Source organism: Scleropages formosus, chromosome 18 (genome assembly GCF_900964775.1).
Source record: "Scleropages formosus chromosome 18, fSclFor1.1, whole genome shotgun sequence".
Taxonomy (NCBI): Eukaryota; Metazoa; Chordata; class Actinopteri; order Osteoglossiformes; family Osteoglossidae; genus Scleropages; species Scleropages formosus.
Genome location: NC_041823.1, coordinates 24089922 through 24154415, shown reverse-complemented (window position 1 = coordinate 24154415; position 64494 = coordinate 24089922). Strand labels below are relative to the sequence as shown.

The 64494-nt window shown below is 42.4% G+C and overlaps 1 protein-coding gene across 3 annotated transcripts; it reads left to right on the top strand.

Moving 5' to 3' along the window:
- The first annotated feature begins 6460 nt into the window (after positions 1 to 6460).
- Positions 6461 to 39091, top strand: sh3d21 (SH3 domain containing 21). Of its 3 annotated transcripts, none has more exons than XM_018727024.2 (18): positions 6461 to 6614; positions 8638 to 8768; positions 8904 to 8961; positions 9922 to 10034; positions 10645 to 10735; positions 11543 to 11604; positions 11677 to 11722; positions 12714 to 12808; positions 13605 to 13706; positions 14376 to 14427; positions 16859 to 16927; positions 18345 to 18450; positions 19924 to 19976; positions 20310 to 20425; positions 34529 to 34594; positions 34748 to 34962; positions 38243 to 38306; positions 38598 to 39091. In XM_018727024.2, exons 1-18 carry the CDS (start codon positions 6611 to 6613, stop codon positions 38637 to 38639), a joined length of 1485 nt encoding a protein of 494 aa, XP_018582540.1. In that variant the 5' UTR covers positions 6461 to 6610; the 3' UTR covers positions 38640 to 39091. The 3 variants fall into 3 exon arrangements, with proteins under 3 accessions (XP_018582540.1, XP_018582539.1, XP_018582541.1); XM_018727023.2 differs by having other exon boundaries at positions 8611 to 8768; XM_018727025.2 differs by lacking the exons at positions 6461 to 6614; positions 8638 to 8768 and having other exon boundaries at positions 8905 to 8961; positions 9926 to 10034.
- The last annotated feature ends 25403 nt before the right edge of the window (positions 39092 to 64494 follow it).

Below are 64494 nucleotides of genomic sequence, written 5' to 3'. Positions count from 1 at the left end.
GATCCAGGAAGAGTTAATTTTTTCATACTGTAGAAACTTGTTTAATCATGGATAAACCTATATGTAGCTACCTGTGTAATGTATACTGGTTCATATAGTCGTATGTGATAAATTGACTGTACTTAATCACGTGTCTGCATCCAAACCATTCTTTCTGTTGATGTAAAACACTTTTTGTATTTTTCTATGAGATGTACGTTGCTTGGAGAAAAGTATGTGCTAAATGCTGGTAGTGTAGTGGTTAGATTTTCTGCTTTCGGACTCAAAGGGAGGAATTCCCAACTCTGGCTGTAATACCCTTGAGCAAGGTACTTACCCTAAAATTGCTCAAGTTAAAGCTACCCTGCTGTATAAATAGGTAAATAATTGTAATTACCTTAACATTGTAAATTGCTTTGGAGAAAGCATCAGTGAAATGAATAAATGTAATTGTAAACCATGGCCAGGAAATGAGGTAGTCAAGGTGATCCGTGCATCTACATCAAAGGTAATTATAATAGGTTATACAGTGCCTTCAGAAAGTCTTTATTATTTATTATTATTTTTATTTTTTATTGAGCGCTCTTCTCACGCAGTGACACAGAACGCTTTCACACAGGCATACAGCAAGAAAAATTGATACAAACAAAGAAGACAGTCAACCAATGACTACCATAATGAAGAACTTATTATAGAGCTATAAGTATACCTACTGGTCACTGGGGAAAGGAACAAAAAACTCCCAACTGAAGGTTGAGGGAGAGAAAAACCTCTGGGAGTCCACGGGCCAGTGGTTGCCCACCCCTCCTGGGCATACTAGAAAGTAACAATTTGTAAGCCAGTGTTTAACAAATAATTATAATGTTGGTAAATGGCATCTTGCGTCCCCAGCTCGGCATGGAACGTCTCGATCGTCACGGCAGATGGACATCATCCTCTGTCAGCATGGGATTCGCCTGTCACCACTGGCTGGCCTCCTCAGGTCTTATGTAATGAGGTAGTGCTCAACGAGAAGATAGGACAGAGTTAGTAATTTGTTACTTAAGTAAATTTAAAATGCATCTTTGTAAAGGTGATAAAATAAACAACCAAGGCAGGTTGAATTACATTACGAGGTGGAATGTCTGAGTGAACATGTAAGTCTTTAGTCGGAATCTGAAAACAGAAACAGACGGGACATTTCTGACAGTAACTGGTAGACTACTCCACAGTTTAGGTTCTCTGTAACTAAAGGCGCGACCTCCTACTGAGGTCTTATTGATCACAGGTACTTTAAGGTAACCTGCATCTAATGAACGGAGATATCGCCCTGGGATATAAAAATTAATGATCTCACAAAGGTAAGCCGGAGCAATGCCATGTATTGCCTTATAGGTCAAAAGTAGGATTTTATAATCAACTCTATAAGAGACCGGGAGCCAATGCAAGGATTTAAGTACCGGTGTTATATGGTCGTACTTTCTAGTTCTAGTAACAATACTCGCAAAGCATTTTGTGCCAGCTGTAGCCTGGATACAGTCTGGTACGGACAACCTGACAATAAAGCATTACAGTAATCCAGCCTGCTGGAAACAAAAGCATGAACCAGTTTCTCAGAATCCCATCTACAAAGGAATTGCCACATTTTAGCTATGCTTCTTAACTGAAGGAAACACGACTTAGTCAAAGCATTTACATGCAATACAAATGACAACTTTCCACCCAGCAGGACACCTAAATCCTTGACACAATCCGGAAGCTTGAAGGTAACACCACTTGTTGTAAAAATTGGTGTGATTATGTCGAGAGTTTTAGCATCACCACCCACCACAAGTACCGCTGTTTACCTGGCATTTAGAGATAAAAAATTATTACTCATCCATAATTTTAAACTGGTAAAACAATTAGCTAACAACACCACATGTGATGGATCATCAGGTTTAAAAGATACATAAAGCTGTGTGTCATCGGCATACGAATGGAAATTAACATTGTGCTTGCGAATAATATCACCCAGTGGTAACATATAAAGTGAGAACAGTAATGGACCCAACACAGAGCCCTGTGGCACACCATACTGAACCGTAGTAGAGATGAACCGGGTGCTGTCGTCAGATTTCAGTACAAATTGTTCACGGTTAGCTAAATACGAGTCAAACCACTTCAGAACAGTACCCCTTGGTCCAACCAGGTTTCCAAGTCTACTCAGTAGGATACTATGGTCTACAGTATCAAATGCAGCACTCAAGTCTACTACCATTAGAATAGAGATCTGACCAGCATCAGAAGAAATGAGAATATCATTGTAATATCATGTAAGTGCTGTTTCAGTGCTGTGACAAGTGCGGAAACCAGACAGAAATTTTTCAAATATATTATGGTGATTAAGATATTTTACAATTTGGGACGCTACGATTTTTTTCTAGAATTTTGGATAAAAATGGTAGATTGGAGATCGGTCTATAATTACACGGGTTATTACAATCCAGATCCGATTTCTTTAATAGGGGTCTGATAATGGCGATTTTAAGATCTTTTGGAACACAGCCATTTAGTAACGACATATTAACAATATTAACAATAGGTTCTGCAAGCACGGAAACTGCGGCTTTCAGTAATTTAGTGGGGATTGGGTCTAAAGGGCAGGTAATACTTTTCATAGAGCGAATTAGCATAGTAATTTCTTATACAGTTATTACGTCGAAGTTACTGAGATGGTGCAGACAACTAATATTATCGTCAGAAGCGCTCATGTTTGCTAAAACCCAACTGGAGGGCACTATGGATTTGCGGATATTCACTAATTTATTATTGAAAAACGACATAAATTCATCATTAATGGTAGCAGAAATACATTGTTTATCTTTGTGTTTACCAGTTAAGTAAGTGATGGTATTAAACAGGAAGTGAGGGTTCTTGTGATTTTCATCAATTAACTTTGCGTAGTATTCGGATCTGGCATGAAAACGTGCCTTTTTATATTTTTTTAGACAATCGGACCAGGCTACACAATAAACGTTTAGTTTAGTTGTACGTCATTTACGATCTAATTTGCGACATTCTAACTTTATTGCATGAGTTGATTCGTTGAACCATAGCGAGTTTCTTACAGTTCGAATAAGTAAAATTTTGGTGGAGCCGCAGAGTCTAGAGTGAATTTTACCACCAAATTATAATCTAAAGCCATCTGATCAGTATCTACACTCGTTCCAAAATTGGAGCTTCTAATATGATTAATAATTTTAGCAGTAGTAGTGTCATCAATATGCCGCACGATTTTGGTCTTACTATTGCCCGACGGCACGGGCAGGTATAGATCAAAGGTTACTAAATGATGATCAGAAATATCCTTGTTTAAAGGAATAATATTAACATGATGAACATCTACGCCATAGGTTATGACGAGCTCAAGCATATGGTTACGGGAATGAGTAGGACCGGTAACAGCTTGGGTAAAACCCACGGAGTTTAAGAGAGACAGAAAACTATTAGCAAGAGTATCCAACGACACGTCTACATGAATACTGAAATCACCCAGCAGGATAATTTTGTCATGGTTAATGACTAAATCAGTTATGAAGTTGCTAAATTCCTCGAGAAAAGAGGAGTATGGTCCAGGTGGACAATAGATAAGGAATATAATTATATTGGGGTTCGAGTTGAAATCTAACTGTAGAGCTTCAAACGAGGTGATATTATCACAATTTCTCGGTGTTATTTGTAATCTATTATTGAAAAGAATGCCGACTCCACCTCCACGACGCACAGAACGAAATTTATGGTAATAATCATATCCACCCGGAGCAGCTTCTTTTAGCAGAATTGTATCGGACTCACCGAGCCAGGTTTCAGTAAGAAAGAACAGATCGGACTTGTAACTTAATATTTAAGTCGTTTACTAGAATAGCTTTACTTGTTAATGAACAAATCTTTAACAGACAGCATTTTATATTACAGGTTGGCCTCGGTGGTAAGTTGAGAATGTTTATTTTAATGTATTTTAGGTTTCTGATGCAAACGCTCCTATCACTAAGTCTAGTTAAACGCCGTGGCCTTATAATAGTTTGAATGTTTTGGCTGCACTTAACACACACACACACACACACTTTCAGAACCGCTTGTCCCTTATGGGGTCACGGGGAACCGGAGCCTACCCGGCAACACAGGGCGTAAGGCCGGAGGGGGAAGGGGACACACCCAGGACGGGACGCCAGTCCGCCGCAAGGCACCCCAAGCGGGACTTGAACCCCAGACTGCACTTAACACTTTTATTTAATGTTTTTAGGCCCACACTGGACAAGGCACAAGAAACCCCATCACATGAGAAATGACTACTGATATCAGAACAAGCAACAGACCCATCAGTACACAAAGCTGCTAAAGGAGATGATCCATGGACCATGAGTCAGTCCTGCAATTTGCAGGCTAAGTTCTTGGACAAAACAAATGAACCCCTCCAGTTGAGGTGTACACACATGAAAAACCTGGGTCTTTCGCAGAAATCATCCCAGTTATTAACAAATGATATCGGATTGCAGCGGCACCACGTCTTTAACCACCTGTTAAAAGACACCAATCTACTGTACACTATGTCCCCCATAGTCTAGGTGAAGGACCAGACACTATTAGATTACGACACTTCCTTCTGGCCTTGTTACACATAGAAATAAATCAGCTCTTTAATACCTCAGACTCTTGTTAACGAGTATCATTACCACCAACATGCACCATCATAGTCGACACGGCATTATCGGCCAGAGAACTGACACGAGCCGCCATGTCGGACACACGTGCGCGTGGGAAACACTTTACCTTTACATTTCGATTCCCAGGCCCCTGAACCTTAACATTTCGGACAGCCGAACCCCCCAAAATGAGCACATTATTATTATTATTATTAGGTGAATTGCTTAGAGCCAAAAATTTATTTTGGGTTTGGACAGGAGAACCTGAACCAGGAACCCGCTTAGGCTTTGCTTTATTTGACTTCTTACTCCGAACCATAACCCAGTCGCCGTGAGAGCACTCTGGTGTACCTGGCTTCTTGTTCGCTGTACTGGGGCCTGTAAGTTAAGCATCGACACCGAGTTCGACACTACGGAGGCATCGGGACACACCAAGTCCAACCAACTCTCCATTCTCATATAGAAATCAAATTCTTAATGCGCTCTTCTAAATAGCGGACCTTCCGCACCAAGTCATTATTTGTTAAGCATTTTGAGCAAATGAAATGTTCTACAATGTCAGCAGGTGCAACCAAAACAAAACATGTTACATGATACACAACACACAGGTATGCCGTCAGACGATACATTCAGAATAGAACTTATGTCGAACAGCGACTCCATTCTTACCAAAGACGTCGTCTCAGCAACTGGTGTGTGACTCCATGCTCTGCCTCGCTCTGGATGCTCTGGATGCTCTGCCTCGCTCTGGAATGCCCAGGAGGGGTGGGCAACTACTGGCCCGTAGACCCCCAGCGCTTTTTTCTCTCTCAACCTTCAGTTGGGAGTTTTTGTTCCTTTCCCCAGTGGCCAGCAGGCATACTTGTATCTCTATAAAAGTACTTTACTATGGTAGCCATTAGTCGACTTTTTTCTTTGTTTGTATCTGTTTTTCTTGCCTTATGCCTGTGTTACAGGGCTGTGTCACTGCGTGAGAAGAGCGCTCTGTAAAAAATAAATTGAATGCATACATACTCTCTGTCACTCACACACACTATGGGGAAACCTGAACAGTATTTTTTTGGACTGTGAGCAGAAACCCACACGGAGAGAACACGAAAACTCCACACAGAGTAGGAATTGAACCAATGTTCTCTCACACTACCAAGGCACCATGAGATAGCAGCACTACTTGCTGTGCCACCCTGCTGCCTGCTGAGTTACCTTCATCGATAAGTCTACAACAGAAAAAATGTGGAGTAAATGGTGGAGCCTGAATACGTACAGAAGGTACTGTAATTATCAAGGGTAGATTTTCCACTTTCAGTCTCCACGAGGGCCTCTAAGTCAGCTATGCAAAACACTCAATGCTTCTTTAGTGGACTTTGAGGACAAGGAGGACATACTACTACAATGCTGACTTTTGATTAACCATAGATCTTGTAGTATACAAGGTGTTTGTTGTTGATTACTCTGTCAAGTTTCAGTCAAGCACCCTCCCTATCTGTCTCTGATCTCTGGAATTCAAGGAGCATGAGGCAATCATAACCCTGTGTGTACTGGTGGAACAGAGACACATTTGTTATCTAATTGATAGCCCCAGTACAAATGCAGTTTATCCGTCATAGAGTTCTTCTTTTTTGTAGTTCCATTACCCGTTGCGACGTGTCAGTACTTTTTTAATTGCAGTGGAAATACTGTTAATCACACGTATATATCTTACACAGTACCTCCTTCAGGCACAACACAAACCTGTTCCACCTGTTCCTACATGCGTAACCCATCCTTCTGGCTTGTTGTGACTAGTGCTCAAGAGGGGTTTTTTTAATATTTGACAAGTGGGAAGGAAGGCTGTAACAGGTACTGCAACACTCCATTTTCTTCTCTCTTATTTCCAATTTTTGCTTTTTTCACCTTGGTATCAGCCGGAGAAATATTAAGGATTCCCTTTTTCTGTGCTGGTGAACACAGGAGCCCTTCAACACAACATGGGTGAGTTTTTTCAACTTTTTTTTGCTTTGGTTTTACATCCAGGCCAGGAGACTCATGCGCCTGTGGTCCCCAAAAGAGTGAAAGAGTTCACCAACAGGATTGCAGAACAGCTCATTTAGGTTCGTTTTCACATAGGTTTCCTGAGACTCTGCTAGGGTGATGTCTTCAGCTGATCATCATGTCTCACTTTTGTACATGGAAGTACATCTCCCTTGTCTACCACTGTGTGTTTTTTTTGATAGTTGAGAGCAGCAATTTGTCTTGTACAGCATAGTGAGTACTTGAATTTGTGCTTTTTTGGACTTAATAGAGTACATCAGATTTTCTGACTGTATGTCAGCAGCTGTGATAACACCCTCTGTTCAGGGTAATGGGTGGAGGTGAGCAAAGTCTAAATTATCATTTTAATATTCTATATTTAAGGTTTACTGCTTTATTTCTTCTTTAGAAGTGCCTTGATAAGCATTCTCTGGCTTTATTTTGATGCACAGGAACAGTATCATTGTGTGCCCCTTGGTTTTTATGCTATTTGTCTTTCTCCCACAGGCATCAAATGTGGGGAGGGGGTGTCCCCAGAAGGTTCAATTGTGTTTAGATTGTCTCACCAGTATTTGTTTATAACTCCTCTGAATATCATTTCCTAACAATTGCTCATAAGACCTCCAGCATGTTATGTGCAAGCCCTTGTTACATTTACCTGATGCCATTCGCCAAAGCAAGTTACAAGGTTAATCAGCTTACAGTTATTTACCCTTTTATACAGCTGGGTAATTTTACAGGAGCAATTTTAGAGTAAGTACCTTGCTCAAGGGTACTACAGCCAGATGTAGGGATCAAACCTACAACCTTTGGGTCAAAAGGCAGAAGCCCTAACCACTACACTGCCAGCTTTGTTAAGAGAAGTTCCTCGACAGCTGACAAAACACAGTACGTGTTGCCTTGCTTCTGTTTGCTGACTTTGCGGCCCTGTGGTTGCCAGTAGATATACTGTGGTGTGAGTGCATTGAGCGACAAAGTCTGAAAGTGCACTGTCTGCATTCTTTATGGCCCGACATCTGGTCTGTGGAACCTGATTGCAGACCACACAAAAATAAGAAGTTTTTATAATCTTTACTAACCCAAATTTGCATGATTTCATAGGGGATTTCTGTTCTCAGTCCAAAAGATGTGTCACTTTGAACTAAGTGACACATCTTTTGGACTGAGAACAGAAATCACTTTAAGCTATATATGTGTCACTTTAAGCTGAGTATGTGGAAAGGCATGGGCCTTCCCTTTTGGCTTCCAGTATTCCAGCACCCCCCAGTTGTTTGCAGACCGTACTGCTTGTAGAAACATGCTTAGTCTCTAAAGATACCAGTGGATGTTATGAAGCTGATGGGGTTTAAGCCAAAGCATCGACTCTTTTTGGCTTCCAATATTCCAGTACCTCTCAGTTGTTTGCAGCCTGTACTCCTTGTAGAAACATGCCTAGCCTCTAAGGACACCAGTGGCTGATGGGGTTCAAGCCAAAACATCGACTTCAGGAATTTTACTCGTCTCAGCTGGTTGAGGACTGCTGCTTGCAGCATTTTGAAAAATAGTTTTAAATAATGACGAAGAAACTAGGGTTGTCACCAAAATGTTTGAAAGAGAAGTCTGTGGCATTATGTTATACCACTAACTCCATGACTTTCATAAGTGTCTGGATGAGTTACCCATTGTAAGTAGTGTACTTAGCAATGTAAGTCACCTTGTTGAATAAAGTGTGTGGACTGATAACACTGCATAGTATCCATTGAAAGTTGCTTTGGAGAAAAGCATCTGCTAAATAAATAAATGCAAATGTATGTAAATTTAAGTGTCAATTTAGCAAATGTCCACTTGCAAAATTGGGTAAAATTGGAAAAATATATGCTCCAGAAGGCTTTTGTCTAAGTAGTTGTGTAATGATCTGCTACCTCACAAAGCATCTTGTTCTAAGAAAGCATCTTCCCCTTCCACTGTGATTCCTCAGAGGTCCTTGTCCTGCTCGAATTTGAAGGTAAAATGGCAGACGAACTCACCTTGCATGTAGGTGACTTGGTGAAAAATGTCACCAAGACAGCTGAGGAAGGTTGGCTGGAAGGAGAACTGCGGGGGAAGAGAGGTGTCTTCCCAGCTAACTTTGTTAAGGTGAGCCTGTGGTGAGACTGTTCCAGCTGGTCAATGGATGTCTTCTCCAAATAATTATAAAAGGTTTTTTTGGCTTTGGCCTTTTATATTGTCAGAATCCATCACATTCCATGATATCTTTTCATTCCAACACAGGAAGTTCCCACATACTTGATAGGAGGTGACAAACGAGAACCAAGGAGCTTAAGAAAATGTAAGTTTTAGCTATCGGTTTTCTCTGCTTTTGTGGTGAAAGAACAGAAACAGAAAATATTCTACTGTCCAACAATTATTATGAGATCTGTGCAGGAGACCTAGGAAATAAGCAGTTAAAGACTTTTTGTGATATTTGCGCTGGCCTATGTAACAACAGTTAGCACAAAGGTCAAGTGTATCTTGCCTCTGCTCTGGTTTTGAATGTGCCTTTGTTACCCTTTTTTGGAGTCACATACCTTTTGAGGAAGTACCTCTAGTTTCAGTTACCATGCACTTTACTCATGATTATTTTTTGCTGTCAAACCAAGCTGTTATTGCAGTATCATAACAAAGGAAGAGAACAAGATATATCTAGTTTTACTTAGATTCAAAAGGCTGTCTCATAGGGCCTGGGTTGTTTGGGCATAGGTTTGAATCCAGTTCTGTCTGTGTGGAGTTTACTTGTTCTCCCCATGTCTTTGTGACTTTCCTCCAACATTGTAAAGACAATTTTATGGTCAAATGGTTGCTTGAAATTGCCTGTAGTGAGTGAATGTGTGTATTGGGCTAATCTGTGATGGATTGATGTCCCATTCTGGGTATACCCCCCCACCTAATCACCTTGTGATCCCAGAATAGACTCTGGACTTCCATGACTCTGACAACATCCATGTGCAACATTACACTGATCATTGATTTGGTTTGTTCATTGTGGGGCGTGTGGTGACGCAGCAGGTTTGGCTGGGTCCTACTTTCTGGTGGGTCTGGGGTTTGAGTCCTGCTTGAGGTGCCTTGTGACAGACTGGCATCCTGTCCTGGATGTGTCTCCTCCCCCTCCAGCCTTACACCCTGTATTGCCGGATTAGGCTCTGGCTCACCATGACCCCGCTCGGGAGAAGTGGCTTCAGCCTCTGTGTGTGTGTGTGTGTGTGTGTGTGTGGTATTATGAATTATCATGTAATGTACCTGTTTCATTCAGCAAGAGTGGTGAAAACCCAGATAAGGAAATGTGAGGTGGCCTTTGCTTACAACCCCATGAATGAAGATGAACTGGATCTTGTAGTGGGAGAGACCATAGAGATTCTCAGAGAGGTATGTACACGTGCTATATTGACCTGCCCTGTCTATTAATTCACAAATACTTTATAAGTCCAGGCCCCTTGTGAAGATGTTTTAAGGAAGCAAGCTGGTCATGTCATCGGTGGAATGTTGGCAAGCAAGTCATTTGCTGTGCATTATCCCCAGACAAACTGCATACATCTTATTTGTATGCAGTAATACGGGTATTTTCCTTGTGTATATAAAATGAGTGCGCCTTTTTAAGTTCTATTTCTAGTGACTCAAAAATGATTTGCATGTTAGACACAAAATGGAATACATTTAATGAAGACAAATTAAATATTTTAAATGTGATTTTGGGTGCCACTGACTCTTCTTTTTTGGTGGGCTACAAACCAGCAAATATCATGCATTTGAAATTGGCCTGTTGAAATTTGGGCATTTTATGAAAGAATTAAATCTTAAAGTTAAATGGCTGTATTTTATCAACATATAATACATTTTTCTCGTCTTTGTAAGAATATACGTGGACATTTTCTGATTAACTGGCCAGCTGTTAATTATGTTGTTGTATATGTTTTTGACATATAAAAAAGTATTTTCTTCCTTTTCTTTGTATTCTGTTATCCCTCCCTGCTGACAGATTGAAGATGGTTGGTGGCTCGGCAGGAAAAATGGCAAAATCGGGGCTTTTCCATCAAATTTTGTCAAAGAGATTTTTGTTTCTGGAAAAGGTGAGGCAAACGGGACCACAAATGACACAAAATAAAAAGTTCTGGAAAAAATCACAAGTGTAATTTTTATTTAAAAGTTGAGAAAAGTGCTTAGAACACTTTTCTAATGTTTCTTAGAATATCAAGCATTTTGCTTAGATCCGAGATCTACATTTTAACTCTACTCTTGAGCAATGAACTTACTCTGAGTGGCTTCAGTGTGTTAAGCCTTGTCTATAAACAGTCAAATTGATCGTTACTTAGTGTATAAACCTGACATTGTAATTTACTTTTTTTTTTGTGAAATGCGCCAGCTAAATTAATAAACAACAATCTGATGACTAAATGTTTAATTACTACAGATGGAATCCCTCACTTTTCAGGGGATTAGTTTAATTTCTCTTCAGTGAATAATCGGTATGATTTCATTACACCTGCATATAACATTTTGGGACCAGAAATTAAAATTATTATACAGCATCTTTTTGTTTTTACTACAGTATATCATTTGGGTTATTAATTGCCATAAAAGCAGGTGTACAAGCTGACTTTGTATGACACTTCTGCTTGCTCCATTCAGTCCATTTTATGTAATATTGAAACAAAGAAAACCTACTTTTTAGCCATTAAAAACCTTACCCAAATACAATTTTTTTGTATTGTCTGTATTAATGTGTTGTCTACCAAAACTGTACATACAGATTCCAAGTATTATGAAGCTCCTGCTTGAATATGATACATCAAATTCATTTGGTTTATATGTTTACACTATTTAAATAATGTATTTGAACACGCAGAAAACTGTACTTAAAAAAGTAATTTCTTTAGATTCAAAGATGACCGATGGCAAAAACCGGCCCAAACTCACAGATTCCTTATTCAAAAAAGAGGTAAGTATGCAGCTGTCCATTTGCCCATATGTGGGGAAGATGCACTAATATTCTCTTCTGGATGTATTTCAGATAAAAGATCAGCAAAGGGCAAGTGTGAGGAAGAAGACAGCCAACGGTGAGTTTTATTTAGTTTCAGCCTTTTCAGTTTATCTGCCTCCACCCTACTTCATTTATTGGAATGAAGTAACCAAACCTTCTTATAACTTCTTGAAAAGCAAGATGTCACTTTTATGACTAACTGAAATTCCTATCAGCAAATAATTCATGCATGTCTTTAATAAAATTTTTCTACGTTGTACATACTTCAAATATTCCTGTTTCAAAAAAAGTAAAATTAAAAGCTATAAAACATCATAAAAGGTCTATGACTACAAATGATAGCACCATTACTAAGTTCACCTGTGTCATTTAGGATTCATGTATCATTAACTCATTATTGTCACTGGATATATCTTTACTGATATATGATTTGCTTTTGTGAGTAAACAAAATACCACCTGTTGAAATTTATAGACTTCCTAATTATACGTGTAAAAATATTTTTACCCAACAAATTACTTGTTATTAATGTAATTAAGTTGTAATTAACAAACTACTTGCAGTTTATGTTTTTGGTGTGAGGCATACATTTCATTCAGTGTAGCATTTATGTTATTTAAGTAGAATGTTAGCTGCTGGTTGACCCCCGACTCACCTATTCCGGCAGTGAATTGTGTACTCGTCACTGAAGTAAAAACCTTTCCTCCATCATGTTTTGTCACTTCATCCTGAATTATTTTTACCCTTAACTGACAGGGGCTTTATTACAGTGACTTTATTGCAGACATAAAACTCTTTTGAATAAATCTGCAGTGGAGCAGCAGAACTCAGTTCAGGTTCCAAGAAAGGAAATACTGTTATTCACATAATCTTATTTTCTGTGGTGAGAATCTTTCTGCATATATGTGTAAGGCAGAAAATACCTACCCAAGTACACATTGTTAGTATGGGAGCAAACTAACCCAGTGCATAATGCCTTCTGAGGGGTCACTGTTTCGTGTTAGAGACATGCAGACTGTATTGTACAAAGTAATTATAGCTCACTGCTCATATGTCTTATCTCTCAGCGAAGGAATGCTACCAAGTGATGTTTGACTACAAGGCAGTATCTGATGATGAGCTTGATTTAAAAAAGGGAGATGTTGTGAGGATCATCTCTAAGGTAAAGTATTTGGAAGCTCTACAGTATTCTTTGTGAGGCCACAGTTTGGGGCTACTGAGATACATTTCAAATCTTATAAGGGGATCTGAGGTTTTTTTGACAAGGAAAAGGCACATGAGGCACATGCAGAAAATGACCAACCAGCAGCAATGTGTCACACTAAGGATTTAATTTAGCACACAGACTGAATTTTCCTTCTGAAATTTGCCTTCTGGAAGTCATGGTAAGAAAAGTGATTCAAAGTTGATAATTAGCAGGTACTGCTTTGTGTTTGTGACAGGAATAGGTCCTCTGCCCTGTTATTCCAGTTCAACTGGTTGTGCAAAAAGAGAATCATCTATGAATCAGCTGTACTAAAATCTGCCAAATGATGCATTACACAAACAGGCCATGGAAAGGATGGAAAAAGATCTCACTGTGTCCTCCTTGTAGCAGGTTACATACAGTATTATACACACACACACACACATTTTCAGAACCGCTCGTCCCAGATGGGGTCGCGGGGAACCGGAGCCTAACCCGGCAACACAGGGCGTAAGGCCAGAGGGGGAGGGGACACACCCAGGACAGGACGCCAGTCTGCCGCAAGGCACCCTAAGCAGGACTTGAACCCCAGACCCACTGGAGAGCAGGACCTGGTCCAACCCACTGCGCCACTTCACCCCCATATTACAGTATTATACAACTGTTGAAATTAATGGTCACAGAGTTGCTGGGTGTTCATGCTGTGTTCCCTTTTTCATCCAGCACCTTGTGATTGCTCTTTCTGTGTGTATGTCCATGCGTTTTACTGAAGGAAACAGAGGATGAGGGCTGGTGGGAAGGTGACCTGAATGGACACAGGGGCTTCTTCCCAGACAACTTTGTGATGATGATCCCAACAGCCTCCACCGTCCAGGTCAGTAGACCCCTATTTATCTGTGATGCTTTTCCAGGGTGACTCATTTACATTTATTCACTTAGCAGACACTTTTGTCCAAAGCAACTTACAACAGATACTATGCAGTGTCACTAGCCCACACACCTTATTCACCAAGGTGATTTACACTGCTAGATACACTACCTACAGGGGGTTACTCACCCATGCATCAGTGAAACACACTCACTCCGTGACACTCACACACTATGGGGGAACCTAAACAGCATGTCTTTAGACTGTGGGAGGAAACAGGAGCACCCAGAGGAAACCCACGCAGACATGGGGAGAACATGCAAACTCCACACAGACTGAGCAGGGCATCAAACCCACATTCTCTCACACCACCCAGGTGCTGTGAGACAGCAGCGCTACTTGCTGTGCCACCGTGCCACCCAGAAAAACTTAAAGGGAGTATATACTCCCACATACCCCTTGTGCCAAGAACTCCCCCTTCATCTGCTCCGGGGAGTATACACTCCTTTTAAGTTTTTCTGGAATCCCTGTCAAGTGCAACTTTTTGGTGCTACTATTTCTTGTAGCAGATGAAGTCTACTGTCTTAATACATAGACGGCTACTAATCAGAGCAGAATATCCACTGGTGAGCATCATCTCCAGCTGACCTCACTTTCCCTCCCATTTTGTTGCAGCTGAATGTCATGAGCAAGCCTCCAGCCCGATGTGGAGCTGAACATCCTCCAGGTAAGGAGCCTATCATCTGTGAAATGCCACTTAAACCCAGGCCTGGTATTTCAAAATCCTACTTGGGGAAGGACGTATGCTACCAAATTGCATTTGACCTGTCCTGCAGCACACAAAACATAGTGGTCTGGATGCTGAAAAGTAATCACTCAGGCTGACCACCAGGCCTCCATCCTTTCCCTTGTTTTGATGGGAACCATTTGTTTTAATGGGAGCACATCAGATGTAGCTGCTGTCTCACCCTGTGAAAAGCTGTTATTAGCTGTTGAATTTTTCTTAGAGCTGTTTCTACTGCATGTCATGCTCAGAACTGTTTATAGTGCTACAGTGGTTGAGCTTTCTTTTCCAACCAATAAACTGTTCCTTTAGGAAACACCTTAGTAGTCAGGGGCCTAAAATATACTAATTTAAGGTAATTTCTCACTATTTACTGAAAACATGTTTCTGTCAAGAAAATTGAATGATTTATTTATGTATCTTTGTTGTATGTTTTGGAGACAGAACTGAAGCTAACTGACACAGAGTATGCAGAGTTGTTTTGACTGAACAATAGTGTGATTCTGAAAAAAATAATAGTGGTAAATTACAGGTCACAGAGTTGGATGTGATAGGGATTAATAGATGAACTTTGAAAGTTTTATGAGTTTATTAAAATATTCACAGGGTCTGATATTGTATTGCAATGGGTGAAAGAACTGTAGAAGATGAAAATATGTAACTACAACAGAGCTGCAGGCCTGAAGGCTGCCGGTTTGAATTTTGCCTAATGCTGTAGTAACCCCTGAACAAGGTATTTACCTTAAATTGCTCCAGGAAAATGATACAGCTGTGAAAATGGGTCTTTTGTTGTAGGTAGCTTAACATTGTTCTTATGGATAAAAGTGTTGCCCAAATGAGTAAATATACAATTGATTCAGATCCAGTGGTCATTCTTGGAACTTAATTTTCATTAAACTAATTGTAGTCCTTGCATAGGTTGTACCAAAAGGCCATTGCAAAATACTATACTCTCTATTTAAGCTTGTGTCAATCTGAGGAGCAAGCAGTTTTTTCCTTTTTCCTGAGACGAAGTGTTAATATAAATATGTATGTGACCAGTGACACTTTCTGGAAGTGTTATATGTTTGTTTAGATAAAGATTCTGCGATAAGGTGTTCCTGAACTATCTGCAAACTTCCCATTCTTGGTTCCTTCTTCAACTGGACAGCCGCCATATGGAATAGTGCACTCTTTGTGAGAGCACACTGGGTTTTCTGTCAAGAAAGGGTGCTGAAACCATAGGTTCACTGTACTACAGTGGGTTACACTCCAACAAATGTCCAATAAGAAGATGTCATCATGCCTGGTGACACAAATTGGTGGCCCAAGTTGTTAGGGGCCATGAAGGTTGCAGTGGGTGCTCCAAAGACAATTTCAGCATTTAATATGTGTCAGAACAACTTATTCAGCATGGATATATTGTAATATATCTTCTGCATTTTAGTGTGTAAATCAATGGACAAATTGATATGTCACCTGAAGGTGGTATAAATAAAAAGCTCTGCCACCAAGCTGATATTTATTGGTGTGCACACACAACCCTGAAGTTTCTGTCACGGTGCTTGAAGGATGTAACAGGAAGTAAGAAACCACAGGGAGGAGGGCCACGTGACTGCACTCATAAGCTGACAGGCTCTGGGACCTCTTTGGGTTTGGCAGACATAGATCTAGGATGTGCTTTCCTTTAAGCCTGTTATGTACATTCTCAACAGTGGATTTGAGACATTTCTGAGGTACGTCAAACTTTCACCTACAGAAGTTTTGTTGTTATTCATTTATGAAACGCATTATGGCAAGCTTTCTGGAGACATAAAAGTTTTCTTGATCCGTTGATTGAATGTTGTAGGGAGGCTAATAATTGATTAACTTGTAAATGTTGCTCACGTTTTGCTAAATTACCACAAAGCAGTTAATTTAGTACTTTTCAAAACCACCCCTTTAGGTCTGATGGTTACAAGTGGTTTCTGAAAAAAACTGGCTGAAACACTTCATGAGCATGGTGGAAAACAGCATGTAGAGTAAACAACTGAGAGCAGAAAGAAATATTCAGAGAGTTTGATTGGCAGGTCTTTTGGAAATATACAGGCTTTCAACAGTAAAACACACATTTAGCAGTGTAAGCCTTCTATTTACAGATACAACATAAAGGCTCCACATTCAGGTCTCTGGCTCTGCCAGTGAGAAAGGTACCAAACTCTGAAGTTACTTTAACAATTATCCACCTGTCACATTGTATTATGGCAGGGAGCTGCTCTTAGTAAAGCTGCTAAATGAAAAACTAGCAGTTAGGGCAACTGAATTAAATCTACCCAAAGTGACAATGTCTTATCATCATGCACATGTCCCACTGTTGCCCCTGCTGATAACGCTCATTGTCTTTCACTCAAAAAAGCGACCTTGTCAATGGAGAAGGCACCTCCTTATGACAACACTGATCATGATTCGAAAAATGAAACAAAAGGTAAGAAAAGTTTGTCTACTGTAAGGGTAACACAAAAGCTGTCAGGAATACTACATCATAGCAGAGTGTGGGTGAATCTCTAATTCAAAACATGGGCCAGGTAAACATTTGAAAATGTTGCTTTTCTATGTATATATTAGAGTAACTGTGTGCTTCATCCCAGTATTACTTTTGGTGATAGACAAAAATTGTAACTTCATCATCATCATCACTAAATGCTATAGTGAAACAAACTTTTTTGAACTTGGGACAATTATCCTGAAACACATCTGGCTGTTGCAGTATGTTACGATACCAGTATTTTAGCATTTCTAAACATATCACAAAGCTCCAATGACCTGATTAGCTATCCTGTTGATCAACAAAGTTCTCCCGCTTAATGAAACTGCACCAGTCCATAAAGTAATTTGAAAAATGCATACATGTGATTTCTAGTATAAATTCAAAAGAAAGAATGCTGGGCAAGATTAAAAAAAGTTTTTGCTTGCTCTGTGAAACAAAAAAGGGAATGATTTCAATGAACATCATAGGTTCATTTGCACTTGGTGCTTAAGCATTTAAATAATCCCATTGATTTATACATGGTGAATACAAATACAAGTGAATGTGCTGATTGAGACTAATTTCTGGATATATGTCTTCAATAGGGCTAAACCTAGCATATTGATAATATATTTCCAAGCAGTACGCAAGCTTTCAGATTTTACTTTACAGCAGTTTCATTTTCAAAATTGGAAAAAATGGTCATACAACCTTGCATGAAAATGTATGTGAATCCTTTGAGCTTACTTAGTTATTACTGCATTAATTAATTAATAAAATATTGTCTGGTCAATCTGAATCACAATAATAAACAAACACAATCAGCTTAAACTAAAAACACACAAATAATCGTGCTTCTTGTCAATATTAAATACATCATTGAAACATTCACAATTCAGGCTGGAAAAGGTATGTGAACTCCTGTATTTAGTAACAAACTGTTTGTTTATTAATATTTCTGGGATTCCTAGTGTGAACAGTTAAATTCATGTAATGGCGCAGCAGCTCTATTGGGTAGAGATCTGGACTCAACCCAAGTACAGGGTATAAGATTGGGTATACTGTAGCCTGGACACGAATCCATAGCAGGACAATGAAACACACTTTTTCACACACATTAACAAACTATGAGCAAATTAGAGTCATCAGTCCACCTGAAACTCATACGTTTGGACTGTGGGAGGAAACTAGAGTATCCAGAAGAAACCCCGGATGAACACAGAACATGCAAACTGAAATACAGAAAAAACTGACTTTTTATGGACCAGAAAATGGGTCCAAAAAAGTCTTTGAAACCTTACAGTATTAAGACATAATGTTTTGTGTAACACACAAATCTTAGTGTATGATTGTGTGCCATCATTAATGTCTGCAGAGGAAAAGGTGGAGACCAAAGACCTGAGAAGTGACCCCCCTAACAAGTTGAAGCTCCCAGGCCTGAAGAAAGCTCCCCCACCCCCATTAAAGGATAAGCCTAAAAAGTTTGTACCAAACAGATGTTTCCATCACGTTCCCTTTTTGTTTGCATACACATATGCGCATATACTTTCCCCAGACACCTTAAAATTGTGTTTCTTAGACTTTTACTGAGTTTACTGTTACTGATGGCAATGTGATATGGTAATTTATAATAGCTAAAGACTGTCTGATCTTGTTAACATTCATGCTTTACTTTTATGTTATATAACCAACAGGTTCTTGCATACTGTACATACAGAACATTAACAAATGCATGTATAATTTTATAGTGCTGGTGTAGAAATTTTTTAAACTATGTGGATATCAAAAGAGTAAACCAAAAGATGGTTCTTCAAGTAACATTCAATTCATATAATCTTTCCTATCACATCCTAATATAATTCATTATGAATGAAGCAGTAAACTCAGAATATTAAACTGGATTTTATTGTTCTGTGATACAACATTTACCTTTTGCTGAGGCAATCAGTCCAGTTAAACTTCTACAAAATGGGTGCAAAGAACAGATAAAAATTTGCAAAGTTGCAACATCAGACAACCTATAGTAGGATAGGAGGGAAGGAATAAGCATACTCTAATTCCAAGAACTGCCTGCTCACATTACCAAAATGGAAAATGAATGATGAGTCAGAGTGGAACAGAACAGATGCAAATTGCCCCTTTTCTGTTTCCTGAACTAGCCAATTTACTTTACAAAGGGAAGGACTGAACCCTCTAAGGTTTTTGTTACAAGGAGTTATTGCTGAGAACCAGTGATGCTGCCATTTTCTTCTTCTTGGTAAACAGAAGAATTTTATTTCCCTAGGCTAACAGCAAAGGTACCTGTTTCGTACTTGTAAATAAGTCTGAATAGTCTGACATTTGCATCAGTGTGTTGACATCAAATGTCATTGTATTTATATTTCATACGTTTAAAATGTATTTGTTCATGTGTCTTCAGCCATAGCACTAGGTGAGCAAAGTTATTAAAACATAACTGCAAAATGCCCTTAGATTTAATCTTAGAGATGTCAATTGAGAGAGCTTTTTTTACCAGTGATGATGTAAAAATTCTGTGGTTTTATCAAGAAGAAGGTGATGCTCTGATTTCTCCATGCTCTGCACTGTCTTTCTGGTACTCAGTCGGAGTGCAACAGCTTCTGCACCTGTGTTTCGTGTCTTAACACAGTGAGCTGAAAAAACGGTTAAAGCGGTTGAAAACAGGATGTCACAATGAACATGGCAGCTGTTTTGCACCGTTATGCTACATTACAATCATGCAATTATAAATACAGACGACTGACAAGTGAAATTTTTCTCTTTACAGTTTGACCCAGTATTTTAATTAAAGCACAACTGACCATGATGATAGCATTGCTACATGTTAGCAATATGATTCATGATGAATCTCATAAAAATATAGTGAATGCCTTTTGGATATTTCCATTGGACTGGAGACCAGTAGGCATGTTTCATTTATCATGTTGTTTCCACAGGCCTGGCGATGTATCACCATTGTCACCAAGACCAACAGAAGATAAAACTAAAGGTTATGAACCATTTTCACCATCTAGATAGCAACCATGATATCTTATTTCTAAATTCTTGAGCATTTTACAAAAAGTTTACTGGAGAATAATCCAATTTTTCTACTTCAGATGAAACTATGATTTCATTGTGTTGTTAGACCATATATACTGACTCTAGGAACCATCTCTCTCTTTCCGTCTGTCGATATTTAATCTCTGCTTCTGCTATGTTATGCTTTTATGTTATGCCGAGACAAGCACTTTACACCTTAAACCAAAGTTTTTGAGATCATAATCTGATATGGAGAAGACAGAAATGAAGAACTTTTCTTGTTCTTGTCTCATTTCTGCAGAGTGGCAACAGTTTGATATAATGGACGTGTCCTCGGCGAAACTGACCCACCCTACAGCCAACAGAGCCAAGCCACCCCAAAGGAGACCACCAACAAACATGCACACCCCATCAAGTGTAAGTGTGAACTACCAAAAGACCATTCACAGTAGTCCAGTAGAGGTCACGGTAATCTTTAAAAATATTTTCTTTGCAAGGACTGGACCTGTGTGCCTGAATACCTGCGTATATACTTGACTGTTTACAGATCTGTCTCCCTGCCTAACTGCCTTCAGACCTAACATGCATTGATGACTGTGTATGTCTGCTGCTTGCGTGCGTCCTTGCCAACTTTTGTGCTTTTGTGTGAACCGCTGTCCTAATTCCTACCTATTTCACTATATCCCTGCTTGCCTACCTGCATGCATACCGGTCTCCCTGTGTGCTAACATTCCTACCTGAGTACCTACGTGACTTCCTGCACAACTGCCTCCATGAGTGCCTACCCACGTGTGTGCTGGTAGACAGTGCGTTCCTCTGTCAGTTAGTGTCTGCCTTCTGCGTGCCTGTCTGCCTGCCACCTTTGCATTCTCCTGTGCGTCATCTTACATGCCATCTGCGAGGGTGCATACTTCTTTGTCTGCCTGTCTTCCTGCTTTCATGCGTATCTCCTGTCTGCCTCACTGTCTAAGTGCTCGCATGGGTGCCTGCCTGTGTGCGTACCAGCATAAATACCTGTCTGTTTCACTGCATACTTAACCGTGTGTGTGGCTCCATGCTTGTCTGCGTGCATTCTTGCCTGAATACCTGTGTGCTTTCCTGCATAACTGCTTGTCTGCATGCCTGTGTATGTCTAGCTGTCTGCGTGTATGTACTTGTCTGCTTGCTTGTCAATCCATCTGCTTGGCTTTGTGCCTGCGTAACTGCCTGCATGCGTACCCCCGTGAGTGCCTGCCCTCCTGCTTCCGTGGATGCCCATCTGCCTGCCTGCACATATGTTTACATGTCTACCTCCCTGCGTAAGTGCTTTTTTCTGTGTCTCTGCCTGCTTGCCAGCCTTCCTGTGTGCGTACCTGTGTGGCTGCCTGTCTGCCTGCTTGGGTACATACCTGTCACCCTGCCTGCATGCTTCCCTGCCTACTTGTCAGCCAAAATGGATGCCTGTTTCACTGCATGCCTGGCTGCATGCGCACATGTGTGCATCCCTGCCTATGTCCGTGCCTTTCTGCCTGCTTGCAAATGCATACTTACCTGCCTGCCTGTCTAACTGCCTAGTCCCTGTGAGCGTACCTGCTTGTGTGCATACCTGCCACCCTGCCTGTCATCGCATTATATCACAGAAATAATATTAATATTACCATAAATCATCATCTTTAATCATACTTAATTATATAATATAGGGACAGCTGGTAGTGTAGTGGTTACAGCTGTTGCCTTTGAACCCAAAGGTTGTGAGTTTTATCCTCACCTGCAGCTGTAGTACTCTTGAGCAAGGAACTTACCCTATATTGCTCCAATAAAATTACCCAGCTGTTTAAATGGGTTAATACATAATTGTAACCTTAACATTGTAAGTCACCTAGGAGAAAAGTGTCAGCTAAATGTGTAAATATAAATAATGCCTTTTGTGGGGATCCAGATTCCTGTAGTCAAATTAGCCATAAGTCACATTCCTTGGGGTGGGAGAGATGACAAGGTCTTGTGCTGAAATGGTGATTATGAGAGTTGGGACATTTCCCAGTCGGCTGGTTAGTTTTTTGCCTTAGCAGATGGAAAGTTACCAATCCATATCAATTAGTTGGCCTGTTCATTCTACAGCTGAAACACAGACATACACATGCATATGAGTTGTAGCCTGAATTCAACAAAGCAGCCAGCTCTCTTGCATTAATTTAAAGAACTGAGGAACTGGTACAGCTTGAACTGAATTATAATTGGTCATTTACTTAATTGTTCAGGAGAAATTTATTTATTGAATTTACTGAATACACCTAGTAGGGGGTGCAGTGGCACAGTGGGTTGGACTGCAGTCCTGCTCTCCGGTGGGTCTGGGGTTCGAGTCCCGCTTGGGGTGCCTTGCGGCGGACTGGCGTCCCGTCCTGGGTGTGTTCCCTCCCCCTCTGGCCTTACGCCCTGTGTTACCGGGTAGGCTCCGGTTCCCCGCAACCCCATCTGGGACAAGCGGTTCTGAAAATGTGTGTGTGAATACACCTACTTATTTATCTATGGAACCTATTAATTTACTTAACTTTTCGCTACTTGTTTATCTCTTTGTCTTCAATGTCTGTCTGTTTGTGTGTACATATATGGTACACTCATGTCAATAAGTATTTGGACAGTGACAAATTTTCATTATTTTGGATCTGTATGCCACCACAACAGATTTCAAATAAAACAATCAAAATGTGCTTTACATCTAAACTTTCAGCTTGAATTAGAAGGTATTTACATCCAAATTAGGGGAACGGTTTTTGTTATGTATGGTCCCCCCTTTTTAAAAGGCCAAAAGTAATTGGACAATTGGCTGCTCATCTCTTTCATGGGTAAATGTGTGCTAGTCTCTCATTATTTCATGTATATGTCAGCAGGTAAAAAGGGCTACAGTTGATTTCAAGTGTGGCATTTGCTTTTGGAATTTGTTGCTGTTAACTCTTATTATGAATGAATTTTCGCTGTTAGTGAAGCAAGCCATCATTAGACTGAAAAATCAAAACCCTTCAGAGAGACAGCAAAAACAGTAGGTGTGGCCAATTCAACCATTTAATTTTTTTTTTTTTTTTTTTCTTAAAAAGAAAGAACACCGGTGATTGCTCAAGAATGCTAAAAGGTCTTTCAGAGTATGGATAACAACTTTGGTACATGACGGAAGACTTCTTTCTCTGGTGAAGGCAAAACCACTTCACAAAAGCTGGCGCAGATCAAGAACAACTCTCTAGGATGCAGATGTACAGTATCTGTGGCAAAGTCAACAATCAGAGTAAAAACAGAGGGTTTACCACATATAAACTGTTGGTAAGTCTCAAACAGGAAAATCATTAGAATCAGAGAACATTAGATAAGAGTTTGCCAGAAAACATCTTTAAAAATACCCTGTACAGTTTTTAGAATAACATCTTATGGACAGATGAGAAAAAGATCAACTTGCACCAGAATGAAGAGAAGATTATGGAAAAGCAAAGAAACTGCTAATGATACAAAGCATACCACCTCATCTGTGAAGCATGGTGGAGATAGTCTTATAATGGAGGAATGTATGACTGCCAGTGGAGCTGGTCTCCTTGTATTTATTGATGATTGACTGCTGACAAAAACAGCAGCATGAATTCTGATGTGGATAGGGCAATATTATTTGCTCGGAGTGGAGGTGTGGCAAGCTTGGCTGGGTCCTGCTCTCTGGTGGGTCTAGGGTTCAAATACTGCTTGGGGTGCCTTGTGACGGACTGGCGTCCCATCCTGGGTGTGTCCCCTCCTCCTTCAGCCTTGTGCCCTGTGTTGCTGGGTTAGGCTCTGGTTCGCCCCAACCTTGCTTGGGAAGAGCGGTTTCAGACAGTGTGTGTGAAAGCACATGCTGAAAGTACATCTTGTTTTGTCTTGTTTTGATCCATTGTGGTGACATTCACAGCCAAAAAGATGAAAATATTATCACTGTCCAAATACTTATGGACTTGACTGCATGTCGTGTGCTGCTGCAATGAAACAGAGTTTCCATTTTGGATTTACAAATATTTACTAATTCAATCATTCATTAACTAATCACATAGTGACTGTATGCTATGCGAGTTTCATATTTTAAGGACCTGTGCCCCAGTCTGTAGCTAAATTAAAGACTAAGGGTGACAACAGTGTGAAATGAATAGAAAAGTGGTGTCAAAAAGGCAGGACTTAAAAGAAAAAGAACTGGATTACATTGCAAAAAAGTGCACATAAAGAAGACATGCACTATTCTGAGAGACAAAATGAGTGAAACACAGCAGGTGTGCACAGTATAATATTAAGACAACCTCAGCTCACTGTGCTAGTTGTGCTGTTCAAAGATACAGCTGTTGTATCTTTAATTGTTGGGTTGGTGCTGTTCGATGCTATGTGAAAGGTGTTGATTGTATTTGGTTGCCAAATTGTAATTGCTGACGGCACCAGAATCGTGGTCATGTTGTTGTGGTTAGCTCAACCCAGCAGACCTTATTACAAAAGGACAGACAGCAGCCAAGCTGAAAGGAGATGAGTTGTGGTGGTCAGGTCCACCTTTTGTAACGTCACCAACACAACCAGAATCAAGAGTGGAAGAGTGCTCTGAGGAAGAATTGAAGTCTTGAGATGAAGCCATGCCAAGTGACAGTTCAGCTTAGCAACACTGAAGTGACCCAGTCTGAACCACTACTACAGCTGGAAGCATACAGTAAACTTGCCATTGTTTTCAGAATCACTGCTTGGATCAGATGATTGGATCCTTGTCCATGATTGTTGTGCTCAGGACAGGAAACGAGGAGAACTCGCAGTGGATGAGCTGTCAGAAGCTGAAAGATTGTGGATTCAGGAGGCACAAGGTGAAGTATTGGCCAGAGAAATGAATGAATTGAAACAGGGCAGAATATTCATAAGCACTCAAAAATCAGAGACCTTAACTCTTTTCTTGATGAATATGGATTAATATGTGTGGGAGGAAGGTTGCAACAGTCAAGGTTGCGTGGGAGAGAGCAGCAGAAGGTGGGTAATCTGCAGAAGGTTCATAGCAACCGCAGCTCAGCAGGTGACTGCAGCCCTACAAAGGGACAGGATTGTTGAATCACCTCCATTTGAAATTACAGGCATTGACTTTGCTGGCTCTCTTTATGTCAAAAAGCGTACCACCGTAGAAAAGACATACATTGCATTGTTCACTTGTGCTGTGACATGAGCGGTACACTTAGAGTTGGTGTCAGACTTGTCCAGAGAAAAATTCCTCCTGGCTCTAAAGAGGTTCGTGTCCAGGTGTGGCCTCTGCAGAGTCATCTACTCAGACAATGCTCAAACCTTCAGAAGGACTGATCATGATCTCAGAGAACTCTGGGCAGCCTGAAAAAGATCCTGAGGTTCTGGAATATTTTTCCTCAAATGGCATGAAGTGGAAATTCATAGCAGAAAGTGCACCTTGGTGGGGTGGATTCTGGGAACGGTTAATCCGATCAGTGAAAACAAGTCTGATAAGAGTGATGGGTATTTGGTTGCCAACTTGTAATTGCTGATGAGTGCTTGGCACTGAGTTTAAATTGTACAACTTGGAATGCGTATAGAACTGCCACTAGATGTCCATACATTAATTATGTTCTTTGTTTCAGTGAAAATGCGATAGTAGTAGAGAAGAAGAGTTTGCCTCAGAGTGTGTACAAGTGGAGCGACGGATGTTTTGTTGGTATTTTAATTAAATGTAACGTTGTTAGGGGGCGCGGTGGCGCAGTGGGTTGGACCGGGTCCTGCTCTCCAGTGGGTCTGGGGTTTGAGTCTTGCTTGGGGTGCCTGCGACGGACTGGCGTCCTGTCCTGGGTGTGTCCCCTTCCCCCTCCGGCCTTACGCCCTGTGTTACCAGGTAGGCTCCGGTTCCCCGTGACCCCGTATGGGACAAGCGGTTCTGAAAATGTGTGTGTGTGTGTGTGTGTGTGTGTGTAACGTTGTTGTAAATGTAAATTGGTGGGAGGTATGCTGTCTCTTTAAGAGAGTCGTTTAGAGTTGATTCTGTTGTGCTGTTTGGTCACGTAGACTTACCGTAGTTGTGCACTGAAGAAAGTATAGAAGCAGAGCTGTTGTTTTCCATTCCTCGTTCACCTTTTCTTTCCCTGTTGAACTCGAGGGAACATACCTCTGTAAGTAATACTTATTCTTAAAGTTACGTGTAGAGGTTATTTTCAACGATTGCTAAGTGTGTGATAAACTTGAAAAGAAAACAGGTGAGGCTAACGGCGCTAGCCTGCCTATGGCATTTTCAATGTTAAAATTAGCATTACTAGTAAGTAATCGTTAATTAGCAAGCAGTGGCTAACGCCGGACGATGTTGGCAGCACATGTAAACATGTTATGTGTTTTTGTGTTGTATAAGATAATTAATGACCTAGTGTTTGTTAATGTAAAAGAAAGCGTTAAACATGTAGGTTATAACATTTTATTTTTATTTCTGTATTAGACTATAGTTTTGCTTCTGACAGACAGATGATCTCAACTTCAACGTACTTCACTTCAACTTGTAGTTGTTGCTGTCTCTTTTTGGATCATCATGTTGTTTATTGAGGAACTTGTTTGGCTATCTGCCAAGCTAGAAACCATCACTACATCCTAGTGAGGACAGAATAGGAGGGTATCGGGATTTGTCTATCCTGTGTTTTATGCTCCTACTCGAATGAACCTCGGTGCAGCAAGTGGTAGGTAACAAAACTAGGTTTGCTTGAGACTTCATGTCTGGAGCTATATGTCTCCTCTTAATGTAATGCATAATTGTACTTTTGCTGAGATGTACATCACTTTGGACAAAAGCATCTGCTAAATGAATAAATCTAAATGTTATTAGAAAACCCAAAAGTCGGTTTTGTCATTTGTGAACTCAAGAAGCTGCATGGGGTTAGTGACAACAACAGCAGTTCATGTAAGATAATTTTGCATATATTGTGTGGTGCTGGCCATCTATTCAATACGCTAATTTGTTTTCATTTTAATAAAAAGCAGCACTGTGGCAAAGTAGGTAAAACTGGTGCCTCACAGCTCCTGAGCGGCTTGCTCAGAGGTGTCGAATGGAATTTAGCTCACGTGGAGTTTGGATGATCTCCCCAACAGAGCAATGGTGAACCACCTCTACACACCCTTAACAGAAACACCAAGCGAGTTGTCACTATGCCAGATTTCACTGCCAGGCACTGATTGCAACCTGAAAGCAATACTTGAAGACCAGTTTTCCACAGCGTCATCTTATTGATTCAAATAACATACTGCAAAATTGATGCAACTAAGGCATAGTATGTAGTTGCTTGGTACACTGCTAGTTCACATTACATATATTCATTTAGCTGATGCTTTATTTCCCCCTTAGCAATTTACAATGGTAATGTTTACATTTATTCATTTAGCAGATGCTTTTCTCCAAAGCGACTTCCAGTGAACTTTATGTAGTGTTATTAGCCCACCCATCTTATTCACCAAGGTGACTTGCAATGCTAGATACAGTATTTACAATGGGTCACTCATCCATACATCAGTAGAAACACTTTCTGTCACTGACACCCTATGGGTGAAGCCGAACAGCATGTCATTGGACTGTGGGAGGAAACCCACACAGACATACGGAGAACATGCAAACTGCCCACAGACTGAGCGGGATCTAACCCATGTGCTCTCGCACCACTCAGGCACCCTGAGACAGCAGTGCTACTCACTGTGCCACCAATATTACAATTATTTATACAGCTGGAAAAATTTACTGGAGTGATTTAAGGTAAGTATTTTGCTTAAGGGTACTGCAGCAGGAGGTGAGATTTGAACCTGCAACCTTTGGGTCTAAAGGTACCTGTTCTAACCACTGCATTACCAGCTATTCTGCTACAGCTGTGCCAGATGTAGTTGAAAGCAGGCGTATTATACAACCCCAATTCCAAAAAATTGGGACAGTATGGAAAATGCTAATAAAAGCAAAAAGGAGTGTTTTTTAAATATACTTTGACTTGTCGTCTTTCAAAAACAGTATAAAGATAAGGTATTTCGTATTTTACTTAACTGCATTGTTTTTTGCAATATGTTTCAAAAAAGTTGCGACAGTCGAGTGTTTTAATTTTTAATAACACTTTTGAAGAGTTTGGGCACTGAAGACACCAGTTAAGTTTAGCAAGTGATATTTTCCACTACTCATCCATTATACAGGTCTTCAGCTGCGCAATTGTACAGCGCTTTTGTTGCTGTATTTTGCGCTTCATAATACCGGTACCGGTGTTATATGGTCATACTTCCTAGTTCTAGTGACAACTCTTGCAGCAGCAAGAAAAAAAGCATGAATCAGTTTTTTAGCATCCTGTCTACATAGGAATCAGTGTAATTTAGCTATGTTTCTTAACTGAAGGAAGCATGACTTCATCAAAGCATTTACTTGAGATATAAATGACTGTCATGATCGCAGACAGGAGATGGGAGGTAGGGTTTGGACCCAAGTGCGGGTGCTGATGTTTCAGTAGCACAGTGAGTAGCGCTGCTGCCTTACAGTGCCTGGTTGGTGTGAGAGAATGTGGGTTTGATCCCTGCTCAGTCTGTGTGGTGTTTGCATGTTCTCCCTGTGGGTTTCCTCTGGGTGCTCTGGTTTCATTCCACAGTCCAAAGAGATGCTGTTCAGGTTCTGCCCATAGTGTGTGAGTGACACAGAGAGAGAGTGTTTCGCTGATGTATGGATGAGTGACCCATTGTAAGTAGTGTATAAGGTGTGTGGGCTAGTAACACTACATAGTATACATTGTAAGTTGCTTTGGAGAAAAGTGTCTGCCAAGTGAATAAATGTAAATGTGAAAACATGGGAACAATCTGAGATGGAGGTTGGGGACATATATACACACACACACACACATACATGATGAGCTGCTGGATAGTGTAGTGGTAAGATCACTGCCTTTCCCATGGGAATCCTGGTCATGGTCTACCCTACCTCCAGTAGGGGGTCCTTAGGCAAGACCTCCTTATGCTTCGCTCTGCCTACGTCGGATATGAGAGTGAAACAAAGCGAGCCATGCCGGCTCAGACGTTGCCCGGATTAACAAGGTCTGTGTCAGATGTTGGGGAACATACTGATGATAAGTGGGCTACTGGAACTAGAACAAGGCATGCATGGACAAGAGATGAGAATAGGGAACTGTTGGAATGCTACTACACAAGTAACCCCAGTGAAAGGGGTTACATGAGGAGGATGTGGGACCTATGGATACTTTGAAACCCAACATCAAGACTAATGCCTAAACAACTAGTAGCTCAGTGTTACAACATCTGCAGGAAACAACTGCTATCATAACTACAGATTGATGAGGTACAACACAAATGTTATGGCAAGGGGGAGCTTATGCTTGGATCCTCCATGGAAAAGAAGGCTAGAGGCTAAGATCAAGGCAGCACGAAGGGAAGTTAGCCAGCTATCGGAACTGCAGAAAGGGGTGATGAAGACCCTGCCTAAGAAGTACAGCAAGCTGTCTATACCTGAGGCCTTAGAAACTGCCAAGCAAAGAAGAGGTACACGATAGAGGGCAGAAGAATAAACTAGATGTTCTCCACAGAACCATCCAAAGTGTACTCTCAGTGGCAGGGTAATAACATGAGAGCAGACCCACCAAGGTTGGAGACTGAGCAATACTGGAAAAACATATGGGAGAAGGAGGCATCACATAACAACAAAGCCCAGGGGCTAGTGGATCTAAGAGCAGACCACAGCAACCTCCCTGAACAGGATCCAGTAACCATCACAGTGGCAGACATCCAAGAAAGAGTCTCAAGTATGAAGAACTGGACAGCACCAGGCCCTGACATGATCCATACTTTCTGGCTAAAGAAGCTAACTGCACTTCATGAGCACCTGGCAACACAAATGAACCAGCTGCTAATGGATTGGACCCACCCTGAATGGTTAACAGAAGGCCGGACAGTCCTGATCCTGAAGGACCCCCAGAAAGGAGCAGTCCCATCCAACTATCGCCCGATAACCTGCCTCTGCACAACATGGAAGCTGCTCTCAGGTATCATAGCGGCTAAGATGAACAGGCATATGGCTCAATACATGAGTGGGGCCCAGGAAGGAATTGGTAGAAACACCAGAGGAGCAAAACACCAGCTACTGGTAGACAGAACAGTCACTCGAGACTGCAAGACCAGACCCGAGAAGGAGTATGAGGAAGAACAGGAACCATCATGGAAGGACAAACCCCTACACAGTATGTACCACCGGCACCGCCTGGATTGACTACAAGAAAGCCTATGACTTGATGCCTCACTCATGGATCCTGGAATGCTTAGAACTATACAAGGTCAACAGGACACTAAGAGCCTTCATCAGAAACTCAATGGGACAGTGGAAAACAACCCTAGAGGCCAACTCCAAGCAAATTGCGCAAGTCACCATCAAGTGCGGTATCTACCAAGGAGATGCATTGTCCCCACTGCTGTTCTGCATAGACCTGAACCCCCTCAGCCAGATCATCACAAAGACTGGCTACAGATACCGACTACGGAATGGCGTAAACATCAGTCACCTCCTCTACATGGATGACATCAAGCTGTATGCCAAGAGTGAACGAGACATCGATTCCCTGATCCACACCACCAGGATCTACAGCAATGACATCGGAATGTCATTCGGATTGGATAAGTGTAGCTGGATGGTAACAAAGAGAGGGAAGGTAGTCAGAACTGAGGGGATTGTACTACCAGAAGGCAACATAGCAGATGTTGAGGATAGCTACCTTGGAATCCCGCAGGCACATGGAAATCATGAAGAGGCCGCAAGGAAAGCAGCAACCGCCAAATACCTGCAGAGAGTAAGGCAAGTCCTGAGAAGTCAGCCCGGACCTTGTTCTTCCCATTCAGCTATCAACACCTACGCCCTGCCGGTCATCAGATACCCCACTGGCATAATAAGATGGCCAAAAGAGGAGATAGAAGCCACTGACATCAAGACAAGGAAGCTCCTGACAATGCATGGAGGGTTTCCCCCAAATCCAGCACCCTGAGGCTGTACACTAAGCGGAAAGAAGGAGGCCGAGGACTAGTGAGCGTCAGAGCCACTATCCAGGATGAAACAACAAAGATCCTTGACTACATCAGGAAGATGGCCCCGACTGATGAGATACTTAGTGAATACCTCAGGCAGCAGAAACCCGAGAAGGAGGATGAGAAAGAACAGGAACCATCGTGGAAGGACAAACCCCTACACGGTATGTACCACCGGCAGATCGAAGAATTGGCTGATATCGAAAAATCATACCAGTGGCTGGACAAAGCTGGACTGAAAGACAGCACAGAGGCACTAATCATAGCAGCACAGGAACAAGCTCTAAGTACAAGATCAATAGAGGCCGGGGTCTACCACACCAGGCAGGACCCCAGGTGCAGGCTGTGCAAAGATGCCCCTGAGACAATCCAGCACATAACAGCAGGGTGTAAGATGCTAGCAGGCAAGGCATACATGGAACGCCATAACCAAGTGGCTGGCATAGTGTATAGGAACATCCGTGCCGAGTATGGGCTGGAAGTCCCAGGATCAAAGTGGGATACCCCCCACCCCCCAAGGGTGGTCGAGAGTGACCAAGCTAAGATCCTGTGGGACTTCCAGATCCAGACTGACAAACTCGTAATGGCTAAGCAACCGGAAATAGTAGTGGTGGACAAACAGAGGAAGAAAGCCGTAGTGATAGATGTCGCCATCAGAAAGAAAGAACATGAGAAGCTTGAGAAATACCAAGGACTGAGAGAGGAGCTAGAAAAGATGTGGAAGGTGAAGGCAACAGTGGTCCCCGTGGTAATCGGAACACTTGGGGCTGTGACCCCTAAGCTGGGAGAGTGGCTCCAGCAGATCCCGGGAACAACATCCGAGATCTCTATCCAGAAGAGCGCGGTCCTAGGAACAGCTAAGATACTGCGCAGAACCCTCAAGCTCCCAGGCCTCTGGTAGAGGACCCGAGCTTGAAGGAGTAAGACCGCCTGCACAAAGGGGGCGAGTGGGGAAAAAAAAAAGCATACAGCATTTTGCAGCACCATGCAGTACCCTCTGGTATACGCCTAGTTAGTCAGGGGTTCATCCTACAGCAAGCTAATGACCCAAAACACCTCCAAGCTATGTCAGAACTACCATAGAAGAAAAGAACAAGACAGTAGGCTTCAAATCATGGAATGGTCAGCACAGTCTCCAAACTTAAACCCCATTGAGTTGGTTTGGTTTGAACTGGACAGAAGGGTCAAAGCAAAGCAACCTACAAGTGCAACACATTTGTGGCAACTTCTGCAACAGTGTTGGGAAGAACTTTCCAAAGAATATTTGATTTCCTTTGTCGAAACAATGCCACGAGTGTGTTTGGCTGTTATATCTGCAAAAGGTGGCTACTTTGATGAGTCAAAAATTTAGGTTAAGTTTTGTTAAACAAAATGATTCCATGATTTCTTTTCATGTCCAATTGTTTATTTGTTCTATGCTTTCATTTCAGAGTACATTGAGACATTAAACTGCGTAAATTTCAATGAAAAATGGAGGTGTTCTAAAACTTTTGACCAGTCGTGTGTGTGTGTGTGTGTGTGTGTGTGTGTGTGTGTGTGTGTGTGTATATATATATATATGTGTGTGTGTGTGTGTGTGTGTGTGTGTGTGTGTATATACATACATATATATGATCTCAAAGTTATAGAGCATTAACATTTACACATTACATGAACTTAAGACAGGGTGAAGTGAATTCGGAAGAGGTGAGTGTTAAGACCCTTTTTAACTGTGAACAGAGATTCATCAGTTCTGAGCGTGAGGTCGTTTCACACATTGGAGCCAGAACCTGAGATCCTTTGTGCTTTTCCTTCTGGAGGTTTTGCTTGTGGGACCACCAAGTGGGCAGAGGTGGAGGAGCATAGCAGTCTGGTTGGTGTGTAACAAATGATCAGGTCTTGTTGACATCTGGAAGCAGTTCTATTCATGCTTTTCTAGGCCATAACCAGCCTAGGGAAGTGGGAAACTAGTAAAATAGTGATGAGGGGTGAAATTATATCCCATTCAACTTATAGGAAAAAAGAACAAGAATTAGAAAACAAATAAGAAGACTATAAACGACAGACAATATAATTAATAGGAAGACAGTTTATAGTACAAAGACTGCAGTGTTATATCTTTGGGTATAATAATAAATCAAGAAAATTTTTTTTTTCAATAAGTCAAAAAGAAAAAAATCATAAATTCATAAATTGATATTAATTTGTTAAACATTTTTTAATAAACCTTCCTAAATTAAGAAAAGAAGTGGGTGATGCATTAGAATTGCTAGTAACACTTGAATTGTATTTAACACTTAACCAGTTGTGTAATAATAAAGCTCCAGGACCTAATGGTTTCCTTGTTGAATTCTGTAAGCATTCTTGGCAATTGCTTTCACTATTGTTTAGTAGAATGACTGGTGAAATTAAAGTCTTCTCAAAGATTCCAACAGAAATGAATACAGCTACTATCATAGTGATCAAACTCTGCTTTCTAGTAATTGTCCTTTATCACTTAATGAACATGTCAAAAATATCAGTAAAACTTGGCAACTTGAAATTGTCACTCCTTTTATAATACATCGTTATCAAATAGGGTTTATCAGAGGCAGACAGGCTTCTAGTAATATGCGTAGATATTTCAGATTGGTTGTTTTCCCTGAAAATAATAGCCTGAGAACAGATATTGTGTCATTTAATGCAGAAAAGACATTTGATGAATTGGAAGCATTTATTGTTTTACTGTATTACAGAGGGTTGGTTTTGGAGAGCCTGTTATTCATTGAATAAAGGTACTCATTTAAAGCCAAAGGTACACATATGAATATGAATAATGTTGCAAAGCCTTACATTATCAAGGGTGCCTCCTTTTCCCTTCATTTATCTTTTTCAAACCTCTTGCTGTTGCAATATGGCAATAAAATAAACAAATGGAATCCAAACCCTCAACAGAGAGGATAAAATTTACCTTTATGCAGATGATGTTTTATTATATTAGGATAACCTGACCACTTTACAGAGACATAAAAAATCAAGGAGTACTAGAAACATCTATTTTTTTATATTACTCGGCAAACCAAAGACAATATTACTAAATGGCTTCATTCTAATCAACAGGATAGTCTTTGAGCAGAAACAGAACACTCAGTGTGTAAGTAAATTTAAGTCTGTAAGTGCTTTATGATTAGTATTTTCTTAACACTGCTATAAAATTACTTTTATCTTAAGAATGCAATTATCTCAACAGCTTTTACAACTTTGTGGAAAATCAACAGTCTAAGTGAACGCCTTTTAAATACACTTCACTTTGGCACAACACAGATCTTCAAATCAATTAAAAAATGAATTTATCACACAGATAAGGAGTAAAAAATTATGAAAGCCACATTTTTCAAAATATCTTCTTATGTGTACTGGTAAACTTAACTGGTTAACTTAACGAGAAAATTTTGGGGAAAAAACATACAAATAATAAGACATGTTAGCAGAATAGCATGGTTATCACTTGATGGACGTTTTGTTTGCCTACAGCCCTCAGAGGAAGAGAAGGAAGATGAATCCAGCACAGTTTCAAAGGAGCTGCCTGGAATAACAAAGGTAAGGAAAGAGTATGGTTAATGCTTTCAGGACACACTGGTCAAGCAGTAGTAATAGTGCTTACTCATTATGGGTTCAGTTCTCTTGAACAAATAGAAGGAACAATTATGACAAAATGTAATGGGTTACATAATGACCTGACGAAACTCCTAGAGCACAGAAAATCACCTGCCTTCACCTACACATCATGAGCTGGTGATGCAGGTGCCCAAGCTGCCATCAGCACTAAACTCCAGAATAGTCAAACCCAATGGTGACATCAAGCCAAGTCCAAAGCCCTCTCAGAATGACAGCAAAGCCACAGAAGACATCAGAGCTGAGGTCCGAGAACTCAGCATGGCACTGGATCTGCTCAAGACTCGGCATGAGTGAGTTAGTCTTGGGCCGGGTGGGGTGGGTGAGGTGGGATGGGGTCATGCGTTCCGGGCACAGTCATCTTCAGAAGCAGAATTGAAGCTGTAACCATCAACAGTCAATAAGGGATCCAAAAATCTATTGTGCTTTGGGCATATATTGTTCTGAAACAGCAAATGTCTTACAGATTTCATTAATTCAATTCAATTCAATTTATTTTTAAAGAGCACTATTCTCATGTGGTGACACAGATTGCTTTAACACAGGCATAAGGCAAGAAAAACAAACACATCAGATAAGAAACACAGAAGACAGTTGACTACCAACTATCATAACATAATGCTTTATAGAGCTATAAGTATGCCTACTGTCCATAGAGGAAAGGAACAAAAACTCGAGGGATAAAAAAACCTCTCGGGTTCCAAGGACCAGTGGCTGCCCACCCCTCCTGGGCATTCTAGATTAAGTAACAGTTCTAAACCAGTTTACAGGTAATAATGATATTGTTGCTATATGGTAGCTTGAATCCCCAGCTCAGCATGGTACGTCCTGTCCATCATGGCAGTTGCTCATCATCTTCAGTCAGCATAGGGGTGTGTCTGTGAGCGCCAGCTTGCCTACTACGGTCTTATGTAGAGAGACAATTCTCAATAAGAAGAAATACTTAGTAATTTGTAACTTAAAAAAGTAAATTTTATTTGCATTGGTGTAGAGGTGGGAAAAACAAACACAGCCAAGTGGAATTAAATGTTGAGGTGGAATGCCTAGTAAACATTTAAGTCTTTAGTCTGGATTTGAAGACAGAGACAGATGGAGAATTTCTGACAGTAACTGGTGGAGTATTCCATAGTTTAGATGCTCTATAACTAAAGGCGCAACCTCCTACTGAGGTCTTATTGATCACAGGTGCTTTAAGGTAACCTGCATCCAATGAATGAAGATATCTTCTTGGGATATAAGAATCAATAATCTCACAAAGGTAAGCTGGAGCAACACCATGTACTGCCTTATAGGTCAAAAGTAGAATTTTATAATGAACTCTAAATGTGACCAGGAGCCTTGCATTTGCACGTTCTCATTGTGTCTGCATGGGTTTCCTCTGGGTGCTCCGGTTTCCTTCCACTGTTCGGGTTCTGCCCATAGTGTGTGAGTGACACAGAGAGAGTGTGTTTCACCGATGTATGGATGAGTGACCCATTGTAAGTAGTGTATCCAGCAGTGTAAGTCACCTTGCTGAATAAGGTGTGTGGGCTAGTAACGCTACATAGTTTCCATTGTAAGTTGCTTTGGAAAAAAAACATCTGCCAAGTGAATAAATGTAAATGTAAAAACGTGGGAACAATCAGAGACAGAGGTTGGGGACAGGCAAGGATCTTCCAAGGGACGAAAGCCGTTTCAGGGGCGAAGCAATACTCAGGAAACCGGTGAACAAGCCAAGGTCAAAAAAGCCAGGAGAAGCAGGAATATTACACAGGGAATAGGGTACTGGGAAACCAAGATGCTGAATGCACAAGCCAGCTGCTGGGCATTGTAGATTTTGCACCCGTTGCCGTGACAGTGCTGCCTTTATACTGCGCCGTGCTAATTGGCAACAGATGTTGTTGATGAGCCTGTGGATGTGGGCGTGACAATGACAGTTTTCCATCCAGCTGGACAACCAAATCCTTGACACACTCTCTATGCTTGAAACTAATACCATTTGTTGTGAAGATTGGCGTGATTATGTCGAGAGCTTTGGCATCACCACCCACCACAAGTACCTCTGTTTTACTGGCATTTAGAGAAATTAAAATTTTTACTCATCCATAATTTTATATTGGTAAAACAATTACCTAAAGACACCACGTGATGGATCATCAGGCTTAAATGAAATATGTAGCTGTGTGTCATCAGCATATGAATGGAAATTTGCATTATGTTCGCAAATAATGTCACCCAGTGGTAACATTTACAGTGAGAACAGTAATAAACCCAACACAGAGCCCTGTGGCTCACCATACTCAACCGTAGTTGAGACTGAGGGGGTGCAGTCATCAGATTCTGTATAAATTATTCACGGTTAGCTAAATATGAGTCAAACCTCTTCAGAACAGTACCCTTTTGTCCAACCAAGTTTTCATTTAATTTTAATTGACGTTAATGAAATCGGTAAGACATTTGTTATTTCAGAACATTATGTGAAGTTATTACATTAACTTTAACTTTAATGAAATATTTAAAATTAAAACATTTTTTATGTGGACCTATTAAAATCAAGATGGCTCTTTCACACATATACTATATCTCCCACCTCCTGTTGAGATATAATTTAGAGCACTGACACTAAGCTGGAGGAATGAAATACAGGCGTCCTCCTTTATACGCGTCTAATTCGCTCCTAAAAACGGTCCATATGCCATGAGTCAGTAAACAAGGAGGTCCTTCCCATTATTTATATGGTGCATAATAAAATGAAGCCATCCTCAACTTTATGGACATGCACAAGTATTTCCACAAACACCCTCCTGTCAAAAAATTAGGACCATAACATATTAAAAATAGAAAGAAATTAACAAAGATGAATTTAAGGCAGAAATTTTCTTTTTTACTAAAAATAACCAGTACACGTAAATGTACGAAAGACACATACATGTGTCTACATTTATACACACACTGACTGAAACTGCTTTTCCCGAGCGGGGTCGCAGTGAGCTGGAGCCTAACCCAGGAGCACAGGGCGTAAGATTGGAGGGGGAGGGAATACACCCAGGGCAGGATGCCGCTCTGACGCTAGGCACCCCAAGTGGGACTCAAATCCCATACCCACCAGAGAGCAGGCACAGGCCAAACCTGCTCCGCCACTGCACCCTCCTTTTACATTTACATACCTTTACATTTATTAATTTGGCAAACACTTTTCTCCAAACCAACGTACATTGCAGAGAACAACACAAAAACTGCATCACACTAACAGAAGGAGAAATTTGGATGTTAATGTGAATCTTGAGTATATTCAATCTGCTGCGTACAATGCAAAATTAAGAGGTTTTCATACATTGTCGAAAAGTCTGCACCTCATTGACTCACAACTTCTACATCATTGTTCAAAAATCGTTGCCTGATTTGCATATGACATCTAGGTCACTGGGGAAAAGTCTGCCTCAAAAAAGTCTGTAATATCGAGAGCAGAGTTCCAGACGCTGCTCCATACACTAAACATGGGTACAACTTTTCCAGGGCCTATACACCAAAAGTCCGAATACTGAGGTATACCTGTCAGTGTCTAAGATAATGGCATCCTTTCTGTTTTACTAGGAAAGACATTGAGGAGCTGAAGGAGGAGCTGAGAGAGGAGAGGGTCAAACGCATGGCTCTGCAGGTACCATCAATAATTAAAGAAAATTAAGATGTCCCCTTTTTATTTTACTTCTGTCAATGTGATATTTCAGTTTTTTTCTTTTTAATTTGCACATATCCTGTTTTTACTTTGTCATCATGGGGTGCTGAGTGTAGACTTAGGAGGGAAAAATTAAACAATTTTAGCATTAGGCTGCACCATAAGAAAATATAAAAAGTGAAGGGGATACTTTCTGAATGCACTGTACCACTTTGTTGAAATAAATAATCATTTTTACAACTTATCAGTAGGCACTGCTTCTGTTAATTGCAGGACGAGGTCCAGCTTCTGAAGAAGACTGTGAACCATCACTGAGTCACACTGGTGATCTGAATATTTTTCCTAGTAACAACACCTCCCCTACCTGATAATACACTGTTTTGGGATAGTTGGAAGTCAGCAAAATCAGTGAATCAACTTAAATGCCTGTCTGGAGGAGCAAGAGTCCAGCAGCTATGTGTAAAATATGTGGATGATCTGTGTTTGCCAAGTCCTACTACCAGAACCATACAGTTTTTTATAAGAGAATTTTGAGGCCCTTGGTCAATAGAATTGTTTTACTATTTCTTTGAGAAAAAGCTTTAGGATTAAGGAAAATGGTTTAGATGGGAGGTTTATAATGGTTCATTGTTTGCTGGAATAACCCATGGAAAATTTATCTTGCTTTCATATTCCATGTTGTTCATGCTGGGTGAAAACTGTACATAAACTGTGATATTTTAGTGTTTGTTTATTACATTTCTTGGTGTACAATGCAGAGTTTTCATTCTCACCATTTATATATATATATATATATATATATATATATATATATATATATGTATATAATGTGTGTATATCTATATATGTGTGTGTGCATATATATGTTATATATATATAGACATACGCACATACATATATATATATATATATATATATATATATATATATATATATACACACACACACACACGTACATACATATATATTTATTCATGGGCCTATTTTGCAAAGCACCAAAAAGAACTTCATACTGATAAAACAGGTGAGCTCACTTTTTTTTGGAGAAATGTTTGGAAATAAATATGAGATATGTTTCACTTTAGAGAAATGTAACAGCCAGTACTGTTAAAACATAAAACAGATGTGTGTTTCATGATAAAAAGGGGATTTATGTTCTTATTCAGTGTGTGATGATGTACGTCGATCAACACTGACTGTGCTGTTCTCTTTGAAGAGGAACTGGTGGGCGATTCAAACCTGCAAAGTTTCTCTTAATCCTTCACTGTGTCCACCTCAGCAAAGAACAAAAACTGTGTTTATTCAATTTTTTTTCTCATTTAAAAACACAACAGGTGTTTACAGGTACATTATGATACAGAACATGTGGTAAAATGGTACAGCATTGTAACTGACATATATACCGTTCAGTATATAAATTGTGTATAAAGTTGCTGTTAGAGGTTAAGGACATGATTTTAAACCATTTATTTTATTTTTCATAATTTGGGACAATATTGAAACAAATTTATGTATGTATATTGCTCTTCAGATGGTTGCCAACATGCACTTAAAATGCAGAGTGCAGTAAAAGCAAGTGATAAACTTTATAATTTATGTAGAGGTTATTTAAAGGGTCTGTTTCCTTGAGGTTTTTAAGAATGTTTAGATTTTTAATCAAATAAAACAAATATACAGCATCAGAGGATATGAATGTGTTTCTCCAGTTTTATTTGTACTGCAGAGAGAGACAGAGAGAAAATATATCAGGCATAGGGATGCAGAGCGGGATTTGGCCCTACATGTCTGCATGTTTGCTTGTTTCTCTCTCATACACACACGCACTTAAAACCCTTAAAGGGGTGTAAGAGACGAGGCAGGAAACAGGAGATGCAGTTGCCCGTAGCTGTAGGCTTTTATTTGCCTAGACAGCGGAGAAGGAAGGAGATGCGAAAGGGGGAGCAGGGAACAGGTAGGGAAAGGTTTTGTGCTGGCTGGGAGAGTCAGATCGATTGGGATGTGGGCTTCGTGTCAGGGTTCGGGTCTGCGGCCGTCTCGGTCTGGTTCTCCTCCTTGGTCTCTTCTCTCTACTGTTGGGCACCAGGGAAGAAATAGGGGATGAAATCAGCCCCAGCTGTGGCTGCTTTAACCCCATCTCCGCCCCCTCCCCGGGCGGCCTCGACATGCTACACCCCTCCGCCACCATTGACAGGTCCCCAGGGGCCGGGGTCGTGGGGTCCTCCCTGCTGTGGCCCGACCGAACCCCTGCCCCTCCCCACTACGAAAGGAAGTCGGGGACTACCTGCTCCCGTCCAGGCCGATGCACTATTCGGAAGCGGAACGGTTGGAGGGCCAGGTACCAGCGAGTGAGGCGGGGGTTCGACTCTCGCATCGTGTGCAACCACTGCAAGGGTGCATGGTCGGTGCACAGCTCGAATTCCCATTCCAGGAGGTAATACTGGAGGGAGAGGATGGCCCACTTGATTGCCAGGCACTCCTTTTTGATGACGCTGTATTTACACTCTGGAGCTGTCAGCTTGCGGCTGAGGTACAACAGAGGCTGCCACTCCCCGTTTAACTCCTGGGAGAGGACCGCCCCCAAATCCCGATTGGAAGCGTCAGTCTGCAGGAGAAAGGGAAGAGAAAAGTCAGGGCAGGCAAGGACGGGACCCCCACACGTTTCTTTGATCCTCCGGAAAGCATGCTGGCACTGCTCCATCCACTGGACCGGCTCTGGGGCCCCTTGGCGGGTGAGGTCAGTCAGGGGCACGGCCAAGGTGGAGAAGCCCGGAATGAACCGGCGATAATAATTTTCAACCCCCAGGAAAGACCTCACTTGTTGTTTTGTCTTGGGGACCGGACAAGCCGCTGTTTTGTTAATTTGGGGCCGAATTTGTCCGTTCCCCAAGAGGAACCCCAGATACCGTACCTCTCCCTTTCCAATCGCACACTTTGCCAGGTTTGCAGTGAGGCCCGCCTCCCTCAGGGCCTGGAGAACTGCTCTCAAGTGGACCAGGTGCCGCGACCAGTCTGGGCTGTAAATGATGACATCATCAAGGTAGGCCGCAGCGTACCCAACGTGGGGTGCGAGGACCCTATCTATGAGGCGCTGGAAGGTGGCTGGGGCCCCATGCAAACCAAACGGGAGTGTAACGAACTGGTGTAAACCAAAAGGGGTCAAGAAAGCCGAGATCTCCTTAGACTCTGGAGATAAGGGAATTTGCCAGTAGCCTTTGGTGAGATCTAGTGTTGAATAGAAGCGAGCAGAACCCAGCCAGTCCAACAACTCATCCACCCGGGGCATGGGGTACGCATCAAACTTAGTGACAGTGTTGACTCGCCTGTAATCTACGCAAAACTGAGTGGAGCCGTCCGGCTTGGGGACCAGAACCACCGGGCTGCTCCAATTGCTGTGGGATTCCTCAATGATGCCCAACCGCAGCATTTTGTCCAGTTCATCCTGTATGACCTTTTGTTTGTGGACAGGGACACGATACGGCCGGCTATGCACCGGGCCCCCTTCAAGGGGCTGAATCTGGTGCTGAATGAATGTCGTCCGACCCGGCAGAGGGGAGAATACGTCGGCAAATTCCTGCTGTACCTGGGCCACCTCCTGTTGTTGGGCCTCGGTAAGGCCTGGGTCTACTGGAACAGGAAGGGGGGTTTGGCCCGGGTCGGGCAGCTCCGGGCCCAACTCATCCCGTACCGGGACTGTGGTGGCCAAGGAGGCAACAGGGGCCTCCTGCCAGCGCTTCAGGAGGTTAAGATGGTATATTTGCCGCGCGCCACCTCGGTCGGAGCGGAGGACCTCGTAGTCGACCTCCCCGATGCGCCGTGTGACCACAAAGGGTCTTTGCCACTTGGCGAGCAATTTAGACTGCGAGGTGGGAAGCAACATGAGTACCTTTTCACCCGGGGTGAAGTGACGTAACTGTGTCCCCCTGTTGTATGCACGCGCCTGCCTCTCCTGGGCCTGCTGGAGGTGCACCCGTGACAGGCGTCCGAGAGCATTTAAACGCTCTCTTAGGTCAAGGACATGCTGCAGTTCATTTTTACTGAGACTGGGACCCTCCTCCCATGCCTCCCTTACAACGTCCAAGACCCCTCGGGGACGCCAGCTGTACAACAACTCAAAGGTAGAAAACCCTGTAGAGGCCTGTGGCACCTCCCGCACCGCAAACAAGAGGGGGTCCAACAGTTGGTCCCAGTGTCTGGGGTCGTCAGCCACGAATTTTGCTATCATGTTTTTTAAAGTGCGATTAAAGCGTTCCACCAGCCCATCTGTCTGGGGGTGAAACACACGGGTGCGAATGGGCTGAATCCCCAGCAGTTCATACAAATTCCTGAGGGTGTGTGACATGAACGTGGTGGCTTGATCAGTGAGGATTACCTTCGGAACACCCACCCTCGTGAAAATTTTAAATAAAGCCTCCGCCACCGTGCGTGCCGTCATGTTACACAAGGGAACCGCCTCTGGGTACCGCGTGGCGTAGTCAACCAGCACCAACACAAACCGAAAACCCTGTGCACTCCACTCTAAGGGCCCAATGAGATCCATCCCCACTCTATTGAACGGTGTGTCCACTAGGGGAAGCGGGCGCAGTGGTGCGCGCGGTACGGCAGGGGGGTTTACTCTCTGACACGCGGTACACCAGCGACGGACATCCCCGCAAATACCTGGCCAATAAAACCACGCCAAGAGCCGCCCCAGTGTTTTATCCTGCCCGAGGTGTCCAGCCATGGGGTTGGAATGGGCCGCATGAAACAAGGGTTCTCGGCACCCCCAGGGTACTAATAATTGGAGGCTGTCCTCCATGGTCTCCGGATCCTGGTGCATGCGATAGTATCTATCGTTAACCACACAAAAGTGTGGGTAGGTAAGTGACTGTCCGGGGTGGACTGGCACGCCATCAATTTTCCCTACTTGCTCACGCTCATGGCGGAGTGTGTCGTCCCGCGACTGCTCAAGGGGGAAGTCACTCACCTCCGTGAGCCGGGCGATGGGCGTCGGGGGCTCTGACGCTCAGGCGTCCAGCGTGTAGTCACGCGGCGTGGTGGGCCCGCCCCGCTGCTGCCCGCGTGAGGGCTTCGGCAAACCCCACCCAATCGGTGCCCAGGATCAACGGAAACAGGGCTCGCGGCGTAACCGCAGCCCGCACTCGGTAGTGTCGGCCCCCCGTTCGGAACATGATACTCGCGACAGGATAAATGTGGATATCCTCGTGCACACACTGCACCTTCACCGTGCCCCGCTTACGCCATGCCCCCGGCGGTACCAGGCTTTGGTGAACCATGGTCTACTGACAACCCTAGTCCAACAAAGCCCAGCAGATACCCCCTCAGAACCTTACCGGAACACGGTATCGAGAAGCTGGACCGGGAGCAGCTGCGCCGGCGGTCTTATCGGCGGCCTCCGCGGCGCCGATGGCCATGACAGGACAATCTCTCTGCAGATGTCCTGGATCCCCGCACCGCCAGCACGCCGGTCCCTGCATTCCGGCCGCTGGGGGGTTCCCCCGAGGAGAGGAAAAGGAAAGGGCTAAAGGGAAAGGGGGGAGACCCCGCCACAACGACGGATTCCTGGTTGGGGAAGGGCGGACCGGGGAAGCGGAAGTGCTCGTGGGAGATGGGGTTGGACGGCCTGGGTCGGGCGAAGGCCTGGCACGGGCAGCAGTCTGGGCTGGGACACCCGCGAGGTAGGGGGTCGGGGCGCTAGGGGGTTGTTGGAGTTCGCTGCCGGATGATTCTCGGCCAGGCGGATTGCATCTGTGAGCGTTTCCGGTCGGTGGCAGTGGATCCAGTCCGCAGTGGCGGTCGGCATGGCCGCCATGAACTGCTTCAGTGCCACCTGCTCCACAATCCGCTTCTGGTCTTGGCGCTCTGGCTGCAGCCACCGTCGGGCGGAGTCCAGGACCCGCTGCGCGAAGAGGAAGGGGCGGGCCGACTTGTCCCACCGCAGACCGCACAGGCGCTGGCGGTGGCCCTCAGTCGTCAGGCCGACACGTTCCATGATGGCCTCCTGGAAGGCGCTGTAATTCGCGGCGGCTGCGACTGGGGCCTGATGCGCTGCCAACAAGGCCTCGCCCGTGAGGAGGGGAGTGAGCCGCAGAGTCCACTCCTCCGGCGGCCACCGACAGGCGCGGGCGGTGCACTCGAAGACCTCCAAGAAGGTCTCCGTGTCGTCCTCCAGCGCCATCTTCGGGAGATGGACGGGGCCGGTTGTCAGCGGGGCTGGGCGTTCCGCCAACGTGGCCGGAGTGTTCGCCAGGGCACGGCGTTCGGCGAGCTGGACCGCCAGTATCGCATCGAGTGACTCTCACTGCTGCAGCTGGAGCCACTCCAGGATGTGTTCCAGCTGGTCCCTGTCCATCTGCATCTCGCTGGTCTCTCCTGGGTTTTGGCACCACTGTAAGAGACGAGGCAGGAAACAGGAGATGCAGTCGCCCGTAGCTGTGGGCTTTTATTTGCCTAGACAGCGGAGAAGGAAGGAGATGGGGAAGGTGGAGCAGGGAACAGGTAGGGAAAGGTTTCGTGCTGGCTGGGAGAGTCGGGTCGATCGGGACGTGGGCTTCGTGTCAGGGTTCGGGTCTTCGGCCGTCTCGGTCTAGTTCTCCTTCTCGGTCTCTTCTCTCTACTGTTGGGCACCGGGGAAGAAATAGGGGATGAAATCAGCCCCAGCTGTGGCTGCTTTAACCCCGTCTCCGCCCGGCGTGCTACAAGGGGTTTTTAAGAAAACCAATAAAACTACGCAAAGAAATAGTTAAGGTTATTCCACACACTTAAGCAAAGCGGGGGGATACTTCACTTTGTCGTAGTTCCATTGCATTCTCATTCCATGTCCTGAAATGGATGTTGAAATGTTTGTCAACTTCCAGACTGGGGCATCAGGGTGGCACAGCGAGTAGTGTTGCTGTTTCACAGTGCCTGTGTGGTGCAAGGGCACATGAGTTCCATCCCTGCTCAGTCTGTGTAGAGTTTGCATGTTCTCCCTGTGTTTGTGTGGGTTTCTTCCCATAGTCCAAAGACATGCTGTTCATGCTCACCCATGGCATAGTGTATGAGTGATGCATGGATGAATGATCCATTTTAAGTAGTGTACAGTACCAGCATTTTTAATCACCTTGGTGAATAAGCTATGGGCTGATAACATTACATGAAGTTTCTTAGAAATCACTTTGGAGAAAAGCATCTGCTAAATGAATAAATGTAAAACTATTATGTTTAGTAGAGTCTCCAAAGATCCAGCCAAACACATTACCCAGGCTACAAAATCACCTATATTCTGGACTGACGTTGTACTACTGTTCTCCCAGTGTGTTATGCACAGCCAGTACGCAGTTTAACAGCAAGCCAAACTCGATTCTCACGAACCAGGATTATGAGCGTCTTGCTCTTTTGTTGTCTCTAAAAGGACAGGTGAAAATGCGAGTGAAACTATAATAAAGAGAAACAGTAAGAGAAACTTAGAGTCTAATTACAACAAATCGCTATAATGACCAGTCAACTCATTCACTGATAGCGCAGTTAACTCAGCGCGAACTCACATGCGTTTCACGAGGACAGTAACGTGGAGTTACAGCTGAATAAACAAACAAAGTTTACATAGATTAAACTTAAAGCAAATAAACATCCTAACCAATGTCTGCAGGAACTTCCCAACTTACAGTTATTGCTTCCACGGGCGTAGGAACAACACACAGAACTCAGATGCTTCTACTAGCCACAGTCTGGACAGTAGTGGATCATGGAAATACCACACATGAACAAATCACATATCAACGTAAAGGTTCCGCCGTTGCGCATCAAAGCATCATAACAAATTTTCAGCTCAACAAAGCAATTAATCACATTGAACATTTCTTTTCTTTTTTTAAATGAATTAAATCTGCGGACAGAACAAACGTCAGAATTTTCACTGTTGCACTAGAAGTTTCAGTGAAACATCACATATGAACAATAATTCAACAGGAAGCTCTAAGTACTGTTTATATCTGAACTGTAGTGTCTCTTTTTGTCAAGCAAAATTTTAACAAAACATCAGCCAAGTTTCCAACAATGTCTCCCTCGGAGAGTGGGTGCCCCAGCTTAGTGGGGTGAGAGAGGGCTGTCTGCTGTCTCCCCTTGTTTCCCGTACGTTTTGTACAGTAGAGCCGCTGGCGGCAGCCATCTGGGCCCACCTGTGGTTGCTCATTCTGGGAGGTGGTGATAGGGCCGTTAAATTAGCCCAGTACGTGGATGACACCATCTTGTTTACGTGTTCTGACCAGTCACTTGCCCTAGCCTTGCACCTGACTCAGTTGTCTGGGAGGGCTTTGGGCTTGGCACTCACCCTCAAAGGCTCAGGTAAAGTATTCCAGGTTTTGGGGAGCGAGAGATGATACCTTTGATGCTTCATTTCCTTTCAACCCTCCCTCACCACTAATTCCTCATCTCTTCCTGGACCCATTGTCACCTTTCACTGCAACTTAAAATCTCTCTCACCTTCCTGCTTTGCCTCTACTACTCTGGCCGCTCTCCCTTCTGCTCCACAATCCTCAGATCTATCTACAGATGATGCCACTTACACTTTCTTCTCTGACCTATCTTCCTCCCTTGACTCTCTCTGTCCTCTGTTTTCTAGACCAGCATGCCCCATTACTATCTCATGGCTGTCTGATATGTTATGCGCTAACAGGACCAAACTGTGGGCTGCAGAGCGAAGATGGTATAAATCCAAAACTCCATCGGACTTGGATGCTTACCAGTCACTCTTAGTTTCTTTTCAGTCTGCTGTCTCTTCAGCTAAAACCTCCTTCTTCCACAACAAAATACAGTCTGCATCCAAAAAAACCACACAGACTCTTTGCCACCTTCTCATCCCTTCTCTGTCCCCCCCCCCCCCCCCCCCCCCGCCACCTCCTTCTCCCTCTTATCTCACTGCTGAAGTTTTTGCTTTGTTTTTCAGAGACAAAGTCAAAGCGATCACTGATAAATTCTCACTATCAACCTGCCTGGTTCACGCTGGACCTCTCTGCGGAACTATCCTCTCCAACTTCAAGCCGCTCTCTGAATCTGAAGTCTCTGACCTCCTGATATTCCACAGAGCCACCACCTGCTTGCTTGATCCGATCCCATCATCACTCCTTCGGAACATTTCCCCGCAACTCTCCTCCTTCATCTCTACAATCATCAACTCCTCACTCTCCTCTGGCTGTTTCCCAGCTGCCTTCAAAACCGCTCTAATTTCACCTCTGTTAAAAAAATCCTCCCTGGACCCCAATCTGGTTGAAAATTACAGACCGGTCTCTCTCCTCTCCTTCCTGTCTAAAAACCTAGAGCAGGCAGCCTGTGATCAACTGTCTGATTTCCTCACCCTGAACCATCTCCTTGATGGTTATCAGTCTGGTTTCAAAGTTGGTCATTCTACTGAGACTGCCCTTCTGGCGGTATCTGACGCTCTCCAAGCTGCTAGAGCTGCTTCCCTCTCTTCAGTCCTCAACCTCCTCGATCTGTCTGCAGCGTTCGACACTGTCAATCACTGAATTCTACTCTCCTCTCTTAACCAGCTTGGGATCAAAGGTGCAGCACTAAGATGGTTTGAATCCTACCTCTCTGACAGATCCTATCAAGTGGTCTGGCGGAGCTCTCATTGTCCTCTGCCTCTCTCAACTGGTGTTCCGCAGGGCTCGGTACTGGGTACTCTTCTTTTCTCCACCTACACCTCTTCCCTCGGTCCGGTCATAGCCTCCCATGTGTCATGACCTGTTGATCAAACTGGACAACTCACTCATTTTGCCTAGCTCCTTTGCTAAGAGTCTGGGAGTAACGACTGAAGTGAGTCTGTCATTCTCTCAACATATCGAAGCCACAACCCGGTCCTGCAGATACGTCCTGCATAATATACGTAGGATTCGTCCCTATCTCACTACTGACTCTGCCCAACTATTGTCCAGGCTATGGTGACTTCTCGTCTGGACTACTGCAACTCTCTCTTGTGTGGCCTTCCTGCTAATGCCATCAAACCTCTGCAGCTTCTACAGAATGCTGCTGCACGAGTTGTGTTTGCCAAAGTGCTCCCATGTATCTCCTCTACTCATTTCTCTGCACTGGCTTCCTATAGGTGCCCGAATCAAATACAAAACCCCGGTTATTGTGTACAAATGCATCAATAGAACTGCTCCCAGCTATTTACAAGACTTAATCAACCGCTACACCCCAGCCAGGCCCCTTTCCTTGTCTACTTCTGTTCGCTTGGTGGTCCAGTGCACGAAAGGTAAAGCTCTGAGGTTCTCGGTTCTGAGTCTGTTGTGGTGGAATGACCTTTCCCCTCTCACTAAGAACTGCAGAAACTCTGTCTACTTTCAAGAAGGGTCTAAAAACTCACCTTTTCCAGATCAACTTTGCCAAAGATCTCTCCAGCTCATTTACGGTGTAACTGTTCACGCATCATAATTCCATAAGCATCCCCAGGTACAACCTTTATTCAACCACTACTCTGACATTGTATTTGCTTATTTGTGTATCTTATAATATAAAAAAAAAAAAAGGTGGAAGGGTATGGGGATTTGTCTATCCTGTGTTTTATGCAGCTACTCGATCGATCGATGAACCTCGGTGCAGCAAGTGGTAAGTAACGAACTAGGTTTGCTTGAGACTTTGGCAGCACCCCTTGAGCACCCACACTGGCACTTTGCCTCTGGCTGTCTTTTCCATTGTGGCACTTGGTGAGTTCATGGTCCAATAGAGGGCCCAAGGCTGAGACTCTGCTGGATCACTATAACTATGTGGTTAAATGGAGTAAGACCATTCCGGCAGATGTTGAAGCCAGTTCCCTCCTCAAGCACAGAACATTATACAGTGTTTTGTTGGAGAGGAGGGAAACTCAAGTGATATTGGGCCTTAAGGAGGGCCCCTGCACCCAAATTCAGCCAAAAGGGCTTGACAACAGATTGTGGACTTGAACTGTCAGTGCCTTCATGAAAGGTTGCCAGTAATAGAGAACCTTTACAGACACAAGTTGACGAGACACCTTGATTGTCTGCAACTCGAGTGTATAGGTATGGAAACCATTAAGCGTATGTTGTCATGCCAGGGCGGTCTGGTCCAACCCTTGTGTGTAAATAGCAGGACAGTGCTGACCTCTGATGGCATTATGAAGGGATTGTCCCCCAAGGTAAGCAAACTAATCTCCTTTAAGATATGTTTGGTTTTAAGTTAAACAAACAGTGAATTGTATAATGTGAGAACTAAACTTCCATAAAGGGATGTAACTGGAAGCCTGGGGTGTCTATTTAAAAATACAAGTCAGACTGAATTTTGGATGAAGCAGAATGTGATCTTTTGGGGATACCATGAGGCAAAGGACCAGTGGAAAAGCCACTTTGAAGTATAGCCTTGAAGATCCTTGGATGTACGCCTGCTTCGTGGCATCTTTGTGAAATAGATAGTACCTTGTTATATTTTTACTCAGTTATACATTTGTTTTATGTATTTATTCATTTGATTTTAACTAATAGATGTGGAGTTTATGTGTGTGGGATCTGATTTGCAAATTTCAGTAGCCCTTGGTTTATTTGGCTACCTTGTTGAGGCAATTGGTAGTATAGGAATGAGAGCTGCTGCCTTTGGACCCAGCGATGACAGGTTCAAGTATCATTTCCAGCTGTAATACCATCGATCAAAGTACTTATCCTAAAAAATTGCCCAGGGGTATAAATGGGTGTAACTTAATACTATAAGTTGCTTTGGAGGAAATTGTCATCTGAATGAATTAATATAGAGGCCTTTCAAAATATTTTGGTTTATTACATTGTATATGAGTTATGATTAAGGGGGTTTTCTAACGCTTTACATCAAACTGTAGAATTTATATTTTAGAGATGCTAGTATGTGATGGAATGTTTTACCTTAGGCTGATATTGAGGGATAGTCCTTTTGTGGTCTTCTATTTATGTGGGAGGTGTAGGCCTTCTGTATTTCTTGTTGTGGCCAGTAAGGGATATTTTTGTTGAGTCTTGATTGTATTCCATTGCTGGATAATTTTTACTTGATTTTACTGTGACAGTGCAATTGTTTTAATGACTGTCTAGCATGGTTGTCTTTGTTGTAACATTATATAGATGTTAACAGACGTGTGAAGATTTTAATTATGTGTGAAATTAAATTATTACAATAAAGCTGAAAAAGAAAAAGAAACTCAATTAGACAAATAAGCATTTAGGTATGCAAAAATGCTTATTGAAAAAATTGCTTTGGGGTTGTTACAAACATTTATGTAACAAGAACTCACTTTTGAAATCACTCTTTTGACAATTAGACAAGTAAGCATTTTGGGTGTATTGAAATCGCAATGGCAGAGTTGCTTTTTCGCAATTAGACAAATAAGCATTTAGGTATGCAAGAATGCTTATTCAACGAATTGCTTTTGGGTTGTTGCAAATATTTATGTAACAAGAACTCACTCTTTTGACAACTAGACAAGTAAGCATTTCGAATGTATTGAAATCGCAATGGCAGAGTTCCTTTTTCCCCATAGTGACAAGTAACCATTTTTAGGTTTGCAAGAACACGTCTTGAACGATTAGCTTTTTTGAAACTCATTATAGTTACTTGTTAAACACTGGCTTACAAATTGTTATTTCCTAGAATGCCCAGGAGGGGTGGGCTACCAATGGCCTGTGGACCCCGAGAGGTTTTTTTCTCCCTCAGCCTTCAGTTGGAAGTTTTTGTTCCTTTCCCCGGTGGCTAGTAGGTATACTTATAGATCTATAAAAAGTTCTTCATTAGAGTAGCCATTAGTTGACCGTCTTCTTTGTTTGTATCTGTTTTTCTTGCCTTATGTCTGTGTTAAAGCGCTCTGTGTCACTGCGTGAGAAGAGCGCTCTATAAAAAATAAATTAATTAAAAAACGTAAACGGGCAAGAACTCACTTTTGAAATCACGCTTTTGACAATTAGACAAGAAAGCCTTTTGTATGCCTTGAGCTCGCAAATGGCAGACTCGCTTTTTGGCAGTAAGAGAAGTAAGCATTCGAGCAAGCAAGAGCGCTTATTGAAAGACTCGTATTTGGATTGTTAAATATGTCAGTATTTTGGTAGGCAACAACGCACTTTTGAAATCACTCTTTTGACAATTGACAAGTAAGCATTTTGGATGTATTGAAATCGCGAAAAAGCAACTCTGCCATTGTGATTTCAAAACATCCAAAATGTTTATTTGTCTAATTGTCAGTGGAGTGATTTCAAAAGAGCGTTGTTGCCTTCCTATATGCTTACACATCTGACAGCCCAAAAGCGAATGTCTCAATAAGCGTTCTTGCATACCTAACTGCTTATTTGTCTATTTGCGAAAAAGCAACTGTGCCATTGCGATTTCAAAACATCCAACATGCTTACTTGTCGAATTGTGAAAAGCGAGATTTCTAAAGTGAGTTCTTGCCCGTTTACGTTTCAAAAGAGCAAGACGTTCTGGCAAACCTAAAAGTGGTTACTTGTCACAATGTGGAAAAATCAACTCTGCCATTGCGATTTCAGTAAATCCAACATGCTTACTTGTCTAATTGTCAGAGGAGTGATTTGAAAAGTGCGTTGTTGCCTCCCTAAATGGTTTCACATCTAACAACCCGAAAGCAATTTGTTCAATAAGAGTTCTTGCATACGTAAATGCTTACTTGTCTAATTGCGAGAAAGCAACTCTGCCATTGCGATTTCGATACATCCAAAATGTTTACTTTTCTAATTGTCAAAAGCGTGAGTTCTTGCTCGTTTACGTTTCAGAAGAGCAAATCGTTGAAGACGTTCTTGCAAACCTAAACCTGCTTACTTGTCTAACTGTGAAAAGAGTGAGTTCTTGTTACATAAATGTTTGTAACAAGCCAAAAGGAAATCATTCAATACACGTTCTTGCATACCGAACTGCATATTTGTCTATTTGCGAAAAAGCAACTCTGCCATTGCGATTTCAAAACCCGTACATGTCAAAAGAGTGATCTCAAAAGGGCGTTGTTGCCTACCTAAATGCTTACAGATCTGACAGCCCAAAAGCGAGTGTTTTAATAAGCGTTTTTGCATAACTAACTGCTTATTTGTCTATTTGCGAAAAAGCAACTGTGCCATTGCGATTTCAAAACATCCAACATGCTTACTTGTCGAATTGTGAAAAGCGAGATTTCAAATGTGAGTTCTTGCCCGTTTTACGTTTCACAAGAGCAAGACATTCTTGCAAACCTCAAAAATGGTTACTTGTCACAATGGGGAAAAAGCAAGTCTGCCATTGCGATTTCAATACATCGAATATGCTTACTTGTCAAATTGTTAAAAGAGTGAGTTCTTGTTACATAAATGTTTGTAACAAGCCAAAAGGAAATTGTTCAATACGTGTTCTTGCATACCGAACTGCATATTTGTCTATTTGCGAAAAAGCAACTCTGCCATTGCGATTTCAAAACCCTTACTTGTCAAAGGAGTGATCTCAAAAGGGCGTTGTTGAGTGTTTCAATAAGCGTTTTCATACCTAACTCCTTATTTGTCTATTTCCGAGAAAGCAACTCTGCCATTGCGATTTGAAAACATCCAATATGCTTACTTGTCGAATTGTGAAAAGCGAGATTTCAAAAGTGAGTTCTTGCCCGTTCACGTTTCACAAGAGCAAGACATTCTTGCAAACCCAAAAATGGTTAGTTGTCACAATGGGGAAAAAGCAAGTCTGCCATTGCGATTTCAATACATCGAATATGCTTACTTGTCAAATTGTTAAAAGAGTGAGTTCTTGTTACATGAATATTTGTAACAACCCGAAAGCAATTCGTTCAATAAGCGTTCTTGCATACCTAACTGCTTTCTTATGTATTTGCCATTGCGATTTCAGTAAATCCAAAATATTTACTTGTCAAAGGCGTGAGTGCTTCCCGCTTACATTTCAAAAGAGCAAATAGTTCAAGACGTTCTTGCAAACCAGAAAAATGCTTACTTGTCTAACTGTCAAAGGAGTGAGTTCAAAAGTGCGTGTTGTTGTCACGAACCACATTGCAGCTTCCCAAGTTCGCAAATGACGAGACTGACTCCTGGGTTTCTAATAAAACGTTACATTTAATTAAAATACCAACAAATATCCGTTGCTCCACTTGTACACTCTGAGGCAGACTCTTCTTCTCTACTTCTTTTTTTCATTTACGCAAAAAGACCAAGGAACATAATTAACGTATGGACATCTAGTGGCAGTTCTATAAATCGCATTTCAAATTATACAATTAAACTCAATGCCAGTCATTTATCAGCAATTACAAGTTGACAACCAAATACAAACAACACCTTTCCACACAACATCAACAACACCAACTCAAACAATAAAAATACAACATCCTCCCCCCCATGAAGACCGTAACACCATCGAATTTCTAAAGGATATAAACGCTGAACAGGTCTTCTTAACACAGTCCCAGCTGGAAGATGCACAGTGCACGACCTCACACGTCCATCTCTGCCTGGGATCAGCTCCTTTATTATCCCAGTTTTCCAGATCTGTCGTGGCATTCGGTCATCTCCAACCAAGACCAGATCTCTTTCCTTTAGCGGAGTAGGAGGGGGTATCTTATTGGCATGTGCAGACTTCAAGTCTAACAGATACTCCGTTCTCCATCGCTTCCAGTACTCATTCAGAAGCCTCTGACGATATTTCCATCTTCGTGTGAGTTCCTCTTTACCAACGTTGGTGGCTTGACTCTCAATGTGGAAAGACTTTGGTGGTAAAGAAGTAAGTCTTTTCCCAACAAGAAAATGTGCGGGTGTCAACGGTTGAGGGTCTTCCAACTCACTGTACACAAATGTGAGCGGCCTTGAATTGACTATAGCCTCCACCTCTGTCAACAACGAAGACAATTCTTCAAAACTCAGTGAAGCTCTCCACATCACTCTTTTCAGGCTTGTTTTCACTGATCGGATTAACCATTCCCAGAATCCACCCCACCAAGGTGCTCTTTCTGCAATGAACTTCCACCTGATGCCGTTTGAGGAAAAATATTCCTGAAGCTCAGGCTCTTTAATTGCTGCCCAGAGTTCTCTGAGATCATGATCAGCCCTTTTGAAGGTTTGAGCATTGTCTGAGTAGATGACTCTGCAGAGGCCACGCCTGGACACGAACCTTTTTAGAGCCAGGAGGAATTTTTCTGTGGACAAGTCTGACACCAACTCTAAGTGTACCGCTTGTGTCACAGCACAAGTGAACAATGCAATGTATGCCTTTTCTACGGTGGTCCAAGTTTTCACATAAAGAGAGCCAGCAAAGTCAATGCCTGTAATTTCAAATGGAGGCGCTTCAACAATCCTGTCCCTTGGTAGGGGTGCAGTCACCTGCTGAGCTGGGGTTGCTGTGAACCTTTTGCAGATCATGCAGGCAGATATGATCTTCTTTACCTTCCGTCTGGCACCTGGGATCCAGTATCTTTCTCTCAGCTGGACCAATGTGTCCCTGACCCCTGAATGCATTACCTTGTTGTGGCAACACATAACCAGCATGTCAGACAGTCGGTGGTTGGTAGGTAGCAGCCATGGATGCTGCTCTCTCTCACTCAGTCTTGACTGTTGCAACCTTCCTCCCACACATATTACTCCATACTCATCAAGGAAAGGGTTAAGGTCTCTGATTTTTGAGTCCTTGTGAGTATTCTGCCCTGTCTTCAATTCATTTATTTCTCTAGCAAACACCTTGCCTTGTGCCTCCTGAATCCACAATCTTTCAGCTTCTGACAGCTCCTCTGCTGTGAGGTCTCCTCGTTTCTTGTCTTGAGCACGACAATTATGGACAAATCGTCTGATCCAAGCAGTGACTCTTAAAACAGTGGTAAGCTTACTGAATGCTTCTAGTTGTAGTAGTGGTTCAGACTGAGTCACTTCAGTATTGCTAAGCTGGACTGTCACTTGACATGGCTTCATCTCAGACTTCAGTTCTTCCTCAGAACACCCTTCCACTGTTGATTCTGGTTGTGTTGGTAATGTTAGGAAAGGTGGATCTGACCACCACAACCCATCTCCTTTCAGCTTGGATACTGTCTGTCCTCTTGTGATGAGGTCCGCTGGGTTGAGCTTACCACAACAATGTGACCATGATTCTGGTGCTGTCAGTGACTGTATTTCTGTGACTCTGTTCGCAATGAACTGCTTCCATTTTTGTGCTGAGCCACGAATCCACTGAATAACTATCATGGAATCTGACCACAAACAAAGCTGGGATGGCATCATGTTCAGAATCTTTAACAAGTTGCTCCCTACTCTAGCTCCAACTAAAGCTCCCATCAACTCCAAACGTGGTAGAGTTAGTTTCTTTATGGGAGCCACTCTCGATTTGGATGCAACAAAACTGGTGACAGTTCTTCCATCTTTAGTTCATCCTTGGAAGTATGCAACTGCTCCATATGCCCTTTCACTGGCATCACTGAAGATATGAAGAAGTGGGAATTGCTCATTCTGCCAGTCACTTACTCCGTACCACCTCGGAATGGCAATCTGATGCAGCTGTGGGAGCTCCATGCACCATTGTTGCCACTTATGACTGAGGTCTTCTGGCAGCTCCTCGTCCCATCCTAAGCCCCTTTGCCACATGTCTTGGAAAAGGCACTTAACTCGTATAGTGAATGGTGCCAGGAAACCTATGGGATCGAATATTCTAGCTGATGATTTTAGGACACTTCTTTTCGTGTTACCCTGCTCCTTTAAGAATCTTATCAGTTGTCTAAGGTCAAAGACAAAATCATCACTATCCGGCCTCCACACCAACCCAAGCACCTTTAGCACGCAACCATGTGCTTCAGGTTCTGGCATACATTCAAATCCACCATTCAGCCACTTAGCCTTCAGTTCTGCGGAATTTGTCGTCCACTTACACAAGTTCATGCTGGCTATGGACAAGATCTCCTTTGCTCCTGATGTCAACATATAAGCCTCGTCGATATCCTCTGCACTGGCAATCAGATCATCTACATAAAGGTAGGTTTCTAGAATGTTAACAGCATGTGGATGGCTGTTTCTGTACCCTTGTAGATGATGCCGGATTGTGGCTGCCAGCAGGAATGGGCTTGAAGAAACCCCAAACACGACACGAGTCATCCTCATCTTGCGTGGCCTTGTGTTCTCAGTGTCAGGTGGTCCTGTTATCCATAAAAATCTTAAGGCATCTCTGTCTTTCGTTGCAATGGATATCTGTAGGAAAGCCCTTGTAATGTCTGCTGTGAATGGAACTGGATGCAGTCTAAATTTCACTAAAATGCTTAAAAGGTCTGGATTAAGGTTTGGACCGGTCAGTAAACAATCGTTAAGAGATGGACTGCCACGCTCATGAGAGGAGGCATCAAAGACCACTCTCAGTTTAGTTGTCATTTTGTCTTCTCTGATAACAGCATGATGGGGCAAGTAATACATCACATTGTCCTCCGTCACCTGTGAACAGTTGTCTTCTGGGACATCTTCATACACCCCCTGCTGTAGATAATCCTCAATGACATCATTGTATCTCTTGAACAATACTACATCTGTTTTCAGTTTCCTCTGCAGTCCATCGAGTCTTTTCTGGGCAATTCTGAAATTGTCTGGGAGGTGTGGGGCATTTTGCTTCCACGGTAACCCTACCTCATATCGCCCTCTAATATATTTGACTGACTCCTCAAAGCTCTGTCTAGCTTCGCGGTCATCTGTGTAGTCCCCATCTCCCTGTGTTATGCCAAGGGAATCCAATTCCCAGAACATGCGCAGCTGCTTTGAGACTTCATTGCATTCACTTATTCCAATGTTCATACAAGCAACCTCACCCATATTTGAAGCAGAGACTGGGCCCTGTACTGCCCAGCCAAATATTGTTTCTACAGCTACTAGGGCTTCTGATATTCGCTCTACTCTTCCTGACAATATCCTCCAGTAGTAATCGGCACCAATCAGTACGGATATTTCTGGCTCCTCCCTGCTATCGACTGAGACATCTGCTAGTGGTAGGCCTCTCTTCTCTAGCTGGTGTTGAATGTGTCCACCAGGCACCTTCATAATTGCAGTGCACACTTGTGGCGTCTCAATGGCTTCAATCTCTATTTTCTGTTCCTTATTCCAGACATTCTCCAGCACTAATTTTAAAACATTTCTCACAGCCGTTACCGGGTTCTCAGAGCCAAAGGTATGCAACTTTAGAGTCTCCCTCCTTTGAACTGGCAGACCCAAAATCTTTACCTGTTTCTCGTGGATGAAACTTCGTTGGCTCCCACCATCCATTAAACAGCGTACCGCCTTCCGTCCGCTGGGTCCTTCAGTCCATGCTCTCACTGTTTGCAACAGCACAGTGTTCTGACCCTTCGTGTGTGTGTTTGCAGTACGGGGCATAACAGATGAAATTAGTGCATCTGTAGAACCTTCAGTGTCATTGGGGGCTTCTGCTTGTTCGGCCTTGTCACACAATGTAGCGTGGTGTCTTCTGCCACAAGCAGTGCATGACACATCCTTTGTTTTGCAAACCTTTGCGATGTGTCGTGGTTGTAGGCAAATAAAACACCTCCCCATTTTCTTTAATTTCTCTTTTCGGGTATTCACTGTGTCATCCGTGCACGCTTCTGATTTGTGGCTTGTGCTACCACAGAATATACAAGTAAGAGGTGCGGTCGAACTGCCTGTGTGGAGAGCTGCGGCTGTAGGCACATTTGCCCTTCTGACCCTTGTCTCGCTCCGTACATCTACTTTACAGTGTTGCTTGTGAGAAGCCTGTGCATCCTTGGTTATGGTTCCTGTGTTAGTCAAGTGCATCGCACGCTCTCTACTTTCAACCTCCCGTTGCAGAAAAGTAACAAGCTCAAGAACCTTCCATTCATGACCTGGACTCATTTTGCGGGTGTACTCAAGGGCAAGATCATCTGGTATCATTTGAAGCAGTATGGGGCACAATAATCCTCCATAAGTGTCTGATACAACACCTAAGGATTCTAAACTTCTGATCTGTACCTCACACTCCTCATACAGTTCTCTTAATGCTTCAACGTCGGAAGATTTCTTTACTGGAGTCAATTTCAATAATTTGGACATGTGCGCACTCACCACAAGGTCCTTTCTTCCAAATCTTTCCTTCAGCATATCAACTGCTGTGTCATAATTGCTGTCCGACATCTTTAATCCTGCAACAGCTCTGGTAGCAGGTCCAGTGAGGTATGACTTGAAGTAAGCAAATTTTTCAGTTTTGCTTAATTCTCTGTTTTCATGGATAGCAGTTTCAAACTGATCCCAGAACTCTTGCCAAAGACATACTTCTCCGTTAAATTTACTTATAGACAGCTTCGGTAATTTCACCGATGATCTATTAGTTAATCTGTTTGCATGCGTACTCACATCACTTAGCCGGGCCGCCCTTACTCCCTCCATCACGTCAGTCTGACGTTCAATCAGCCTGGCAGCACGGGTTTTCCACAGACTGATGTGGTCCTGATAGTCTGCGGTTTTCGCGACATCTGCATTTAGCTCGTCTATTGGTATTTCGTCTTCTATGTCTTTATCCAATTCACGGAGATTCTCCTCCTTAATGGAGAGCATGGACAACAACTCTCTCAAACGGTCACAATTCACGTTGTCCTTACATGTTTCTTCTTCTAGAGACCGCAGTAGTTTTGTTGCGGATGCCCGCAAAACTCCGCGTTTATGTTTCAGCCTCTGTAGTCGGTCCGACATTTTCTCTTTCACCTTTTACTTCGCGGCTAGGTGCAACGAGCTATCCGTTTAGTTCGCCTCTTCCCGGGTTTCGGCACCAAAAAATGTTGTTGTCACGAACCACGTTGCAGCTTCCCAACCCGAAAGCAATTCGTTCAATAAGCGTTCTTGCATACCTAACTGCTTTCTTGCCATTGCGATTTCAGTAAATCCAAAATGTTTCCTTGTCAAAAGCGTGAGTGCTTATGTTTCAAAAGAGCAAATCGTTCAAGACGTTCTTGCAAACCAGAAAAATGCTTACTTGTCTTATTGTTAAAAGAGTGAATGCTTCTTACATAAATATTTGTAACAACCCAAAAGGAAATCGTTCAATACGTGTTCTTGCGTACTTTGCTGTTTTGTCGATTTTACGAAAAAGCAACTCTGCCATTGCGATTTCAGTAAATCCAACATGCTTACTTCTCTAACTGTCAAAAGAATGAGTTCAAACGTGCATTCTTGCCTTCCTACATGCTTACATATCTGACGGCCCAAAAGCGAGTGTTCCAATATTCGTTCTTGCATACCTAAATGCCTACTTGGCTAATTGCGAGAAAGCAACTCAGCCATTGCGATTTTGAGTATATCCAAAATGTTTACTTGTCAAAAGCGTGAGTGCTTCCCCGCTTACGTTTCAAAAGAGCAAATCGTTCTTGCAGACGAAAAAAATGCTTACTTGTCTAAGTGTCAAAAGAGTGAGTGCTTCTTATATGAATTTTTGTAACATCCCGAAAGCAATTCGTTCAATAAGCGTTCTTGCATACTTAACTGCTTTCTTGTCTATTTGCCATTGCGATTTCAGTAAATCCAAAATGTTTACTTGTCAAGAGCGTGAGTGCTTCTCGCTTACGTTTCAAGAGAGCAAATCGTTCCAGACGTTCTTGCAAACCAGAAAAATGTTTACTTGTCTAACAGTCAAAGGAGTGAGTTCAAAAGTGCGTTCTTGCCTTCCTACATGCTTACATATCTGATGGCCCAAAAGCGAGTGTTTCAATATTCGTTCTTGCATACCTAAATTTGTCTTCCTTTCAAAAAGCCAGTCTGCCATTTGCGAGCTCAAATCATCCACAATGCTTTCTTGTCTAATTGTCAAACGAGTGAGTGCAAAACTGCTATGTTGCCTACCTAAATGCTTACACATCTACCAAACCAAAATTGAGTCTTTCAATGAGTTCTTACATACCTAAATAATTACATATCCAACTACAGAAAAGCTTGTTTTGCAACACTTGCTACACTATGACTTCTTGCATACCTGAAAAAATTTACTTGTCTCATTGCCATAAAGTAACTCTGTTATTCCGAGTACAATACATCCAAAATGATTGTCTGTCAAAAGAGTGATTTCAATACTGTTCTTCCCTTTGTAAATGCTTACATATCGAACTAGTCAAAAGCTAAACAGTGACTATGAGTTCTTGCATACTTGAAAATGTTTACTTGTCTCTGAAAAAGCAACGCTGCCATTGCAGTTCTTGCATACACAAATGCTTACTTGTCTAACTGCCCAAAACCATGTTTTTTCAAACAAATTCTTGCATGTAACCCTTTCCCCAATATATCCAAACTGTGACACTAATCAAATTCTAAACAAAGCTTAATGTATTTTTTCCTTAACCTAAGGGTAATGTGAAGATTACCAAACCCTACTCTAACCTAAACTTTATTGTAACCTTTAACTTTTACATAACACTAACCTCTCTGTCACTAAACCCCACCCATAACCCTTTACACTAAGCATTACTATACCCTAACCTATGCTCACGCATTACCAAAGTCACACCCTTTTAAAGTTAACATAACTGTAACTTAACCATATCCAAACTCTGACCCTAACCAACCCTTACCTTAAATCTATAATAACCTTAACCCTAACGTAAATCCAAGTCAGCCCTAATGTATCCCTAAACCTAACATAACCCTATCCTAACCCAAATTTAACTGGAATGTATACCTAGCTTAACCTACCCTAACTTATCCATTCATGAACCCTAACCTAACTATTGAAAGCTCTAACATAACTCTTATCTACACCCTAACTGTAGCTTAATCCTGATCCTAACATAGCCTTTACCTAACCCAGATCTAATTTTAAAATTTCCCTAACCCTAACAATAATCCCAGCCCTAACAGTAACCCTAACCTAACTCTAACTTTACCCTAATCCTCACCGTAATTTAACCCTAACCTAACCTAATTCTACCTAAGCCAAACCCTAACCCTCACCCTGCTAGTACCAGCCCTAAAGCTAACCGTAGCTCTAACCTTAGCCTAACAGTTACATATCCTTAACCCTAACCTAATCTTAATGTAACCCTAACCTTTTCATCTTAAGGCTGGAGGGGGAGGGGACAAAGCCAGGACAGGACGCTAGTCCCAAGCAGGACTTAACCCCCCCCCCCAAGCCCACCAGAGAGTAGGACCCAGCCAAACCCGCTGCACATCTTAGACAAATACATCAGTGACCTTCTTAACTCATCAAGCTGTTAAACATCCAGTGAAGATCAGATTACATCTTGGATAACTTACCCTTTTTTGGCGTGCGTCTTTTTGCTCAGCGTGTAGCCTTTGTTTGGCTCTTGGTCTAGAAACGTATTGGTCACAGCATATCCTGCCCAACATATAATCAAAGTTACCACCTTAACAGTTTTAATTCAGCATGAAATTGTGTTTTACTGAAATATCCCATAATTAGTTTTGCTGTTCAACAGAATTTTTTCATTGTTTTTACTTACATTGAGAGTAATGTAGGCAAAATGGAACAGTTGGGATCAGTTTCTTTTCTGTGATTTGTTCTTAGCATTTTTATGTGAATGTGAAGTCTGAAACACTTTTCTTTGTATTACATGTAATGAGTGAAAAACAACAGTAAATTGGAAAAAAAACAATGCTAAGAAATCTACAGAATGTTAATAATAATGAAGAGTATTGGTAGTATGGGGAAGCAGTGCTACAGTGAGTTTAACCAGGTCCTCCTCTCTGGTGGTTCTGGGGTTCGAGTCCTGCTTGGGGGGGGGCTTGTGATAGACTGGTATCCTATCCCCCTCCAGCCTTACACCCTGTGGGGCTCCGACTCGCTGCAACCCCACTTAGGACAAGTGGCTTTACCCAATGTGTGATTACTGGTAGTGTACTAGAGAAGTTATCTTTTTGAAGACATATCAGTTCAGTATAACTCTTCCAAGCCACTGTAGGTATAGCTTAGTGTTAAAGGCAACAGACAAATTTGGTTTATTACTGATTTGTTGTCATACCCACTGGTCCATCAGTGCTACCTGCATCTCATTGGGGGGACACTGGATAAAAAGGCACCGTGGAAGCTCTTCCATACAGAACCTCTTCTGGAGTAACTGCCTTTTTCTGTTCTTGTTCTTCATTGTGACCTCAAAGCTGAAAATTGCTTTGGAGAAAAGGCAGCTAAATGAATTAATGTAATCGACAATTTCTAATTGTAAGAAACGTTCATATTGCACAAGTACTTAAACATTACTCAACAGTTATAATCACAAAATAATTGAACAAAAACATTTACATGGTTATCATGTATTTCAGAGATCATGGGAGATGTGAAGGAGTGAGTTTTAAGACCCTTCTTAAATGTAGATAAAGATCTCACAATTCTGAGAGAAATGGGGAGGATATTCCACCACAATAGAGCAAGCACCAAAAAAGCTTTGCGGTTTTTGATTTTGGACCTTTTGTACTTGGGGTTACCAAGCAGGCAGAGGTGGAGGTGAGTGGCAGTCTGGTTGGGACATAGCAAATGATCAAGTTTTGTAGATATTAGGAAGCAGATCAGTGATGCTTTTGTATGCCATAACCAGTCTTGAATTTTATCTAGGCATATTTAGAAATTCAGCGCAGTGATCAGGAGGGGGATACATAGAAATGCTTTGGAGGGTAAAACACAACTCGTGCAACAGCATTCTGTATCATCTGTGAACGTTTGATGGCAGAGGCCGGAATGCCAGACATGAGACAGTTGCAGTAGTCCAGGCGTGCTTTCTCTATGGCCTGGACAAGGAGTTGTGTGAAGTCTGTTATTAGATAGGGACGGATTCAGCAGAGGTTATACAGGATGTATGTACAGGCCCGAGTTATGGCTTTGATGTCTTAAGAGAAAGGCAGATGAGGCAATCATCACTCCTACACTCTCAGGCAAAATCTGTGAGTTGTCCATTTTGATAGAGAGTTCAAGACAGGACGAAAGCCCAGCTGGGAGGTGAAGGACCTCTGTTTTGGAGAGTTATAAGTGGTGAGCAGACATCCTGGTAGCAATTTTTGATAGGCAGGCAGTAAATGTGCGAGAAAGTAATATAGAACAGACACCAAATGGGACAAGGAATCCCCCATAACTTCCTAAAACAGTTGCCCATTGAACTATGTACATACACACACATTTAAATTTACATTTATTCATTAGAAGATGCTCTTCTCCAAAACAACATACACCTCAGAGAAAAATACAGAGTTACACAAACATGGGCAGCAAGGCATAATGACGGAATCACAGCTCTCCCTGGCTGTAGGCTTCAGTGGCTATCAACCCATGATTTCAGCATGATATAAAATACTTGATATCAAGCACTCTGTGAGGTCATTAATCGGTATGGTTGTATGGAGTACACTTTGGAAACAAATTGCTTTTTCCTTGTTTTTACATGAACATTTATTGCTTTAGCAGGTGCTTTTCTCCAAAGCAACACACATAGAAGTGTGCATTACACCTGTTAGCTTTGCTCCATTACTTCCACACTGTGGTCAGAAAACCCAGGGAGTTGTTTAGCAAGTCAGCAAAATTGATTTTCATTGTGAAGTGTTTTATGGTTAGTGATATATTTGATTAGTCAAATATATGGTTAAAGTTTTTTTTGGAAACATGGCTCTGCTGTCTCCCCAATCATTCCATTACATGAATCATTCTGTCTACCTCATAGAAACATTCAGCAACTCCTGATGTCATCTTTGCTTTTAAGGGTTCTAGCATAGTGACATTGTTTAAATGAAGAAATGTTAGTAACATACCAAGTATCACAGACCAATGGACAGTTATTGAGCTTCCTGCCATAGATGGAATACACTCACAGCTCCCTCCCCATTCGCGGATGGGGCTTTCACCATTTCATGCAACACTCATGAAATGTTAATGTTTTTGAAAGAATTACTTTTTAATTATGGTATCATTGCTGAATTAAAAATATTACCAAGACATTATTACATATTTTGCAGATGACTATTACTACTTGAAAAGACTGACATAATTTATTAGTCATATATCCCTGGAAAGCCCCATCTTCAGCAGCCAGTGTTCTAACGGTAATGATCCTAATGCTAGAGAAACCTTTGTAGTTGGTTTGGCTGAACAGCTGAAACCTGCTTTTCTGTTAAAGAAAGGAAGTAAATTGTCTTTCCTTGGGTTGGAAGGTAATGACAATCCCAAATGGCAAAAATTAAACAGCTTTTTCAACCATGAAACAGCTTCTCGGAGCAGAGCCTATTCCTTACCCCTT

Bases quoted from the DNA above. Each gene is read 5' to 3' on its own strand.
- sh3d21 (XM_018727023.2), top strand. The intron at 18,451-19,923 runs GTTTGTACCAAA...TTGTTTCCACAG, and splicing joins TTAAAGGATAAGCCTAAAAA to GCCTGGCGATGTATCACCAT. The intron at 34,963-38,242 runs GTGAGTTAGTCT...CTGTTTTACTAG, and splicing joins CTGCTCAAGACTCGGCATGA to GAAAGACATTGAGGAGCTGA.